Source organism: Cyclopterus lumpus, chromosome 18, assembly GCF_009769545.1.
Source record: "Cyclopterus lumpus isolate fCycLum1 chromosome 18, fCycLum1.pri, whole genome shotgun sequence".
NCBI classification, from domain to species: domain Eukaryota; kingdom Metazoa; phylum Chordata; class Actinopteri; order Perciformes; family Cyclopteridae; genus Cyclopterus; species Cyclopterus lumpus.
Genome location: NC_046983.1, coordinates 8,900,485 through 8,972,573, shown reverse-complemented (window position 1 = coordinate 8,972,573; position 72,089 = coordinate 8,900,485). Strand labels below are relative to the sequence as shown.

At 47.6% G+C, this 72,089-nt stretch overlaps 5 long non-coding RNA genes across 5 annotated transcripts; 2 read left to right on the top strand and 3 right to left on the bottom strand.

Annotated features, from left to right (window-relative positions):
* The first annotated feature begins 16,947 nt into the window (after window positions 1-16,947).
* On the top strand, window positions 16,948-17,555 carry LOC117747664. The gene is made up of 3 exons (XR_004611448.1): window positions 16,948-17,122; window positions 17,337-17,398; window positions 17,494-17,555. It is a non-coding gene; the product is annotated as an uncharacterized LOC117747664 (long non-coding RNA).
* A 23,455-nt stretch (window positions 17,556-41,010) lies between these two features.
* LOC117747677 lies at window positions 41,011-42,616 on the bottom strand. The gene is made up of 3 exons (XR_004611461.1): window positions 42,503-42,616; window positions 41,233-41,292; window positions 41,011-41,099 (listed from the first exon to the last, which is right to left on the bottom strand). It is a non-coding gene; the product is annotated as an uncharacterized LOC117747677 (long non-coding RNA).
* Window positions 42,617-53,523: 10,907 nt separating this feature from the next.
* LOC117747669 lies at window positions 53,524-54,580 on the bottom strand. The gene is made up of 3 exons (XR_004611453.1): window positions 54,489-54,580; window positions 54,110-54,391; window positions 53,524-53,819 (listed from the first exon to the last, which is right to left on the bottom strand). It is a non-coding gene; the product is annotated as an uncharacterized LOC117747669 (long non-coding RNA).
* On the bottom strand, window positions 54,576-55,314 carry LOC117747668. The gene is made up of 3 exons (XR_004611452.1): window positions 55,010-55,314; window positions 54,733-54,794; window positions 54,576-54,637 (listed from the first exon to the last, which is right to left on the bottom strand). It is a non-coding gene; the product is annotated as an uncharacterized LOC117747668 (long non-coding RNA).
* Window positions 55,315-66,180: 10,866 nt separating this feature from the next.
* Window positions 66,181-68,751, top strand: LOC117747679. Its single transcript, XR_004611463.1, has 3 exons — window positions 66,181-66,294; window positions 68,495-68,554; window positions 68,687-68,751. It is a non-coding gene; the product is annotated as an uncharacterized LOC117747679 (long non-coding RNA).
* The last annotated feature ends 3,338 nt before the right edge of the window (window positions 68,752-72,089 follow it).

Here is a 72,089-nt window from a genome sequence, read left to right as displayed (position 1 = left end):
CAACTCTGGCACCTACAACAACACCCGCGCCGACAACAACTCCGGCACCTACAACAACCCCCGTGCCAACAACAAGTCCGGCACCTACAACAACACCGGTGCCGACAACCACGCTCGCCCCTACAACAACTCCCGCACCTACAACAACTCCGTCACCTACAACAACTCCGGTGCTAACAACAACTCCGACACCTACAACAACGCCCGTACCGACAACAACTCCGTCACCTACAACAACTCCGGTGCTAACAACAACTCCGACACCTACAACAACGCCCGTACCGACAACAACTCCTGCACCTACAACAACTCTGGCATCAACAACAACACCCGCGCCGACAACAACTCCCGTGCCAACAACAACTCTGGCACCTACAACAACACCGGTGCCAAAAACAACTCCCGCACCTACAACAACCCCCATGCCTACAACAACGCCTGCACCGACAACAACTCCGGCACCTACAAAAACACCTGTGCCATTAACAACGCCCGCCCCTACAACAACTCTCGCCCCTACAACAACTCTCGCACCTACAACAACGCCCACACCGACAACAACTCCGGCACCTACAACAACACCTGTGCCAACAACAACGCCCACCCCTACAACAACTCTCACACCTACAACAACACCAGTGCCAACAACAACTCCGGCACCGACAACAACTCTGGCACCTACAACAACGGCGGTGCCAACAACAACTCCCGCACCTACAACAACAACACCCGCCCTGACAACAACTCCCGAACCTACAACAACCCCCGTGCCAACAACAACTCTGGCCTTAACAACAACGTCCGCGCCGACAACAACTCCGGCACCTACAACAACACCGGTGCCTACAACAACGCCTGCACCAACAACAACTCCGGCACCTACAACAACACCTGTGCCAACAACAACTACCGCCCCTACAACAACTCTCGCACCTACAACAACTCTGGCCCCAACAACAACTCCGGCACCTACAACAACACCTGTGCCAACAACAACTCTCGCACCAACAACAACGCCCGCACCGACAACAACTCCGGCACCTACAACAACACCGGTGCCGACAACAACGCTCGCCCCTACAACAACCCCGGCACCAACAACAACACCGGTGCCAACAACAACGCTCGCCCCTACAACAACTCCGGCACCGACAACAACTCCCGTACCTACAACAACCCCCGTGCCAACAACAACTCCGGCACCTACAACAACACCTGTGCCAACAACAACTCTCGCACCAACAACAACGCCCGCACCTACAACAACTCCAGGACCCACAACAACACCGGTGCCAACAACAACGCCCGCTCTGACAACAACTCCGGCACCTACAACAACACCGGTGCCGACAACAACACTCGCCCCTACAACAACCCCGGCACCAACAACAACACCGGTGCCAACAACAACGCCTGCAACGACAACAACTCCCGTACCTACAACAACCCCCGTGCCAACAACAACTCCGGCACCTACAACAACACGGGTTCCAACAACAACGCTCGCCCCGACAACAACTCTCGCACCTACAACAACACCTGTGCCAACAACAACTATCGCACCAACAACAACGCCCGCACCTACAACAACTCCGGCACCTACAACAACACCGGTTCCAACAACAACGCTTGCCCCGACAACAACTCTCGCACCTACAACAACACCCGCACCTACAACAACCCCCGTGCCGACAACAACTCCGGCACTTACAACAATGCCGGTGCCAACAACAACGCCCGCCCCTACAACAACTCTCGCACCTACAACAACACCCGCTCTGACAACAACTCCCGCACCTACAACAACCCCCGTGCCTAAAACAACGCCTGCACCGACAACAACACTGGTTCCAACAACAACTCCGACACCTACAACAACACGGGTTCCAACAACAACGCTCGCCCCGACAACAACTCTCGCACCTACAACAACACCTGTGCCAACAACAACTCTCGCACCAACAACAACGCCCGCACCGACAACAACTCCGGCACCTACAACAACTCCGGCACCTACAACAACACCGGTTCCAACAACAACGCCTGCACCGACAACAACTCCGGCACCTACAACAACACCCGCGCCGACAACAACTCCGGTGCCAACAACAACACCCGCACTTACAACAACCCCCGTGCCAACAACAACTCTGGCCCCAACAACAATGCCCGCGCCGACAACAACTACCGCACCTACAACAACACCTGTGCCAACAACAACTCCCACCCCTACAACAACTCCGGCACCGACAACAACTCCCGTACCTACAACAACCCCCGTGCCAACAACAACTCAGGCACCTACAACAACACTGGTTCCAACAACAACTCCGACACCTACAACAACGCCGGCACCGACAACAACTCCGGCACCTACAACAACACCGGTGCCAACAACAACGCTCGCCCCTACAACAACTCCGGCACCGACAACAACTCCCGTACCTATAACATCCCCCGTGCCAACAACAACTCCGGCACCTACAACAACACTGGTTCCAACAACAACTCCGACACCTACAACAACGCCCGCACCGACAACAACTCCGGCACCTACAACAACACCGGTGCCGACAACAACCCTCGCCCCTACAACAACTCTTGCACCTACAACAAGGCCGGAGCCAACAACACCGGAGCCAACAACAACTCTGGCACCTACAACAACACCCGCGCCGACAACAACTCCGGCACCTACAACAACCCCCGTGCCAACAACAAGTCCGGCACCTACAACAACACCGGTGCCGACAACCACGCTCGCCCCTACAACAACTCCCGCACCTACAACAACTCCGTCACCTACAACAACTCCGGTGCTAACAACAACTCCGACACCTACAACAACGCCCGTACCGACAACAACTCCGTCACCTACAACAACTCCGGTGCTAACAACAACTCCGACACCTACAACAACGCCCGTACCGACAACAACTCCTGCACCTACAACAACTCTGGCATCAACAACAACACCCGCGCCGACAACAACTCCCGTGCCAACAACAACTCTGGCACCTACAACAACACCGGTGCCAAAAACAACTCCCGCACCTACAACAACCCCCATGCCTACAACAACGCCTGCACCGACAACAACTCCGGCACCTACAAAAACACCTGTGCCAACAACAACGCCCGCCCCTACAACAACTCTCGCCCCTACAACAACTCTCGCACCTACAACAACGCCCACACCGACAACAACTCCGGCACCTACAACAACACCTGTGCCAACAACAACGCCCACCCCTACAACAACTCTCACACCTACAACAACACCAGTGCCAACAACAACTCCGGCACCGACAACAACTCTGGCACCTACAACAACGGCGGTGCCAACAACAACTCCCGCACCTACAACAACAACACCCGCCCTGACAACAACTCCCGAACCTACAACAACCCCCGTGCCAACAACAACTCTGGCCTCAACAACAACGTCCGCGCCGACAACAACTCCGGCACCTACAACAACACCGGTGCCTACAACAACGCCTGCACCAACAACAACTCCGGCACCTACAACAACACCTGTGCCAACAACAACTACCGCCCCTACAACAACTCTCGCACCTACAACAACTCTGGCCCCAACAACAACTCCGGCACCTACAACAACACCTGTGCCAACAACAACTCTCGCACCAACAACAACGCCCGCACCGACAACAACTCCGGCACCTACAACAACACCAGCGCCGACAACAACTCTCGCACCTACAACAACACCGGTGCCAACAACACCGGTGCCGACAACAACGCTCGCCCCTACAACAACTCCCGCACCTACAACAACGCCGGTGCCAACAACACCGGTGCCGACAACAACGCTCGCCCCTACAACAACTCCCGCACCTACAACAACGCCGGTGCCAACAACACCCGCGCCGACAACAACTCCGGCACCTATAACAACCCCCGTGCCAACAACAACTCCGGCACCTACAACAACACCGGTGCCGACAACAATTCTCGCCCCTACAACAACTTCCGCACCTACAACAACTCCGTCACCTACAACAACTCCGGTGCTAACAACAACTCCGACACCTACAACAACGCCCGTACCAACAACAACTCCGGCACCAACAACAACTCCGGCACCCACAACAACCCTCGCAGCGACAACAACTCCGGCACCCACAACAACTCCCGCACCCACAACAACCCTCGCAGCGACAACAACTCCGGCACCCACAACAACCCTCGCAGCGACAACAACTCCGGCACCCACAACAACCCCCACACCGACAACAACTCCCGTCCTGACAACAACTGTTGAAGCTCCCACAGTTGTGATCCTCTCAACAGACTTGGATGAACCATTTTCAGAAGAACTCAATAACAAAAATAGCCCGCAATTCATTGGTCTTGAGCAAAGAGTCGTAGCTGTGGTTAGTACTCACTCTCATTATTTTTTTTATTTGCTGCTTTTGCAGTTTTTCATTTAATTTGGAGATTACCTTATTTTAACATTGTTTTTTCTATTTTCTTTATTCCTAAAGTATAATGTCATCTTCCGTGACCAATATGGCAACGTTTTCTCCTACAGTTATGTGATTGAGTTCAGGTAACTTTATTAACAATGTTTAAATGTTATAATGACACAACAATGTAATATTACACATATACATACATTTATACGTTTTTAATGTTAATATAATTTGATATATTTATTTTCTTTCATGATGCAGCCAAGCTGCCAACGCAATACGAGCCGGTCTGACTAATGCAAAGGTCGGGGTTGTTTTCGCTCAAACTAATTTGACTCAAGAAATCCCAAAGGCTGCAGATGTTTCAAAAACCTTAGTAGACGCTGTGTCCAACAGTACCTTTAACGTCACTGTTGTTGCTGCTTCCATCACTGTACTTCGTAAGTAAACACTAAGCCTGCATTTCACTTGAACAGTTGTTAACGGAAAGAAATATATCCCATGTAATTTTTAATTCATCTATCAGAGTCTGTGAGTTGGTGTGTGTGCTTAACTGATCTTTTGTTTCCAAATTACTGGTTTGACAATGAGCATTACAATCATAATTACCATGAAATCCACTGTGACTTAGCAAAGATATACTCATGTGTATAGTCAGAGAAGGCACACTGGCTACCATTATTCATCTTTTTTTGTATTTTATTTAAGAAACAACTACATTAAATTCGACAACTGCATCCCCCACCATTGCTGCAACTACAGCTGCCAGTGCTGCAACTACAGCTTCCAGTGCTGCAACTACAGCTGCCAGTGCTGCAACTACAGCTTCCAGTGCTGCAACTACAGCTGCCAGTGCTGCAACTACAGCTGCCAGTGCTGCAACTACAGCTGCCAGTGCTGCAACTACAGTTACCACTACAACTGCTGAAGCAGTCATAACAAGGCTATTAGTTACATTCAGATCTCAAGGAGAGACATTTACAAGTGATTTGCAGGTTCCATCATCTGCAGCGTTTCAAAATCGAGCTGCATTGATAGAGTCAACAGTAAGTATTAGATGATAGATTGTTTCCTGTTTCAAAATTGACAGCAAATAAGTGGCATTTTATTCCTAGTTTTGAGTTTTCAAATTAAAAACTATTTAATTTACAGTAAATAGGACACAGATAAATTATCTGATAGTCATTGAAAACATTGGAATAGTGATACTACCGGCAGTTGTAGGTGAATTAAAAAGATATGGCACAAGTAACGAAACACAAGCAAATTAAATAAATGTAGTAACAAATGATTTGTTTGTATTTCTGCAGCTCAGACCTTTACTCAAAGAAGCCTTTCATTCGTTCCACAATATTTCTGTGATTTCATTCAGGTAATTTGTTCATGTTATTATGAAAAAATCACATTAACACTAATCATGAATTTATACGAATGAAACAATATAATATTTTGTAATTCCTTTTGCAGTAATGGATCAATTATCCAAAACTCACTCATTGGATTTTCATCAACATCTGCTCCTAATGGCACTCAGATTCGAAAAGTTTTGGTCGCAGCAGCTTCAAGCATCACAGCCTTCAACATTGACATCAACTCCATTTCTGTGGATGGCACACGTAAGCAATATTGAATGCTAGCACTTTTTGTTATATTATAGATTCCTTTTTTAATTCTTTAAAGCAATGTCTTGTTTTCTTTTCTCAACCTTTACAGAGGTTTCAAGTGGAGTAAGCCACAACATCAGTCTCATCACTGCATCCTTCCTTGTGCTGATGTCATGGATCCTGTCAAGCCAGCAATAGCGCCATTGCTGATTCCAATTTGAATTGGCATTATTGCATGACTGCCATCACTGGCATGACAATTTACTTCTTGATTCTTGTCGAAGAAGTCTTGTACAGCGTCATATAAACTTACTATCACATTTTATTTAGCAATTACTGCACATATTTATGACATTGGATTAGGTTGATGTCAATCTTAACACGTTTCTTGGTGGGAATGTCCAGGATCCTTCACCGAGCAGAACGACACAGCAAGACTAATAATCCACACGAAATACCATTAAGCCCTAAGATGATAAAAAAAACGTGTTATAGAAATATTTAACCTAATGACAGTGAGGCCAAAATGTAAACAAGTACAAGTGGACAAGTGAAATCAGTTGAATCATGCTCAACTTCATCAGAATGCAGTTGTAACTCTAGATGTCATACTTTTGTGGAGTTATAGTCTTCTTGCTTTTCTTCTGTTGTCTTAAAATGCACGGAAAATGTTAGGTTTCACTTTATTCCATATCATTACATTACATTGCATAGCAATATCATAGAGCATATTGTAAAGGGAACATGTGTCTAAAGTTAATTAAAGAAACAACACTGCAGCTCATCATGAGTCGTGGAACCAACCGTGAACCAAATCGTTTTATCATCATTATATATACGGCATATATGTCAAAACATTGCACTGTCAATTTGTTTTATTTATTCAAGGTGTATTGATGTATTCATGCATAGCTGTATTCTGTGAGATTTCTAAATGTTTGTACAATATTTGTCAGAAACTTTACAATGATCAGAATAAAAGTCTTTGAAGAATTTAAATCATCTCTCGTTTGATGCTTTGCAAATTTGGTGGGAAGTTTATCAGGGAATGATTAATGTCTTACAATGAGCCTCAGCTGTTGGTGTGTCAGTTAATCAGGTTTGTTAAGAAGGAGAACTGGGAGGGGTGCAAAGTGTACTTGCCTATGAGATTATTCTATCTATTCACACACCACCAGACACGTTGTTATTAAATCAGCACCAGAAGCGCTCATTTTTCATTTTCAAAATGACTCATAAATAGGAAGCATTTTAATAGACAGGTAGGTTGTGAAAGACTGAAGGCTACCACTTTAAGATAATACATTTATATTTATCATACATCTTCTTTGAACTTGCCATTCACTCTTTATTTCTAAAGTTCTCCTTTTAAAATTGACAAAGAAGCCATTTCTGTGTCCTTAGAGGCAAGCATAAATACTTTTTAGGAACAACAAATGTTGCATTGAGCTCCATTAAAAAAGAAAAATATGCCTACATGACTTTCAAAAAATGAACAATTGAATCAAATTGTGAATTTTCAAACCAAAGCTTGTCTGGTAGTTTGTCGTCCTAGCAGGACAGACACAAGTACAATATCAACTATGAAGGGTGCTCTGTTTATCTGCTGCAGTAGCCCACAGAAGGTAGAAAATACACACAAGTATTAATGTACATGGAGTGAGTCGTAAATGCTCTTTCAGATACCAAGATGATGCTGGACGCACTGAGGCCTGAGGACTGCTCAGGAATGTGGACAGGGGTTGGGTTGACTGACACCTAACATGGAGAAAGAGAAATAACAACAGAACGAGGTCTTGTCCAATCGATGGACTGGAAGAGGATGAAGGGGGGCTTGACTTTAAGCTTACAAAGCTGGAAAATGTGGAAGATCAGGAGATCTCTTTGTGGCGACTGCCGGGCAGGTAAAACGATCTACGCCGGTCTGCCTGGGGCCGGGCACTGGATCTCTGTCCCATGGGATATATGTTGTGTAGTTATTGTTGTGATTCAATTTGTAATTGTGTTCGCTGTACTTTTTATATACATTTTTTATAAAATTGTTATTGTATTCCGCTCAATTTTGTTGACGGACCTCATGGCAGACGAAACTCTCCATGTAGAAGGCCGTACATTCCCTAACATGTGCCGAAGCTTCACTCTATCGCAGCAGTTCACTCCCAGGTATAAAGAACCAGGCAACCATAACAGTGGAGAGGACAAGTTTAAGTTCAGTCACAAAACCCTTAAACTTCAGAAAACTTTATTACAATAATAATATACGTACATGTACATACAAGAAATTTGACATCTACTTTTCACCCATACAAAGCATTTAGGAACAGTGGACACTCTGCATAGTAGTGCATTAATTATGATCATTATGGGATGTTGAATGGGATGTTGAATGATACATTTCCCCCATCAGGGCTGGTTCCTCTGTCATACATAAGGTGAGTAAATTAATCCTGTAGTGACTGAAGCCCACAGACCCATACCTTTCTATGTCTGTGTGCATGTCTGCATAGATTTGTGGAGGAGCCAGTTTCTGCTGCCACTGGTTATAGTAACAAATAAACATTGTGTAATCTTAAAAAGTTCTAAAAAAACACTTGACACTTCTTTCAACATTCACCAGTAATTCACACGTCAAAACAAGGGAGTAACTTATGATATTATTCCAAGGAACTGACTGCTACGTCAATAACATTCATTCCGTTTCAATATAAAGGCCTTCATAGATTTGGGCTGTCACATAAGGTAAAAGGTTTGCACTGTGACAGATGTGACCTGGACTGAATTATGAGACACTGAAAGAGTTTAAAACATTGAGAGCAGAAAGAGAGGAGGAATTCATAACTTTTCATCTTATATATTATCATTTGGGTAAGTACATTCTTAAATCTATTGATATTATTGTCAGAACATAGATCCATACAATCTGAAAGGGAGATTGTTGCGAGAATTCAGCAGGCAATTTAATCACTGTACTCGCGCTACTACTGTACAGTAGTTAGCTGATTGGCTCTTATTGAGCAAGGGTCAATTCAAGCAAAAGCATAAATAAGCATTAATTATTTCATTTTACATTAGTTCATCTACCAATCCATTTGATGCCGCGTATCCAGACCGAGTTTGCGTTAATTATATAGCTAAGAATATTTTAAAATAAAAGTATACATTGATAAAGAGCACGTTTCCGGTGACACAATATTCTGTGCCAACGGATGTCCAGAAACAACATGTTACGTGATGAATAATGGATCTTGGTTCCAAAGTGTGCAACATGTGGAAAATGCCTTGTTGTCAATGACTCAGTAAGGGCACAAATCCGTGTCCAATAAAAGGTGCAATTTTGCTCATGATTCGCTTCGCTCTTTCCAAGTTGGGTTGAAGAAGTAGCGAAATTCTTCCGGCTTTAAATCCAGGGGGTCGGATTATATCCATATTCGGCTGCTCAAGCACGGCTTCCCACACCAAAACTCTGTTTATATTTAGCTTTGTTTAAAATATAAAACAGACACACGTGTATTACGTCTGATGCGTTCAGGGGCGATTATAACATAATAACACATAATTTGCCTTTATTCTGTTTAAAAAAAAAGACACATAACATTTAAGGTTTGCATATCACAGATACCAATATGTTTATCATCAAATTCAAGAAATGTTCAGGCATTTCTGTTTCAGGAGGTAGTTTAATTCTTTTTTCTGGTGTTTCAGTAAGCTCCATCAGACCAGGATCAAACATGATATTTTAAACTAACATAAGTTTATTTGTAATAATTTGAGATATCCTTCTACAACCTTTTTGACTGAAATCCTAGTTTTTCCCCCAATTAAAATCTTTATTCAAAGATATTTCCTCTGTGTCCATTATAATGGTCGGTGTAACTTTTCTTTGGACAGCGTGATGAAAATACACTGTTTTCGATACAAACACACTAGCATCCTGCACTGTAAACCTTAAGAGTACTACTAACTCATGATCATTATTCCTACATCAGGAAAGAATAAGTATAAATATTTCTAAAAAATGTAATACAGTACCGGTCCATGCAGCAATCTCGTTTCATCTTTCTCATTCATGCAATTTGAGTACAGATGACAAAAAAAAGAGTGCTAAGCTCTAGGACATTTCAGCCTGGTTGATGCTTGTGAGCAGTAGAGATTGCTGCACCTGCCTGTTCAAGTACTATGCTTTTTGAAGTACTGCAAGTACACATGCATGTTCCATTAGCTCAAACGTGAATAAGATCTTCATGAAAAATACACGTGAGAAAATGAAGATGGTAAATGAGAAGAAACTAGTTGGTGAGGTGTGAAGAATCAGAAGGAATTTTTCAAAAAGGGTTCAGTATAAGCACTAAATTCTGAAAACACAAAAGAAGACATAGTTTTTCTTTACGATTGTATTGCACTGAAATACATTGCGGCTAATGAAGGGAACTGTGCCTTCTCCCAACAATAATTGGTATCCACTGTTCCAATTGAAATTAAGTTAATTATCATTTGTTAAAATAAATAAAATAAATAAAAAGATTAATGAAGAAAAAAGTTGATTGCTGCAGATATTGTTTTATCTATTTAAAAAGTAACGAATGAGGCGCAAAATATTTTGACGGGTCTAAAAAAAAGTTTATTAATGTTTAATTTTATAGATTCAGAAAAAAGAAGATGGATGTCGGAAAGATAGTATCGATTCTCCTGATTCTGATAGGTAAGTTGTTTGATATTAAATCACATACTTTTAAAGGTTCACAGTTACAAGTTCTAGTGAACAACAAAAAAAAAGTTACGGTGAAGTCCTTGCCAACATCTCATCCAATGTTTCTTGTAAAACTCATACCAGTGCCGCATACAACAGTGGAATCAACAACAACGGCCGCACCCACAACAACTCCCATTCCGACAACAACAGCTGTACCGACAACAACAGCCGCACCGACAACAACAGCTGCCCCAACAACAACGGCAGCACCGACAACAACGGCAGCATCAACAACAACGACCGCACCGACAACAACGGCAGCGCCAACAACAACTACCGCACCAACAACAACGACCGCTCCGACAACAACAGCCGCCCCAACAACAACAGCTGCCCCGACAACAACAGCCGCCCCATCAACAACAGCTGGCCCGACAACAACGGCGGCACCGACAACAACGGCGTCCCCGACAACAACAGCCTCACCGACAACAACAACAGCCGCCCCGACAACAAGGGTCGCACCAACAACGGCCACACCGACAACAACAGCTGCACCGACAACAACGGTGGCACCGACAACAACGGCCACACCAACAACAACGGCCGCGCCGACAACAACAGCGGCCCTGCCAATAACAGCCGCACCGACAACAACTGCCACATCAACAACAACGGCGGCACTGACACTAATGGCGGCAACGACAATAACAGCCGCCCTGACAACAACGGCTGCCTCGACAATAACGGCGGCACCGACAACAACGGCCGCACCAACAACAACAGCCGCGCCAACAACAACAGCTGTACCGACAACAACAGCCGCCCCAACAACAACAGCTGTACCGACAACAACAGCCGCCCTGACAACATTGGTGGCACCGACAACAACGGCTGCACTGACAACAACAGCTGCCCCGACAATAACGGCGGCACCGACAACAACGGCCGCACCAACAACAACAGCCGTGCCGACAACAACAGCCGCCCTGACAACAACGGTGGCACCGTCAACAACGGCCACACCAACAACAACAGCCGCGCCGACAACAGCTTCCCCAACAACAGCTGTACCGACAACAGCCGCACCGACAACAACGGCCGCACCAACAACAACAGCTGCACCGACAACAGCCGCGCCGACAACAACAGCTGTACCGACAACAACAGCCGCCCCAACAACAACAGCTGTACCGACAACAACAGCCGCCCTGACAACAACGGTGGCACCGACAACAACGGCCACACCAACAACAACAGCCATGCCGACAACAACAGCTGCGCCGACAACAGCCTCCCCAACAACAACAGCGGTACCGACAACAGCCGCACCGACAACAACTGCCACACCAACAACAACGGCGGCACTGACACCAATGGCGGCAACGACAATAACAGCCGCCCTGACAACAACGGCTGCCCCGACAATAACAGCTGTACCGACAACAGCCGCACCAACAACAATGGCGGCACCGACAACAACAGCCGCCCCGACAACAACGGCCGCACCGGCAACAGCAGTGGCACAGACAACAACGGCGGCACCGACAACAATGGCGGCACCGACAACAACAGCGGCCCCGACAACAACAGCTGCACCGACAACAACTGCCGCACCAACAACAATGGCGGCACCGACAACAACGGTGGCACCGACAACAACAGATGCACCGACAACAACTGCCACACCAACAACAACGGCGGCACCGACGACAACTCCGGCATCCACAACAACTCCCGCACCCACACCAACCCTCGCAGTGACAACAACTCCGGCACCCACAACAACCCTGGCAGCGACAACAACTCCCGCACCCACAACAACACTCAGAGCAACAACAACTTCAGCACCGACGACAACTCCGGCACCCACAACAACCCTTGCAGCGACAACAACTTCAGCACCGACAACAACTCCCGCACCCACAACAACACTCACAGCAACAACAACTCCCGCACCGACAACAACATCCACACCAACAACAGCCTCCCCAACAACAACAGCTGTACCGACAACAGCCGCACCGACAACAATGGCCGCACCAACAACAACAGCTGCACCGACAACAGCTGCGCCGACAACAACAGCTGTACCGACAACAACAGCCGCCCCGACAACAACAGCCGCACCGACAACAACTGCCACACCAACAACAACGGCGGCACCGACAACAATGGCGGCAACGACAACAACAGCCGCCCCGACAACAACGGCCGCACCCACAACAACAGCCTCCCCAACAACAACAGCTGTACCGACAACAGCCGCCCTGACAACAACGGTGGCACCGACAACAACGGCCACAACAACAACAACAGCCGTGCCGACAACAACAGCTGCACCGACAACAACATCCACACCAACAACGGCCACACCAACAACAACAGCTGCACCGACAACAACGGCCGCACCGACAACAGCTGTACCGACAACAACAGCCGCCGCAACAACAGCTGCCCCAACAACAACAGCTGCGCCAACAACAGCCTCCCCAACAACAACAGCCGCACCAACAACAACGGCTGCTCCGACAACAACGGCCGCACCGACAACAGCTGTACCGACAACAACAGCCGCCGCAACAACAGCTGCCCCAACAACAACAGCTGCGCCGACAACAGCCTCCCCAACAACAACAGCTGTACCGACAACAGCCGCACCAACAACAATGGCGGCACCGACAACAATGGCGGCACCGACAACAACAGCCGCCCCGACAACAATGGCCGCACCGGCAACAGCAGTGGCACCGACAACAACGGCGGCACCGACAACAACAGCGGCCCCGACAACAACAGCTGCACCGACAACAACTGCCGCACCAACAACAATGGCGGCACCGACAACAACGGCGGCACCGACAACAACAGATGCACCGACAACAACTGCCACACCAACAACAACGGCGGCACCGACGACAACTCCGGCATCCACAACAACTCCCGCACCCACACCAACCCTCGCAGTGACAACAACTCCGGCACCCACAACAACCCTGGCAGCGACAACAACTCTGGCACCAACAACAATACTGGCAGCAACAACAACTCCAGCTCCGACGACAACTCCGGCACCCACAACAACCCTTGCACCGACGACAACTCCCGCACCCACAACAACACTCAGAGCAACAACAACTTCAGCACCGACGACAACTCCGGCACCCACAACAACCCTTGCAGCGACAACAACTTCAGCACCGACAACAACTCCCGCACCCACAACAACACTCACAGCAACAACAACTCCCGCACCGACAACAACATCCACACCAACAACAGCCTCCCCAACAACAACAGCTGTACCGACAACAGCCGCACCGACAACAACGGCCGCACCAACAACAACAGCTGCACCGACAACAGCTGCGCCGACAACAACAGCTGTACCGACAACAACAGCCGCCCCGACAACAACAGCCGCACCGACAACAACTGCCACACCAACAACAACGGCGGCACCGACAACAATGGCGGCAACGACAACAACAGCCGCCCCGACAACAACGGCCGCACCCACAACAACAGCCTCCCCAACAACAACAGCTGTACCGACAACAGCCGCCCTGACAACATTGGTGGCACCGACAACAACGGCCACAACAACAACAACAGCCGTGCCGACAACAACAGCTGCACCGACAACAACATCCACACCAACAACGGCCACACCAACAACAACAGCTGCACCGACAACAACGGCCGCACCGACAACAGCTGTACCGACAACAACAGCCGCCGCAACAACAGCTGCCCCAACAACAACAGCTGCGCCAACAACAGCCTCCCCAACAACAACAGCCGCACCAACAACAACGGCTGCTCCGACAACAACGGCCGCACCGACAACAGCTGTACCGACAACAACAGCCGCCGCAACAACAGCTGCCCCAACAACAACAGCTGCGCCGACAACAGCCTCCCCAACAACAACAGCTGTACCGACAACAGCCGCACCAACAACAATGGCGGCACCGACAACAACAGCCGCCCCGACAACAATGGCCGCACCGGCAACAGCAGTGGCACCGACAACAACGGCGGCACCGACAACAACAGCGGCCCCGACAACAACAGCTGCACCGACAACAACTGCCGCACCAACAACAATGGCGGCACCGACAACAACGGCGGCACCGACAACAACAGATGCACCGACAACAACTGCCACACCAACAACAACGGCGGCACCGACGACAACTCCGGCATCCACAACAACTCCCGCACCCACACCAACCCTCGCAGTGACAACAACTCCGGCACCCACAACAACCCTGGCAGCGACAACAACTCTGGCACCAACAACAATACTGGCAGCAACAACAACTCCAGCTCCGACGACAACTCCGGCACCCACAACAACCCTTGCACCGACGACAACTCCCGCACCCACAACAACACTCAGAGCAACAACAACTTCAGCACCGACGACAACTCCGGCACCCACAACAACCCTTGCAGCGACAACAACTTCAGCACCGACAACAACTCCCGCACCCACAACAACACTCACAGCAACAACAACTCCCGCACCGACAACAACATCCACACCAACAACAGCCTCCCCAACAACAACAGCTGTACCGACAACAGCCGCACCGACAACAACGGCCGCACCAACAACAACAGCTGCACCGACAACAGCTGCGCCGACAACAACAGCTGTACCAACAACAACAGCCGCCCCGACAACAACAGCCGCACCGACAACAACTGCCACACCAACAACAACGGCGGCACCGACAACAATGGCGGCAACGACAACAACAGCCGCCCCGACAACAACGGCCGCACCCACAACAACAGCCTCCCCAACAACAACAGCTGTACCGACAACAGCCGCCCTGACAACAACGGTGGCACCGACAACAACGGCCACAACAACAACAACAGCCGTGCCGACAACAACAGCTACACCGACAACAACATCCACACCAACAACGGCCACACCAACAACAACAGCTGCACCGACAACAACGGCCGCACCGACAACAGCTGTACCGACAACAACAGCCGCCGCAACAACAGCTGCCCCAACAACAACAGCTGCGCCAACAACAGCCTCCCCAACAACAACAGCCGCACCAACAACAACGGCTGCTCCGACAACAACGGCCGCACCGACAACAGCTGTACCGACAACAACAGCCGCCGCAACAACAGCTGCCCCAACAACAACAGCTGCGCCGACAACAGCCTCCCCAACAACAACAGCTGTACCGACAACAGCCGCACCAACAACAATGGCGGCACCGACAACAATGGCGGCACCGACAACAACAGCCGCCCCGACAACAATGGCCGCACCGGCAACAGCAGTGGCACCGACAACAACGGCGGCACCGACAACAACAGCGGCCCCGACAACAACAGCTGCACCGACAACATCTGCCGCACCAACAACAATGGCGGCACCGACAACAACGGCCGCACTGGCAACAAACCTCGCAGCAACAACAACTCCAGCACCGACGACAACTCCAGCACCCACAACAAACCTCGCAGCGACAACAACTCCCGCACCCACAACAACACTCGAAGCGACAACAACTCCCGCACCCACAACAACCCTCGCACCGACGACAACTCCAGCATCCACAACAACCCTCACAGCAACAACAACTTCAGCACCGACGACAACTCCCGCACCGACAACAACATCCACACCAACAACAGCCTCCCCAACAACAACAGCTGTACCGACAACAGCCGCACCGACAACAACAGCGGCACTGACAACAACAGCGGCACTGACAACAACTGCCACACCAACAACAACGGCCGCACCGACAACAACGGCCGCACCAACAACAACGGCCGCACCAACAACAACTGCCAGACCAACAACAACGGCCGCACCAACAACAACTCCCGCTCCGACGACAGCCGCGGCGTCACCAACACCCGCCCCGACAACAACGGCCGCATCGACAACAACGGCCGCATCGACAACAATCGCACCATCAACAACGGCCACACCGACGACAACAGCCGCACCCATAACAACGGCCGCACCCACAACAACAGCCAACCCAACAACAGCCGTGCCGACAACAACAGCCGCCCCTACAACAACTCCAGCTCCGACAACAACGGTCGCACCCACAACAACGGCCTCACCCATAACAACGGCCGCACCGACGACAACAGCCTCCCCAACAACAACGGCTACACCAACAACAACAGCTGCACCCACAACATCTCCAGTTCCGACAACAACAGTCGCACCCACAACAACAGCCGCCCCAACAACAATCGCACCGACAACAACTGAAGCAGTCGTAGCAAGGCTATTGACATTCAGATCTCAAGAAGAGACATTTACAAGTGATTTGCACGTTCCATCATCTGCAGCGTTTCAAAGTCGAGCCGTATTGATAGAGTCAACAGTAAGTATTAGATGATAGATTTTTTTCCTGTTTTAAATTAAAAACTATTTAAATTACAGTAAATATAACACAGATAAATTATCTGGTAGTCATTGAAAACATTGGAATAGTGATACTATCGCCAAATGTAGTTGAATTAAAAAGCCAATGCACAAGTAAAAGACAAGCAAATTAAATAAATGTAGTAACAAATGATTTGTTTGTATTTCTGCAGCTCAGACCTTTACTCAAAGAAGCTTTTCCTTCGTTCCGCAACATCCGTGTGATTTCATTCAGGTAATTTGTTTATGTTATTAAGATAAAATCCTAACAGCACTAATCATGAATGTATACGAATGAAACAATATAATATTTTGTAATTCCTTTTGCAGTAATGGATCAATCATCCAAAACTCACTCATTTATTTTCCATTAACATCTGCTCCTAATGGCACTGAGATTCGAAAAGTTTTGGTTGCAGCAGCTTCAAGCATCACAGCCTTCAACATTGACAACAACTCCATTTATTTTGATGGCACACGTAAGCAATATTGACTGCTACCACTTTTTTTTAGATTATAGATTCCTTTTTTAATTTTTTTAAGCAATGTCTTGTTTTCTTTTCTCAGTCTTTACACAGGTTTCAAGTGGAGTAAGCCACAACATCAGTCTCATCACTGCATCCTTCCTTGTGCTGATGTCATGGATCCTGTCAAGCCAGCAATAGCGTCATTGCTGATTACTGTTTGAATTTGCATTATTGCATTACTGCCATCACTAGCATTAAAAATAATTTCTTGATTCTTGTCAAAGTAGTCTTGTACAGCGTCATATATACTTACTATCACATTTTATTTTGAAATTACGGAACATATTTATGACAGTGGATTAGGTTGGCGTCAATCTTAACACGTTTCTGGGTGGGAATGTCCAGGATCCTTCACCGAGCAGAACGACACAGCAAGACTAATAATCCACACAAAATACCATTAACCCTTGTATGGTGTTCGGGTCTGTGGGACCCGTTTTCATTTTTCATCGAAACAAAAACAATATGATTCATTATTTTTTTAAGCTCAAACTTAATGGCCTTGGCTCATTTTCTGCGAAGAACATATATCAGACAAAATTTTCATCGACCGCACACCGTAACCCCCCCCTACACATTTATATTACACACAGGGTGTTCGGGTCCACTGAACCCGGGATAATAAAAGTGTGGACATTGTAGGTCCTGTGTACCTTCAGTCTGTCCTCCTCATGTCTGGGCCTGCTGTAAGTGTGTGTGTGTGTGTGTGTGTGTGTGTGTGTGTGTGTGTGTGTGTGTGTGTGTGTGTGTGTGCGTGTGTGTGTGCGTGTGCGTGTGCGTGTGCGTGCATCGTACAAGCTGGGACAGGAGCTTCTAAAGAGGAAGCTGACCATGGTAGGAACGATGAGAAAAAAACGGTCTGAGCTCCCTCCTCAATTGCTGCCTACAAAGAACAGGCCTGTCAACTCGTCCAAGTTTGTCTACACGGCTGACACGTCCCTGGTATCCTATGTGCCAAAGAAAACCAAGAATGTGGTACTCATGAGTACACTGCACAGGGAATCTGTGGCCTGGAGCATCAGAAACCAGAGATAATCATGGACTACAATGCCACAAATGGAGGGGTGGACAACATGGACAAGCTGGTGTCTGCCTACAGCTGCAAGAGGAGGACCCTACGCTGGCCACTGGTTATTTTCTTTGACATTCTGGACATCTCGGCGTACAACGCCTTTGTCATCTGGATGGCATTGAACCCAGAGTGGAACAGGGGGAAGCTCCAGAGGAGACGCCTCTTTCTCGAGGAACTTGGAAAGGCACTGGTGAAACAACAAATCCTGAGAAGACAGCATGTTCCGAGAACCTCAGCCTCTGCAGCCACCGTGAGGAGGATTCAGGAGGACAATGTGTGATGCTGTTGCAGTATATGTTTGACACTCATACCTTGCGAGACAGAGGTTTTAGTAAAATTCATGATCTTTTCATCTTTCTAGGTTGCGGCCGGCAGCAACAAAAAGAAACGCTGCGAAGTGTGTGACATGCATCAAGTGCAAGAAGTACATATGCAACACACACACAGTAAAACTCTGCCACTCATGTGTTGAATAGGCTGGTGTTGTATAGGCTGGTATGAAAAGGTAATGTTTTCAACAATGTAATGTGTTCAATGTAAACTTTGTGTTGTGTTATGTAAAATGACCTGATTACTAATGAAATTCAGTGAAATTCAAATAAATAAAAATCAATAGTTATGAGCAACCTTGCTACATTTGTAAATGTGTTGAATTTTGTCCACTCACATCATGATTATAATTGATTTTATTGATTTTATCAACAAAACCCCAAAAAACGAGTAGCACTTTAATTTGTAAATGTGTGATAACAAAGTTAAAGGGCAAATATTAACCATGTTTGCTGTTTATATTGCTTCTAATTGGGTTGAAGAAAACATCTGTTGAGTAATTTAACATAAAATAGTTTGATTGTGTTGAATTAAATACACCCAAAAATACGGCGGGTCCAACAGACCCACAACACCTGCTGAGTAACAAAACAATGAACACCATACAAGGGTTAAGCCCTGAGAAAATGGGTTCTAGCAATATTTAACCTAATGACAGTGACTAATCTTTTCACATGTGTCACGCCAAAACGTAAACAAGTACAAGTGGAAAAGTCAGAATGCAGTTGTAGCTCTAGATTTCACACTGTTGTGCAGTTATAGTCTTCTTGGTCTTCTTCTGTTGTCCAAAAATGCAACTAAAATGTTAGGTTTCACTTCATTCCATATCATTACATTACATTGCAAAGCAATATCAGAGAGCATATTGTCAAGGGAACATGTGTCTAAAGCTAATTGAAGGAACAACACTGCAGGTCATCATGAGTCGTGGAACCCACCGTGAACCAAATAGGCCTAGAGTGTTATCATCATTATATATACGGCATATATGTCAAAATATTGCAGTCAATTTGTTTTATTTATTCAAAGTGTATTTATTTTATTCATGCATAGCTGAATTCTGTGAGATTTCTAAATGTTTGTACAATAGTTGTCAGAAACTTTACAATGATCAGAATAAAAAGTCTTTGAAGAATTTAAATCATCTCTCGTTTGATGCTTTGCAAATTTGCTGGGAAGTTTATCAGGGAATGATTAATGTCTTACAATGAGCCTCAGCTGTTGGTGGGTTTGTTAATCAGGTTTGTTAAGAAGGAGAACTTGGAGGGGTGCAAAGTGTACTTGCCTATGAGATTATTCTATCTATTCACACACCACCAGACACGTTGTTATTAAATCAGCACCAGAAGCACCCATTTTTCATTTTCATGAATAGGAAGCATTTTAATAGATAGGTAGGTTGTGAAAGACTTAAGGCTACCACTTTAAGATAATATATTTTTATTTATCATGCATCTTCTTAGAACTTGCCATTTACTCTTTATTTCTAAAGGTCTCCTTTTAAAATTGACAAAGAAGCCATTTCTGTTTTCTTAGAGGCAAGCATACACACACTTTATAAGAACAACAAATGTTGCATTGATGTCCATTAAAAAAGAAAAATATGCGTACATGACTTTCAAAAAATGAACAATTGAATCAAATTGTGAATTTTCAAACCAAAGCTTGTCTGGTAGTTTGTCGTCCTAGCAGGACAGACACAAGTACAATATCAACTATGAAGGGTGCTCTGTTTATCTGCTGCAGTAGCCCACAGAAGGTAGAAAATACACACAAGTATTAATGTACATGGAGTGAGTCGTAAATGCTCTTTCAGATACCAAGATGATGCTGGACGCACTGAGGCCTGAGGACTGCTCAGGAATGTGGACAGGGGTTGGGTTGACTGACACCTAACATGGAGAAAGAGAAATAACAACAGAACGAGGTCTTGTCCAATCGATGGACTGGAAGAGGATGAAGGGGGGCTTGACTTTAAGCTTACAAAGCTGGAAAATGTGGAAGATCAGGAGATCTCTTTGTGCCGACTGCCGGGCAGGTAAAACGATCTACGCCGGTCTGCCTGGGGCCGGGCACTGGATCTCTGTCCCATAGGATATATGTTGTGTAGTTATTGTTGTGATTCAATTTGTAATTGTGTTCGCTGTACTTTTTATATAGATCATTTTTATTGTATTTGGCTCAATTCTGTTGACCAGGCAACCACAACAGTGGGGAGGACTAGTTTAAGTTCAGTCACAAAACCCTTAAACTTCAGAAAACTTGAGTACAATAATAATATACGTACATATGAATACAATAAATTTGACATCTACTTTTCACCCATACAAAACATTTAGGAACAGTGGACTCTCTGCATAGTAATGTCAGGATCTGTAGTTATATGTTGTGTTTCCTGTTTTATTTTGAAGTCAGTGTTGGTCCATCCTGGTTAGATCCATAGTGATTGCTTGTGTTGGACCTGTTATTCCTCAATTTAAGTAATTCCACTGGTTAAGTGAAGAATAAAGTTTCTTTTCAACGTTGTTGGCATTTGGGTCCTGTCTCTCATGACAGGATTCTTTGGTTCATTTTGTGAAAGTCATCTGGACCATTATTTATTCTTTAATGAAGACCACTGCAGCATGTTTTGTTCTTTTAAAGTGTGTTTACCATTGCCTTTTTAAAAGGAGAACTTTAGTAACATACTAACTTTAATAAGTGAATAGAAAGTTTCTGAGAAGATGTATAATAAATACAAAAAATATTATCTTAATATGGTAGCCTTTAGTCTTTCACAACCTAGCTGTCTTTTAAATTGCTTCTTATTTGTGAGAGTTATTTCTGAAAATAAACAAAGGGTGCTGCTGGTGTTCACTTTAAGGTGATTTAATATCAATGTGTCTGGTGGTGTTTGAATAGATGGAAGAATCTCAAAGTTAAAGTACACTTTGCACCCCTCCCAGTTCTCTTTCTTAACAAACCTGATTAACTGACACACCAACAGCTGAGGCTCATTGTAAGACATTAATCATTCCCTGATAAACTTCCCACCAAATTTGCAAAGCATCATACGAGAGATGATTTAAATTCTTCAAAGACTTTTTATTCTGATCATTGTAAAGTTTCTGACAAATATTGTACAAACATTTAGAAATCTCACAGAATACAGCTATTCATGAATACATAAATACACCTTGAATAAATAAAACAAATTGACAGTGCAATATTTTGACATATATGCCGTATATATAATGATGATAACACTCTAGGCCTATTTGGTTCACGGTGGGTTACACGACTCATGATGACCTGCAGTGTTGTTCCTTCAATTAACTTTAGCCACAATATGCTCTCTGATATTGCTATGCAATGTAATGTTATGATATGGAATGAAGTGAAACCTAACATTTTAGTTGCATTTTTGGACAACAAAAGTGTCGTTCTGCTCGGTGAAGGATCCTGGACATTCCCACCCAGAAACGTGTTAAGATTGACATAAACCTAATCCACTGTGATAAATATGTTCCGTAATTTCAAAATAAAATGTGATAGTAAGTATATATGACGCTGTACAAGACTTCTTCGACAAGAATCAAGAAGTAATTTTTCATGCCAGTGATGGCAGTCATGCAATAAAGCCAATTCAAACGGTAATCAGCAATGATGCTATTGCTGGCTTGACAGGATCCATGACATCAGCACAAGGAAGGATGCAGTGATGAGACTGATGTTGTGGCTTACTCCACTTGAAACCTGTGTAAAGACTGAGAAAAGAAAACAAGACATTGCTTTAAATAATACAAAAAAGGAATTGATAATATAAAAAAGTGGTAGTATTCAATATTGCTTACGTGTGCCATCCACAGAAATGGAGAATGTGTCAATGTTGAAGGTTCTGATGATACAAGATGCAGCGGCAAAAACCTTTCCAATCTCAGTGCCATTAGGAGCAGATGTTGATAAAAATTCAATGACTACGTTTTGGATGATTGATCCTTCGCTGCAAAAGGAATTACAAAATATTATATTGTTTAATTTGTATAAATTCATGATTAGTGCTCTTAAGATTTTATCTTAATAACATGAACAAATTACCTGAATGAAATCACAGAAATATTGTGGAACGAAGGAAAGGCTTCTTTGAGTAAAGGTTTGAGCTGCAGAAATACAAACAAATCCTTTGTTACTACATTTATTTCATTTGTTTCTGTTTCTTTACTTGTGCATTGTATTTTTAATTCACCTACAACTGCCGGTAGTAACACTATTCCAATGTTTTCAATGACTACCAGATAATGTATCTGTGTCCTATTTGCTGTAAATTAAATAATTTTTAATTTGAAAACTCTTATTTGCTGCCAATTTTCAAAAAAAACAATCTATCATCTATTACTTACTGTTGACTCTATCAATGCGGATCGATTTTGAAACGTTGCAGATGATGGAACCAGCAAATCACTTGTAAATGTCTCTCCTTGAGATCTGAATGTAACTAATAGCCTTGTTATGACTGCTTCAGCAGTTGTAGTGGTAACTGTAGTTGCAGCACTGGCATCTGTAGTTGCAGCACTGGCAGCTGTAGTTGCAGCACTGGCAGCTGTAGTTGCAGCACTGGCAGCTGTAGTTGCAGCAATGTTGGGGGATGCAGTTGTCGAATTTAATACAGTTGTTTCTTCAAAAAAAGAGAAAAAAAAGATGGAATAAATGAATAATGGTAGTAATAATAGTCCCTTCTCTTGAACAAACAAACACATGTGTAAATCTTTGCTAAGTCACAGTTAAGGTCACTGTGGACTTTATGGTAATTATGATTTTAAATGCTCATTGCGAAACCAGCAATTTGGAAACAAAAGATCAGGGCCCTATTTCTATAATTTCGCGGATGAGATTACACAAGCGAGGCTTTTCGATTTCTCACATTTATAGATGAATTACAAATTACATGGGATATATTTCTTTCCGTTAACAACTGTAGGAGTGAAATGCAGGCTTAGTGTTTACTTACGAAGTACAGTGACGGAAGCGGCAACAAAAGTGACGTTAAAGGTACTGTTAGACACAGCGTCTATTAAGGTTTTTGCAACATCTGCAGCCTTTGGGATTTCTTGCGTCGAATTAGTTTGAGCGAACACAACCCCGAACTTTGCATTAGTCTGACCCGCTCGGGATGTGTTGGAAGATTCGCTGCATCATGAAAGAAAATAAATGTATCAAATTATATTAACATTACATGTGTAATATTACATTTTTCTTTAATTTTAACATTTAAACATTGTGAACTCTCAACATAGTAAATGTTACCTGAATTCAATCACATAACAGACGTTGAAACTGTTGCCATATTCGGCACTGAAGATGCCATTACACTGTAGGAATAAAGAAAATAGAAAAAAACAAACAAGTTAAAAAAAGGTAATCTCCAAATTAAGTGAAGAACTGCAAAAGCAACAAAGAGAAAAATATTGAGAGTAAGTACTAACCACATCTATGAATCTTGCCTCAAGATCAATATATTGCGTGCTGCTTGTATTATTGAGTTCTTCTAAATATGGTTCATCGATGTCTGTTGAGAGGATCACAACTGTGGGAGCTTCAATAGTTGCTGTAAACGCAGGAGTTGTTGTTGGTGCAGGAATCATTGCAGGTGTTGTTGGCGCTGGAGTTGTTGTAGGTGCGGCCGTTGTTGTTGGGGCTGTTGTTATCAGTGCCGCCATTGTTGTCGGTGCCACCGTTGTTGTTGGTACGGCCGTTGTTGTTGGGACGGCTGTTGTTGTCGGTGCCGCTGTTGTTGTCGGTGCCGCCGTTGTTGTCGGTGCCATCGTTGTCGGTGCCATCGTTGTTGTTGGTGTGGCCGTTGTTGTCGGTGCGGCTGTTGTTGTTGGTGACGCCGTTGTTGGTGCGGCCGTTGTTGTCGGTGCCGATGTTGTTATCGGTGCGGCTGTTGTTGTTGGGGCGGCTGTTGTTGTCGGTGCCGCCGTTGTTGTCGGGGCAGCTGTTGTTGTCGGTGACACCGTTGTTGGTGCGGCCGTTGTTGTTATCGGTGCGGCTGTTGTTGTTGGTGCGGCTGTTGTTGTTGGTGTGGCCGTTTTTGTCGGTGATGCCGTTGTTGGTGCGGCCGTTGTTGTCGGTGCCGCTGTTATTATCGGTGCGGCTGTTGTTGTTGTTGCGGCTGTTGTTGTTGGTGTGGCCGTTGTTGTCGGTGCGGCTGTTGTTATCGGTGCGGATGTTGTTATCGGTGCGGCTGTTGTTGTTGGTGCGGCTGTTGTTGTTGGTGCGGCCGTTGTTGTTATCGGTGCGGCTGTTGTTGTTGGTGCCGCCGTTGTTATGGGGGGAGCTGTTGTTGTCAGGGCAGCTGTTGTTGGGGCGGCCGTTGTTGTCGGTGCGGCCGTTGTTGTTGGTGTGGCCGTTGTTGTCGGTGCGGCTGTTGTTGTTGGGGCGGCCGTTGTTGTTGGTGTGGCCGTTGTTGTCGGTGCGGCTGTTGTTGTTGGGGCAGCTGTTGTTGTTGGGGCGGCTGTTGTTGTCGGTGCCACCGTTGTTGTAGGGGCGGCTGTTGTTGTTGGTGCGGCTGTTGTTGTTGGTGCGGCCGTTGTTGTTATCGGTGCGGCTGTTGTTGTTGGTGCGGCTGTTGTTGTTGGTGTGGCCGTTGTTGTCGGTGCGGCTGTTGTTGGTGGTGATGCCGTTGTTGGTGCGGCCGTTGTTGTCGGTGCCGATGTTGTTATCGGTGCGGCTGTTGTTGTCGGGGCGGCTGTTGTTGTCGGTGCCGCCGTTGTTGTCGGGGCAGCTGTTGTTGTCGGTGCGGCCGTTGTTGTAGGGGCGACTGTTGTTGTCGGTGCAGCCGTTGTTGTCGGTGCGGCCGTTGTTATCGGGGGAGCTGTTGTTGTCGGCGCCGCCGCCATTGTTGACGGTGCGGCCGTTGTTGTCGGTGCCGCCGTTGTTGTCAGTGCCGCAGTTGTTGTTGGTGCGGCTGTTGTTGTTGGTGTGGCCGTTGTTGTCGGTGCGGCTGTTGTTGTTGGTGTGGCCGTTGTTGTCAGTGCCGCCGTTGTTGTTGGTGCGGCTGTTGTTGTTGAGGCGGCCATTGTTGTCGGTGCCGCTGTTGTTGTTGGAGCGGCTGTTGTTGTCGGTGCCGGCGTTGTTGTTGGGGCGGCTGTTGTTGTCGGTGCTGCCGTTGTTGACGGGGCAGCTGTTGTTGTCGGAGCAGCTGTTGTTGTTGGGGCGGCTGTTGTTGTCGGTGCAGCCGTTGTTGTCGGTGCAGCCGTTGTTGTCGGTGCGGCCGTTGTTGTTGGGGCGGCTGTTGTTGTCGGTGCTGCCGTTGTTGTCTGGGCAGCCGTTGTTGTCGGGGCAGCTGTTGTTGTTGGGGCGGCTGATGTTGTCGGTGCGGCCGTTGTTGTCGGTGCCGCCGTTGTTGTCGGTGCGGCCGTTGTTGTTGGTGCGGCCGTTGTTGTCGGTGCGGCCGTTGTTGTCGGGGCAGCTGTTGTTGTTGGTGCGGCTGTTGTTGTCGGAGGGGCTGTTGTTGTTGGTGTTGCCGTTGTTGTCGGTGCCGCTGTTGTTGTCGTGGCAGCCGTTGTTGTCGGGGCAGCTGTTGTTGTCGGAGCGGCTGTTGTTGTCGGTGCCGCCGTTGTTGTTGGTGCGTCCAATGTTGTTGGTGCGGCCGTTGTTGTCGGTGCCGCCGTTGTTGTCGGTGCTGCCGTTGTTGTTGGTGCGGCCGTTGTTGTTGGTGCGGCCGTTGTTGTCGGGGCAGCTGTTGTTTTTGGGGCGGCTGTTGTTGTCGGAGCAGCCGTTGTTGTCAGGGCAGCTGTTGTTGTCGGTGCCGCAGTTGTTGTCGGTGCAGCCGTTGTTGTCGGTGCAGCCGTTGTTGTCGGTGCGGCCGTTGTTGTCGGGGTAGCTGTTGTTGTTGGGGCGGCTGTTGTTGTCGGTGCAGCCGTTGTTGTCGGTGCAGCTGTTGTTGTTGGGGCGGCTGTTGTTGTCGGTGCAGCCGTTGTTGTCGGGGCTGCCGTTGTTGTCGGGGCAGCTGTTGTTGTTGGGGCGGCTGTTGTTGTCGGGGCGGCTGTTGTTGTTGGTGTGGCCGTTGTTGTTGGGGAAGCTGTTGTTGTTGGGGAAGCTGTTGTTGTCGGGGCAGCTGTTGTTGTCGGTGCGGCCGTTGTTGTAGGTGCGGCTGTTGTTGTCGGTGCAGCCGTTGTTGTCGGTGCAGCCGTTGTTGTCGGTGCCGCCGTTGTTGTCGCTGCCGCCGTTGTTGTCGCTGCCGCTGTTGTTGTCGGTGCCGCCATTGTTGTCGGTGCAGCTGTTGTTGTCGGTGCGGCTGTTGTTGTCGGTGCAGCCGTTGTTGTCGGTGCAGCCGTTGTTGTTGGTGCGGCCGTTGTTGTTGGTGCGGCCGTTGTTGTCGGGGCAGCTGTTGTTTTTGGGGCGGCTGTTGTTGTCGGAGCAGCCGTTGTTGTCAGGGCAGCTGTTGTTGTCGGTGCCGCAGTTGTTGTCGGTGCAGCCGTTGTTGTCGGTGCAGCCGTTGTTGTCGGTGCGGCCGTTGTTGTCGGGGTAGCTGTTGTTGTTGGGGCGGCTGTTGTTGTCGGTGCAGCCGTTGTTGTCGGTGCAGCTGTTGTTGTCGGGGCTGCCGTTGTTGTCGGGGCGGCTGTTGTTGTTGGGGCGGCTGTTGTTGTCGGGGCGGCTGTTGTTGTTGGTGTGGCCGTTGTTGTTGGGGAAGCTGTTGTTGTCGGGGCAGCTGTTGTTGTCGGTGCGGCCGTTGTTGTAGGTGCGGCTGTTGTTGTCGGTGCAGCCGTTGTTGTCGGTGCAGCCGTTGTTGTCGGTGCCGCCGTTGTTGTCGCTGCCGCCGTTGTTGTCGCTGCCGCTGTTGTTGTCGGTGCCGCCATTGTTGTCGGTGCAGCTGTTGTTGTCGGTGCGGCTGTTGTTGTCGGTGCAGCCGTTGTTGTCGGTGCAGCCGTTGTTGTCGGTGCAGCCGTTGTTGTCGGTGCAGCCGTTGTTGTTGTTGGGGCGGCTGTTGTTGTCGGTGCTGCCGTTGTTGTCGGGGCAGCCGTTGTTGTCGGGGCAGCCGTTGTTGTCGGGGCAGCTGTTGTTGTTGGGGCGGTTGTTGTTGTCGGTGCCGCTGTTGTTGTCGGTGCCGCCGTTGTTGTCGGTGCCGCCGTTGTTGTCGGTGCCGCAGTTGTTGTCGGTGCCGCAGTTGTTGTCGGGGCGGCTGTTGTTGTTGGTGTGGCCGTTGTTGTTGGGGAAGCTGTTGTTGTTGGGGCGGCTGTTGTTGTCGGTGCTGCCGTTGTTGTCGGTGCCGCCGTTGTTGTCGGGGCAGCTGTTGTTGTTGGTGCGGCTGTTGTTGTCGGAGGGGCTGTTGTTGTTGGTGTTGCCGTTGTTGTCGGTGCGGCCGTTGTTGTCGGTGCCGCAGTTGTTGTCGGTGCCGCAGTTGTTGTCGGGGCGGCTGTTGTTGTTGGTGTGGCCGTTGTTGTTGGGGAAGCTGTTGTTGTTGGGGCGGCTGTTGTTGTCGGTGCTGCCGTTGTTGACGGGGCAGCTGTTGTTGTCGGAGCAGCTGTTGTTGTTGGGGCGGCTGTTGTTGTCGGTGCAGCCGTTGTTGTCGGTGCCGCTGTTGTTGTCGTGGCAGCCGTTGTTGTCGGGGCAGCTGTTGTTGTCGGAGCGGCTGTTGTTGTCGGTGCCGCCGTTGTTGTTGGTGCGTCCAATGTTGTTGGTGCGGCCGTTGTTGTCGGTGCCGCCGTTGTTGTCGGTGCTGCCGTTGTTGTTGGTGCGGCCGTTGTTGTTGGTGCGGCCGTTGTTGTCGGGGCAGCTGTTGTTTTTGGGGCGGCTGTTGTTGTCGGAGCAGCCGTTGTTGTCAGGGCAGCTGTTGTTGTCGGTGCCGCAGTTGTTGTCGGTGCAGCCGTTGTTGTCGGTGCGGCCGTTGTTGTCGGGGTAGCTGTTGTTGTTGGGGCGGCTGTTGTTGTCGGTGCAGCCGTTGTTGTCGGTGCAGCTGTTGTTGTTGGGGCGGCTGTTGTTGTCGGTGCAGCCGTTGTTGTCGGGGCTGCCGTTGTTGTCGGGGCAGCTGTTGTTGTTGGGGCGGCCGTTGTTGTCGGTGCGGCCGTTGTTGTTGGTGCGGCCGTTGTTGTCGGTGCCGCTGTTGTTGTCGGTGCCGCTGTTGTTGTCGGTGCAGCTGTTGTTGTTGGGGCGGCTGTTGTTGTCGGTGCAGCCGTTGTTGTCGGGGCTGCCGTTGTTGTCGGGGCAGCTGTTGTTGTCGGTGCGGCCGTTGTTGTAGGTGCGGCTGTTGTTGTCGGTGCAGCCGTTGTTGTCGGTGCAGCCGTTGTTGTCGGTGCAGCCGTTGTTGTCGGTGCCGCCGTTGTTGTCGCTGCCGCTGTTGTTGTCGCTGCCGCCGTTGTTGTCGGTGCCGCCATTGTTGTCGGTGCGGCTGTTGTTGTCGGTGCGGCTGTTGTTGTCGGTGCAGCCGTTGTTGTCGGTGCAGCCGTTGTTGTCGGTGCAGCCGTTGTCGGTGCAGCCGTTGTTGTTGTTGGGGCGGCTGTTGTTGTCGGTGCTGCCGTTGTTGTCGGGGCAGCCGTTGTTGTCGGGGCAGCCGTTGTTGTCGGGGCAGCTGTTGTTGTTGGGGCGGTTGTTGTTGTCGGTGCCGCTGTTGTTGTCGGTGCCGCCGTTGTTGTCGGTGCGGCCGTTGTTGTCGGTGCCGCAGTTGTTGTCGGTGCCGCAGTTGTTGTCGGGGCGGCTGTTGTTGTTGGTGTGCTTGTTGTTGTTGGGGAAGCTGTTGTTGTTGGGGCGGCTGTTGTTGTCGGTGCTGCCGTTGTTGTCGGTGCCGCCGTTGTTGTCGGGGCAGCTGTTGTTGTTGGTGCGGCTGTTGTTGTCGGAGGGGCTGTTGTTGTTGGTGTTGCCGTTGTTGTCGGTGCGGCCGTTGTTGTCGGTGCCGCAGTTGTTGTCGGTGCCGCAGTTGTTGTCGGGGCGGCTGTTGTTGTTGGTGTGGCCGTTGTTGTTGGGGAAGCTGTTGTTGTTGGGGCGGCTGTTGTTGTCGGTGCTGCCGTTGTTGACGGGGCAGCTGTTGTTGTCGGAGCAGCTGTTGTTGTTGGGGCGGCTGTTGTTGTCGGTGCAGCCGTTGTTGTCGGTGCAGCCGTTGTTGTCGGTGCGGCCGTTGTTGTCGGTGCGGCCGTTGTTGTTGGGGCGGCTGTTGTTGTCGGTGCTGCCGTTGTTGTCTGGGCAGCCGTTGTTGTTGGTGCGGCCGTTGTTGTCGGTGCCGCTGTTGTTGTCGGTGCCGCCGTTGTTGTCGGTGCAGCCGTTGTTGTCGGTGCAGCCGTTGTTGTCGGTGCGGCCGTTGTTGTTGTTGGGGCGGCTGTTGTTGTCGGTGCTGCCGTTGTTGTCGGGGCAGCTGTTGTTGTTGGGGCGGTTGTTGTTGTCGGTGCCGCTGTTGTTGTCGGTGCCGCAGTTGTTGTCGGTGCGGCCGTTGTTGTCGGTGCCGCAGTTGTTGTCGGTGCCGCAGTTGTTGTCGGGGCGGCTGTTGTTGTTGGTGTGGCCGTTGTTGTTGGGGAAGCTGTTGTTGTTGGGGCGGCTGTTGTTGTCGGTGCTGCCGTTGTTGACGGGGCAGCTGTTGTTGTCGGAGCAGCTGTTGTTGTTGGGGCGGCTGTTGTTGTCGGTGCAGCCGTTGTTGTCGGTGCAGCCGTTGTTGTCGGTGCAGCCGTTGTTGTCGGTGCAGCCGTTGTTGTCGGTGCAGCCGTTGTTGTCGGTGCGGCCGTTGTTGTTGGGGCGGCTGTTGTTGTCGGTGCTGCCGTTGTTGTCTGGGCAGCCGTTGTTGTTGTTGCGGCCGTTGTTGTCGGTGCCGCTGTTGTTGTCGGTGCCGCAGTTGTTGTCGGTGCAGCCGTTGTTGTCGGTGCGGCCGTTGTTGTTGGGGCGGCTGTTGTTGTCGGTGCTGCCGTTGTTGTCTGGGCAGCCGTTGTTGTTGTTGCGGCCGTTGTTGTCGGTGCCGCTGTTGTTGTCGGTGCCGCAGTTGTTGTCGGTGCTGCCGTTGTTGTCGGTGCTGCCGTTGTTGTTGGTGCGGCCGTTGTTGTTGGTGCGGCCGTTGTTGTCGGGGCAGCTGTTGTTGTCGGGGCGGCTGTTGTTGTCGGTGCCGCCGTTGTTGTCGGTGCCGCCGTTGTTGTCGGTGCCGCTGTTGTTGTCGGTGCCGCCGTTGTTGTCGGTGCTGCCGTTGTTGTCGGTGCGGCCGTTGTTGTCGGTGCAGCCGTTGTTGTCGGTGCAGCCGTTGTTGTCGGTGCCGCCGTTGTTGTCGGTGCCGCCGTTGTTGTCGGTGCCGCCGTTGTTGTCGGTGCCGCTGTTGTTGTTGGGGCGGCTGTTGTTGTCGGTGCTGCCGTTGTTGTCTGGGCAGCCGTTGTTGTCGGTGCAGCCGTTGTTGTCGGTGCGGCTGTTGTTGTTGGGGCGGCTGTTGTTGTCGGTGCTGCCGTTGTTGTCGGGGCAGCTGTTGTTGTTGGGGCGGTTGTTGTTGTCGGTGCCGCTGTTGTTGTCGGTGCCGCCGTTGTTGTCGGTGCGGCCGTTGTTGTCGGTGCCGCAGTTGTTGTCGGTGCCGCAGTTGTTGTCGGGGCGGCTGTTGTTGTCGGTGTGGCCGTTGTTGTTGGGGAAGCTGTTGTTGTTGGGGCGGCTGTTGTTGTCGGTGCTGCCGTTGTTGACGGGGCAGCCGTTGTTGTCGGAGCAGCTGTTGTTGTTGGGGCGGCTGTTGTTGTCGGTGCAGCCGTTGTTGTCGGTGCAGCCGTTGTTGTCGGTGCGGCCGTTGTTGTTGGGGCGGCTGTTGTTGTCGGTGCTGCCGTTGTTGTCTGGGCAGCCGTTGTTGTTGGTGAGGCCGTTGTTGTCGGTGCTGCTGTTGTTGTCGGTGCCGCAGTTGTTGTCGGTGCAGCCGTTGTTGTCGGTGCTGCCGTTGTTGTCGGTACTGCCGTTGTTGTTGGTGCGGCCGTTGTTGTTGGTGCGGCCGTTGTTGTCAGGGCAGCTGTTGTTGTTGGGGCGGCTGTTGTTGTCGGAGCAGCCGTTGTTGTCGGGGCAGCTGTTGTTGTCGGTGCCGCAGTTGTTGTCGGTGCGGCCGTTGTTGTCGGTGCCGCTGTTGTTGTCGGTGCAGCCGTTGTTGTCGGTGCGGCCGTTGTTGTCGGTGCGGCCGTTGTTGTCGGGGCAGCTGTTGTTGTCGGTGCTGCCGTTGTTGTCGGTGCGGCCGTTGTTGTTGGTGCGGCTGTTGTTGTCGGTGCAGCCGTTGTTGTCGGTGCAGCCGTTGTTGTCGGTGCGGCCGTTGTTGTTGTCGGTGCGGCCGTTGTTGTTGTTGGGGCGGCTGTTGTTGTCGGTGCTGCCGTTGTTGTCGGGGCAGCTGTTGTTGTTGGGGCGGTTGTTGTTGTCGGTGCCGCTGTTGTTGTCGGTGCCGCCGTTGTTGTCGGTGCCGCCGTTGTTGTCGGTGCGGCCGTTGTTGTCGGTGCCGCAGTTGTTGTCGGTGCCGCAGTTGTTGTCGGGGCGGCTGTTGTTGTTGGTGTGGCCGTTGTTGTTGGGGAAGCTGTTGTTGTTGGGGCGGCTGTTGTTGTCGGTGCTGCCGTTGTTGACGGGGCAGCTGTTGTTGTCGGAGCAGCTGTTGTTGTTGGGGCGGCTGTTGTTGTCGGTGCAGCCGTTGTTGTCGGTGCAGCCGTTGTTGTCGGTGCAGCCGTTGTTGTCGGTGCGGCCGTTGTTGTTGGGGCGGCTGTTGTTGTCGGTGCAGCCGTTGTTGTCGGTGCAGCCGTTGTTGTCGGTGCAGCCGTTGTTGTCGGTGCGGCCGTTGTTGTTGGGGCGGCTGTTGTTGTCGGTGCTGCCGTTGTTGTCTGGGCAGCCGTTGTTGTCGGTGCCGCTGTTGTTGTCGGTGCGGCCGTTGTTGTCGGTGCCGCTGTTGTTGTCGGTGCAGCCGTTGTTGTCGGGGCTGCCGTTGTTGTCGGGGCAGCTGTTGTTGTTGGGGCGGCTGTTGTTGTCGGGGCGGCTGTTGTTGTTGGTGCAGCCGTTGTTGTTGGTGCCGCCGTTGTTGTGGGAGCGGCTGTTGTTGTTGGTGCCGCCGTTGTTGTCGGTGCCGCTGTTGTTGTCGGTGCCGCCGTTGTTGTCGGTGCCGCCGTTGTTGTCGGTGCCGCTGTTGTTGTCGGTGCCGCCGTTGTTGTCGGTGCTGCCGTTGTTGTTGGTGCGGCCGTTGTTGGTGCGGCCGTTGTTGGTGCGGCCGTTGTTGTCGGGGCCGTTGTTGTCGGGGCAGCTGTTGTTGTTGGGGCGGCTGTTGTTGTTGGGGCGGCTGTTGTTGTCGGTGCCGCCGTTGTTGTCGGGGCAGCTGTTGTTGTCGGGGCAGCTGTTGTTGTCGGTGCCGCCGTTGTTGTTGGTGCGGCTGTTGTTGGTGCGGCCGTTGTTGTAGGTGCGGCCGTCGTTGTTGGTGCGGCCGTTGTTGTAGGTGCGGCTGTTGTTGTCGGTGCGGCCGTTGTTGTTGGGGCGGCTGTTGTTGTCGGTGCCGCTGTTGTTGTTGGTGCCGCCGTTGTTGTCGGTGCTGCCGTTGTTGTCGGGGCAGCTGTTGTTGTTGGGGCGGCTGTTGTTGTCGGGGCAGCTGTTGTAGTCGGTGCCGCCGTTGTTGTCGGTGCTGCCGTTGTTGTTGGGGCGGCTGTTGTTGTTGGGGCGGCTGTTGTTGTCGGTGCCGCTGTTGTTGTCGGTGCCGCCGTTGTTGTCGGTGCTGCCGTTGTTGTTGGTGCGGCCGTTGTTGTTGGTGCGGCTGTTGTAGGTGCGGCCGTTGTTGTTGGTGCGGCCGTTGTTGTAGGTGCGGCTGTTGTTGTCGGTGTGGCCGTTGTTGTCGGTGCGGCCGTTGTTGTTGGGGCGGCTGTTGTTGTCGGTGCGGCTGATGTTGTCGGGGCGGCTGTTGTTGTCGGTGCCGCTGTTGTTGTCGGGGCAGCTGTTGTAGTCGGTGCTGCCGTTGTTGTTGGGGCGGCCGTTGTTGTAGGTGCGGCTGTTGTTGTCGGTGCGGCCGTTGTTGTCGGTGCAGCCGTTGTTGTTGGTGCCGCCGTTGTTGTGGGAGCGGCTGTTGTTGTTGGTGCCGCCGTTGTTGTCGGTGCCGCTGTTGTTGTCGGTGCCGCCGTTGTTGTCGGTGCCGCCGTTGTTGTCGGTGCCGCTGTTGTTGTCGGTGCCGCCGTTGTTGTCGGTGCTGCCGTTGTTGTCGGTGCGGCCGTTGTTGTTGGGGCGGCTGTTGTTGTCGGTGCCGCTGTTGTTGTCGGTGCCGCCGTTGTTGTTGGTGCGGCCGCTGTTGTCGGTGCCGCAGTTGTTGTCGGGGCGGCTGTTGTTGTTGGTGTGGCCGTTGTTGTCGGGGCAGCTGTTGTAGTCGGTGCCGCCGTTGTTGTCGGTGCTGCCGTTGTTGTTGGTGCGGCCGTTGTTGTAGGTGCGGCTGTTGTTGTCGGTGCGGCCGTTGTTGTCGGTGCGGCCGTTGTTGTTGGGGCGGCTGTTGTTGTCGGTGCGGCTGATGTTGTCGGGGCAGCTGTTGTTGTTGGGGCGTTTGTTGTTGTCGGTGCCGCCGTTGTTGTTGGGGCGGCTGCTGTTGTCGGTGCGGCTGTTGTTGTCGGTGCCGCTGTTGTTGTCGGGGCGGCTGTTGTTGTCGGTGCAGCCGTTGTTGTTGGTGCCGCCGTTGTTGTGGGAGCGGCTGTTGTTGTTGGTGCCGCCGTTGTTGTCGGTGCCGCTGTTGTTGTCGGTGCCGCCGTTGTTGTCGGTGCCGCCGTTGTTGTCGGTGCCGCTGTTGTTGTCGGTGCCGCCGTTGTTGTCGGTGCTGCCGTTGTTGTTGGTGCGGCCGTTGTTGGTGCGGCCGTTGTTGGTGCGGCCGTTGTTGTCGGGGCCGTTGTTGTCGGGGCAGCTGTTGTTGTTGGGGCGGCTGTTGTTGTTGGGGCGGCTGTTGTTGTCGGTGCCGCCGTTGTTGTCGGGGCAGCTGTTGTTGTCGGGGCAGCTGTTGTTGTCGGTGCCGCCGTTGTTGTTGGTGCGGCTGTTGTTGGTGCGGCCGTTGTTGTAGGTGCGGCCGTCGTTGTTGGTGCGGCCGTTGTTGTAGGTGCGGCTGTTGTTGTCGGTGCGGCCGTTGTTGTTGGGGCGGCTGTTGTTGTCGGTGCCGCTGTTGTTGTCGGTGCCGCCGTTGTTGTCGGTGCTGCCGTTGTTGTCGGGACAGCTGTTGTTGTTGGGGCGGCTGTTGTTGTCGGGGCAGCTGTTGTAGTCGGTGCCGCCGTTGTTGTCGGTGCTGCCGTTGTTGTTGGGGCGGCTGTTGTTGTTGGGGCGGCTGTTGTTGTCGGTGCCGCTGTTGTTGTCGGTGCCGCCGTTGTTGTCGGTGCTGCCGTTGTTGTTGGTGCGGCCGTTGTTGTTGGTGCGGCTGTTGTAGGTGCGGCCGTTGTTGTTGGTGCGGCCGTTGTTGTAGGTGCGGCTGTTGTTGTCGGTGCAGCCGTTGTTGTCGGTGCAGCCGTTGTTGTGGGAGCGGCTGTTGTTGTTGGTGTTGCCGTTGTTGTCAGTGCTGCCGTTGTTGTCGGGGCAGCCGTTGTTGTCGGGGCAGCTGTTGTTGTCGGGGCAGCTGTTGTTGTCGGTGCGGCCGTTGTTGTTGGGGCGGCTGTTGTTGTTGGGGCGGCTGTTGTTGTCGGTGCAGCCGTTGTTGTCGGGGCAGCTGTTGTTGTTGGGGCGGTTGTTGTTGTCGGTGCCGCCGTTGTTGTTGGGGCAGCTGTTGTTGTCGGTGCGGCTGTTGTTGTCGGTGCCGCTGTTGTTGTCGGGGCGGCTGTTGTTGTCGGTGCAGCCGTTGTTGTTGGTGCCGCCGTTGTTGTGGGAGCGGCTGTTGTTGTTGGTGCCGCCGTTGTTGTCGGTGCCGCTGTTGTTGTCGGTGCCGCCGTTGTTGTCGGTGCCGCCGTTGTTGTCGGTGCCGCTGTTGTTGTCGGTGCCGCCGTTGTTGTCGGTGCTGCCGTTGTTGTTGGTGCGGCCGTTGTTGGTGCGGCCGTTGTTGGTGCGGCCGTTGTTGTCGGGGCCGTTGTTGTCGGGGCAGCTGTTGTTGTTGGGGCGGCTGTTGTTGTTGGGGCGGCTGTTGTTGTCTGTGCCGCCGTTGTTGTCGGGGCAGCTGTTGTTGTCGGGGCAGCTGTTGTTGTCGGTGCCGCCGTTGTTGTTGGTGCGGCTGTTGTTGGTGCGGCCGTTGTTGTAGGTGCGGCCGTCGTTGTTGGTGCGGCCGTTGTTGTAGGTGCGGCTGTTGTTGTCGGTGCGGCCGTTGTTGTTGGGGCGGCTGTTGTTGTCGGTGCCGCTGTTGTTGTTGGTGCCGCCGTTGTTGTCGGTGCTGCCGTTGTTGTCGGGGCAGCTGTTGTTGTTGGGGCGGCTGTTGTTGTCGGGGCAGCTGTTGTAGTCGGTGCCGCCGTTGTTGTCGGTGCTGCCGTTGTTGTTGGGGCGGCTGTTGTTGTTGGGGCGGCTGTTGTTGTCGGTGCCGCTGTTGTTGTCGGTGCCGCCGTTGTTGTCGGTGCTGCCGTTGTTGTTGGTGCGGCCGTTGTTGTTGGTGCGGCTGTTGTAGGTGCGGCCGTTGTTGTTGGTGCGGCCGTTGTTGTAGGTGCGGCTGTTGTTGTCGGTGTGGCCGTTGTTGTCGGTGCGGCCGTTGTTGTTGGGGCGGCTGTTGTTGTCGGTGCGGCTGATGTTGTCGGGGCGGCTGTTGTTGTCGGTGCCGCTGTTGTTGTCGGGGCAGCTGTTGTAGTCGGTGCCGCCGTTGTTGTCGGTGCTGCCGTTGTTGTTGGGGCGGCCGTTGTTGTAGGTGCGGCTGTTGTTGTCGGTGCGGCCGTTGTTGTCGGTGCAGCCGTTGTTGTTGGTGCCGCCGTTGTTGTGGGAGCGGCTGTTGTTGTTGGTGCCGCCGTTGTTGTCGGTGCCGCTGTTGTTGTCGGTGCCGCCGTTGTTGTCGGTGCCGCCGTTGTTGTCGGTGCCGCTGTTGTTGTCGGTGCCGCCGTTGTTGTCGGTGCTGCCGTTGTTGTTGGTGCGGCCGTTGTTGGTGCGGCCGTTGTTGGTGCGGCCGTTGTTGTCGGGGCCGTTGTTGTCGGGGCAGCTGTTGTTGTTGGGGCGGCTGTTGTTGTTGGGGCGGCTGTTGTTGTCGGTGCCGCCGTTGTTGTCGGGGCAGCTGTTGTTGTCGGGGCAGCTGTTGTTGTCGGTGCCGCCGTTGTTGTTGGTGCGGCTGTTGTTGGTGCGGCCGTTGTTGTAGGTGCGGCCGTCGTTGTTGGTGCGGCCGTTGTTGTAGGTGCGGCTGTTGTTGTCGGTGCGGCCGTTGTTGTTGGGGCGGCTGTTGTTGTCGGTGCCGCTGTTGTTGTCGGTGCTGCCGTTGTTGTCGGGGCAGCTGTTGTTGTTGGGGCGGCTGTTGTTGTCGGGGCAGCTGTTGTAGTCGGTGCCGCCGTTGTTGTCGGTGCTGCCGTTGTTGTTGGGGCGGCTGTTGTTGTTGGGGCGGCTGTTGTTGTCGGTGCCGCTGTTGTTGTCGGTGCCGCCGTTGTTGTCGGTGCTGCCGTTGTTGTTGGTGCGGCCGTTGTTGTTGGTGCGGCTGTTGTAGGTGCGGCCGTTGTTGTTGGTGCGGCCGTTGTTGTAGGTGCGGCTGTTGTTGTCGGTGCGGCCGTTGTTGTCGGTGCGGCCGTTGTTGTTGGGGCGGCTGTTGTTGTCGGTGCGGCTGATGTTGTCGGGGCGGCTGTTGTTGTCGGTGCCGCTGTTGTTGTCGGGGCAGCTGTTGTAGTCGGTGCCGCCGTTGTTGTCGGTGCTGCCGTTGTTGTTGGGGCGGCCGTTGTTGTAGGTGCGGCTGTTGTTGTCGGTGCGGCCGTTGTTGTCGGTGCGGCCGTTGTTGTCGGTGCGGCCGTTGTTGTTGGGGCGGCTGTTGTTGTCGGTGCGGCTGATGTTGTCGGGGCGGCTGTTGTTGTCGGTGCCGCTGTTGTTGTCGGGGCAGCTGTTGTAGTCGGTGCTGCCGTTGTTGTCGGTGCTGCCGTTGTTGTTGGGGCGGCTGTTGTTGTTGGGGCGGCTGTTGTTGTCGGTGCCGCCGTTGTTGTCGGTGCTGCCGTTGTTGTTGGTGCGGCCGTTGTTGTTGGTGCGGCTGTTGTAGGTGCGGCCGTTGTTGTTGGTGCGGCCGTTGTTGTAGGTGCGGCTGTTGTTGTCGGTGCGGCCGTTGTTGTCGGTGCGGCCGTTGTTGTCGGTGCGGCCGTTGTTGTTGGGGCAGGCTGTTGTTGTCGGTGCGGCTGATGTTGTCGGTGCGGCTGTTGTTGTCGGTGCCGCTGTTGTTGTCGGGGCGGCTGTTGTTGTCGGTGCAGCCGTTGTTGTCGGTGCAGCCGTTGTTGTGGGAGCGGCTGTTGTTGTTGGTGTTGCCGTTGTTGTCGGTGCTGCCGTTGTTGTCGGGGCAGCCGTTGTTGTCGGGGCAGCTGTTGTTGTCGGGGCAGCTGTTGTTGTCGGTGCGGCCGTTGTTGTTGGGGCGGCTGTTGTTGTCGGAGCAGCCGTTGTTGTCGGGGCAGCCGTTGTTGTCGGGGCAGCTGTTGTTGTCGGTGCCGCCGTTGTTGTCGGTGCTGCCGTTGTTGTCGGTGCGGCCGTTGTTGTTGGGGCCGCAGTTGTTGTCGGGGCGGCTGTTGTTGTCGGTGCAGCCGTTGTTGTCGGTGCAGCCGTTGTTGTCGGTGCGGCCGTTGTTGTTGGGGCAGCTGTTGTTGTCGGTGATGCCGTTGTTGTCGGGGCAGCCGTTGTTGTCGGGGCAGCCGTTGTTGTTGGGGCGGCTGTTGTTGTCGGTGCCGCTGTTGTTGTCGGTGCCGCCGTTGTTGTTGGTGCGGCCGCTGTTGTCGGTGCCGCAGTTGTTGTCGGGGCGGCTGTTGTTGTTGGTGTGGCCGTTGTTGTTGGGGAAGCTGTTGTTGTTGGGGCGGCTGTTGTTGTCGGTGCAGCCGTTGTTGTCGGGGCAGCTGTTGTTGTTGGGGCGGTTGTTGTTGTCGGTGCCGCTGTTGTTGTCGGTGCGGCTGATGTTGTCGGGGCGGCTGTTGTTGTCGGTGCCGCTGTTGTTGTCGGGGCGGCTGTTGTTGTCGGTGCAGCCGTTGTTGTCGGTGCAGCCGTTGTTGTCGGTGCAGCCGTTGTTGTGGGAGCGGCTGTTGTTGTCGGTGCCGCTGTTGTTGTCGGGGCGGCTGTTGTTGTCGGTGCAGCCGTTGTTGTCGGTGCAGCCGTTGTTGTCGGTGCAGCCGTTGTTGTGGGAGCGGCTGTTGTTGTTGGTGTTGCCGTTGTTGTCAGTGCTGCCGTTGTTGTCGGGGCAGCCGTTGTTGTCAGGGCAGCTGTTGTTGTTGGGGCGGCTGTTGTTGTCGGGGCAGCTGTTGTAGTCGGTGCCGCCGTTGTTGTCGGTGCTGCCGTTGTTGTTGGGGCGGCTGTTGTTGTCGGTGCGGCCGTTGTTGTTGGGGCAGCTGTTGTTGTCGGGGCAGCTGTTGTAGTCGGTGCCGCCGTCGTTGTTGGTGCGGCCGTTGTTGTAGGTGCGGCTGTTGTTGTCGGTGCGGCCGTTGTTGTTGGGGCGGCTGTTGTTGTCGGTGCCGCTGTTGTTGTCGGTGCCGCCGTTGTTGTCGGTGCTGCCGTTGTTGTCGGGGCAGCTGTTGTTGTTGGGGCGGCTGTTGTTGTCGGGGCAGCTGTTGTAGTCGGTGCCGCCGTTGTTGTCGGTGCTGCCGTTGTTGTTGGGGCGGCTGTTGTTGTTGGGGCGGCTGTTGTTGTCGGTGCCGCTGTTGTTGTCGGTGCCGCCGTTGTTGTCGGTGCTGCCGTTGTTGTTGGTGCGGCCGTTGTTGTTGGTGCGGCTGTTGTAGGTGCGGCCGTTGTTGTTGGTGCGGCCGTTGTTGTAGGTGCGGCTGTTGTTGTCGGTGCGGCCGTTGTTGTCGGTGCGGCCGTTGTTGTCGGTGCGGCCGTTGTTGTTGGGGCGGCTGTTGTTGTCGGTGCGGCTGATGTTGTCGGGGCGGCTGTTGTTGTCGGTGCCGCTGTTGTTGTCGGGGCGGCTGTTGTTGTCGGTGCAGCCGTTGTTGTCGGTGCAGCCGTTGTTGTCGGTGCAGCCGTTGTTGTGGGAGCGGCTGTTGTTGTTGGTGTTGCCGTTGTTGTCGGTGCTGCCGTTGTTGTCGGGGCAGCCGTTGTTGTCGGGGCAGCTGTTGTTGTCGGGGCAGCTGTTGTTGTCGGTGCGGCCGTTGTTGTTGGGGCGGCTGTTGTTGTCGGAGCAGCCGTTGTTGTCGGGGCAGCCGTTGTTGTCGGGGCAGCTGTTGTTGTCGGTGCTGCCGTTGTTGTCGGTGCGGCCGTTGTTGTTGGGGCGGCTGTTGTTGTTGGGGCGGTTGTTGTTGTCGGTGCCGCCGTTGTTGTTGGGGCGGCTGTTGTTGTCGGTGCGGCTGTTGTTGTCGGTGCCGCTGTTGTTGTCGGGGCGGCTGTTGTTGTCGGTGCAGCCGTTGTTGTTGGTGCCGCCGTTGTTGTGGGAGCGGCTGTTGTTGTTGGTGCCGCCGTTGTTGTCGGTGCCGCCGTTGTTGTCGGTGCCGCCGTTGTTGTCGGTGCCGCCGTTGTTGTCGGTGCTGCCGTTGTTGTTGGTGCGGCCGTTGTTGTCGGGGCCGTTGTTGTCGGGGCAGCTGTTGTTGTTGGGGCGGCTGTTGTTGTTGGGGCGGCTGTTGTTGTCGGTGCCGCCGTTGTTGTCGGGGCAGCTGTTGTTGTCGGGGCAGCTGTTGTTGTCGGTGCCGCCGTTGTTGTTGGTGCGGCCGTTGTTGTAGGTGCGGCTGTTGTTGTCGGTGCGGCCGTTGTTGTTGGGGCGGCTGTTGTTGTCGGTGCGGCTGATGTTGTCGGGGCGGCCGTTGTTGTCGGTGCCGCTGTTGTTGTTGGGGCGGCTGTTGTTGTCGGTGCGGCTGTTGTTGTCGGTGCGGCTGATGTTGTCGGGGCGGCCGTTGTTGTCGGTGCAGCCGTTGTTGTCGTTGCAGCCGTTGTTGTTGGGGCGACTGTTGTTGTCGGTGCGGCTGTTGTTGTCGGTGCCGCCGTTGTTGTTGGTGCGGCAGTTGTTGTCGGTGCGGCTGTTGTTGTGGGTGCGGCCGTTGTTGTTGATTCCACTGTTGTATGCGCCACTGGTATGAGTTTTACAAGTAAAATTGGATGAGATGTTGGCAAGGACTTCACCGTAACTTTTTTTGTTGTTGTTCACTAGAACTTGTAACTGTGAACCTTTAAAAGTTAGTGATTTAATATCAAACAACTTACCTATCAGAATCAGGAGAATCGATACTATCTTTCCGACATCCATCTTCTCTTTTTCTGAATCTATAAAATTAAACAACAATAAACTTTTTTTAAGACACATCAAAATATGTTGCGCCTCATTCGTTACGTTTTCAATAGATAAAACAATATCTGCAGCAATCAACTTTTTTCTTCATTAATCTTTTTTAATTTATTTTAACAAATTTAACTTAATTTCAATTGGAACAGTGGATATCAATTATTGTTGGGAGAAGGCACAGTTCCCTTCATTAGCCGCAATGTATTTCAATGCAATACAATCGTAAAGACAAACTATGTCTTATTTTGTGATTTCAGAATTTAGTGCTTATACTGAACCCTTTTTGAAAAATTCCTTCTGATTCTTCACACCTCACCAACTAATTTCTTCTCATTTACCATCTTCATTTTCTCACGTGTATTTTTCATGAAGATCTTATCCACGTTTGAGCTAATGGAACATGCATGTGTACTTGCAGTACTTCAAAAAGCATAGTACTTAAACAGGCAGGTGCAGCAATCTCTACTGCTCACAAGCATCAACCAGGCTGAAATGTCCTAGAGCTTAGCACTCTTTTTTTGTCATCTGTACTCAAATTCCATGAATTAGAAGGATGAAAAGAGATTGCTGCATGGACCGGTACTGTATTACATTTTTTAGAAATATTTATACTTATTCTTCCCTGATGTACGAATAATGATCATGAGTTAGTAGTACTCTTAAGTTTTACAGTGCAGGATTCTAGTGTGTTTGTATCCAAAACAGTGTATTTTCATCACGCTGTCCAAAGAAAGGTTACACCGACCATTTTAATGGACACAGAGGAAAAATCTTTGAATAAAGATTTTAATTTGGGAAAAACAAGGATTTCAGTCAAAAAGATTGTAGAAGGATAAAATTGCACCTTTTATTGGACACGGATTTGTGCCCTTACTGAGTCATTGACACCAAGGCATTTTCCCCATGTTGCACATAGCTATATAATTATTTTAATTAACGTAAACTTGATATAGATACGCGGCATAAAATGGTTTGGTAGATGAACTAATGTAAAATGAAATAATTAATGCTTATTTATGCTTTTGCTTAAATTGACCCTTGCCCAATAAGAGCCAATCAGCTAACTACTGTACAGTAGTAGCGCGAGTACAGTGATTAAATTGCCTGCTGAATTCTCGCAACAATCTCCCTTTCAGATTGTATGGATCTATGTTCTGACAATAATATCAATAGATTTAAGAATGTACTTACCCAAAATGATAAGATATAAGATGAAACGTTATGAATTCCTCCTCTCTTTCTGCTCTCAATGTTTTAAACTATTTCAGTGTCTCATAATTCAGTCCAGGTCACATCTGTCACAGTGCAAACCTTTTACCTTATGTGACAGCCCAAACCTATGAAGGCCTTTATATTGAAACGGAATAAAGGTTAATGACGTAACTCATATGTTGTTTTTTTAACTTGTGATGAAGAGAAAACAAAGTGTATTTTTAATTGCAGCATTCAATCTGTTAGTTCCTTTGGTTATTATCATAGGACACTCCCTTCTTTTGTCCTGTGAATTTCTGGTGCATGTGAATGTTGAAAGAAGTTCTTCCAGTATGACAGTAAAACAAAGCTATAAATAAAGAGTAGTGACGCAGCAATGGAGCAGAATTTACCATGTTAAATTTCAGCTTTTTTTGAGACCTTTTTAAGACTACACAATGTACATTAATGCTATAATTTCATGTTCATAGTGGCCAAAATATGGAAATATGATTAAAAACCAGTAGAGGATACAGCGTAAGATTATTTCTTACTATATCACACTTTTTCAGACTTGGATAAATGATTTCAAATGTTTTTTTCATTACTGTTGTGGGCTGCTATAGACCCCCATCAGCTACTGCCGAAGCGCTAACTTCTCTGAATCAGCTATTAGCTGAGCTGACCTATAATTAAATAATATTAACTGGTGATCTAAATTGGGATTGGCTAAATTCTAACTCTGATGCCTTCAAAGATTCCTCTGTTTCATTAAATCGTATGCAGCTCATTGAAAGACCCACACACCAATTTAAAATGTCCAGATAAATCATCTTTAATTGACTTGTTCTTGACTAATCTCCATATTATTATATATAATTTGAGCTACCTCCTCTACCTCTATAGACCATCTTTTCTTAGTTATATAAAGACCTAATAATGTATTTAATTATAAATAAAAGAGTTATTAAAGATTTCACTATCTTTTAATTCAGTCCACGTCACATCTGTCATATTCCAAATCTTTCCCCTTAAGTGACACAATAACAAAACGCCTTTATATTGAAATGGAATGAAGTTTAATGACATGATTCATACATGATATCTTTTCTTAGAAAGAACATCGCGATGAATGACATACAAGGGGTGGCTCATTATAATGGCACTCCCTCCCATCTTTTGTTCTGCATTATTTGCATTCCTACTGCGTGAATGGAGAAAGACATTTCACCAGTGTAAAACTAAGCCTCGTTTCAAAGATCGATTTCTGTTATTTGTTATGAACGCAATATCATGACATTTCTGAAACATGGCTCCAGTAAATCATAGATGATGAATTTAAAATTGACAATTTGGTTCTTCATAGAGCGGAAAAAGCTTAGAGAGAAGCAAACAACATTTAAAGGCCTCCCTTTGCTCTGACTATAAACTGTGAAAAGTCTTCCTGATGTCGCTCATAGTTTTTTTTAAGAGCCATTGTGAAGCTCAAATTGTGAGGCTAGGTCTATTGGCGAGGTCAAAAATGGGCAAACCGTTGGACCATCAGTGAACTATGTTGAGCAGCAGAGCAAACAGCTGTGGTGAGGGAACCAAGACTGTACCAACCTGTCACTCAAAGTGACCACGCCCTCAATTATGTTAACTTTAACTGCTGTAAAGTTGGGCCTTTTAATACGAAGCTCAATGGAGATTGACTGTATTTTGGCGCTTGGACTCTACGGGGAGATTTGTAATTGAGGGCCGACTGAAGAGTTCAGACCTGGTGGTGGCTGATGAGCCGATTGAATGATGAGTTGATGAAGCTGATGGATCCGTGAAGACTGGGTGGAGATGGGGAGGTGGAGGGGTCCGTAACAGCAACATAAATGAACTGAAGGTAGAGAGACAGTCATATTTAAATGAGACAGCAGCAAGATGATAGGCGAGCCATGCCATTGTTTCCCTGTGCTTATTGGAAAGAGGGGACCAGCTGATCTGTGCAGCTGGTGTCATGATTGACGGCACCGAACGATGATAGCGAGTAAACAATGAGTGAGCGTGTGTGAGAAATTATTGGCAAATGTATGAGGAATAAATGGTGGGCTTGAGGGGTATGGTCTTCCTGTCTGAACTTGCGCTATAGCTCCATTCATATTATTTAATGTTTTCCTGTGAATTGAAATCATATAAGATATATAAAATGTTCTAAAACATGTATACTATCTGTATTTAAGTGCTTTTATTTGCTTTGATGATACTTCATATTCTTAATGAACAGTTGAACAAAAATGATTATAATCTGCATTGGACAATACCAAAGTATGTCAATTCAACCTACTCCTCTCTTTTATCACTTATTTCTGCTGTCTTTTAGAGTGACGTTTACTTTAAAAAACTGTATACAATGTGGAGCTATCTTTATAATCAAATTCATATACATATTTCCCCTTTTGCTCAGTTATCTCTGCTGTGAGCTAATTTAGCGTAACAATGGAAGAGAGCACTTAGCATTTGTCTGGTCCTCCCATAGATCATTTTAAAACTGCACCAGATGAGGCCCAACCCTTCACTCTTTTCATAGTCTGTTCATAGTGGCCAAAATATGGAAATATCATTAAAAACCAGTAGAGGATACAGCGTAAGATTATTTGTTACTATATCACACTTGGACTTGGATGAATTGATTGATGGATCAACCAAAGTATAACTAAATTTTTTACTTTAGCTAACGTTGAATCTTGCCCATTATGAGTCAGTGAGCTTCCAGCTGTAGGTAGTAACTAGCTCGCTTACAGTGTTTGCTCCAATTCTTATGGTGCTGTCTGAAACTCTACAAACAAGGTTTAAACTCTCTCCTGAACTCACAATCCTCTAAATGATTCAATTTTCAATTCAATTCAGTTTATTTTGTATAGCCCAATATCACAAATTACAAATTTGCCTCAGAGGGCTGTACAATCTGTACACATACGACATCCCTGTCCCAGGACCTCACATCGAATCAGGAAAAACTCCCCAAAAATAACCTTTGACAGGGAAAAAAGGGAAGAAACCTTCAGGAGAGCGACAGAGGAGGATCCCTCTCCCCGGATGGACAGAAGCAATAGATGTCATGTGTACAGAATGAACAGCATTTACAAAGTTCCATAAACACAAACATGAATATGACAATGTATGAATGGAACTCCAATCCATGAAACAGAAGGAGGTAGAGAGGAGGGGTGGCGGGCGCATCAGCAGGGCCAACGCGGGAGGCCGGCTCACCAGGCATCAGACACCTCCAGGTCCAATGGACCCTATGAGATGTGAAGTCACAACGACTTCGGGGAGGAAGCAGAGTTAATAAGGTGCAATGGAGGGATGTAAATTCATCCATAAGGAGAGAGAGAAGATGAGATAGGTGCTCAGTGTATCCTAAAACATCCCCCAGCAGCCTATAAGCCTATAGCAGCATATCTAGGGGCTCGACCAGGGCAAACCTGATTCAGCCCTAACTATAAGCACTATCAAAAAGGAAAGTCTTAAGTCTATTCTTGAATAAGGTGACTGTGTCTGCCTCCCGGACTGAAAGTGGAAGCTGGTTCCATAAAAGAGGAGCTTGATAACTGAAGGCTCTTGCTCCCATCCTACTTTTTAGGACTCTAGGAACCACAAGTAGCCCCGCATTTAGTGAGCGCAGCTCTCTAGTGGGGCAATATGGTACTACAAGCTCCTTAAGATATGATGGTGTATCACCAATCAAGGCTTTGTAGGTGAGGAGAAGAATTTTAAATGTGATTCTTGATTTTACAGGGAGCCAGTGCAGAGCAGCTAATACAGGAGTAATGTGATCTCTTTTCTTAGTTTTTGTGAGTACACAAGCTGCAGCATTCTGGATCAACTGGAGGGATTTAAGAGACTTATTAGAGCAGCCTGATAATAAGGAGTTGCAGTAATCTAGTCTGGAAGTAACAAACGCGTGAACCAGCTTTTCTGCATCTTTTTGAGACAAGATGTGCCTGATTTTTTAAATGTTACGTAGATGAAAAAATGCAATCCTTGAGATTTGCTTAACGTGGGAGTTAAAGGACAAGTCTCGGTCAAAGATAACACCTAGATTCTTTACAGTGGTGTTGGATGCCAGGAAAATGCCATCTACAGAAACCACATCACCAGATAATTGATCTCTGAGGTGTTCAGGGCCCAGTAAAATAACTTTTTGTCTGAGTTTAACATCAGGAAGTTGCAGGTCATCCATGTTTTTATGTCTTTAAGACATTCTTGAATTTTAGCGAGCTGGTTGGTCTCCTCTGGTTTGATCGATAGATATAATTGAGTATCGTCTGCATAGTAATGAAAGTTTATGCAGTGTTTCCTGATAATATTGCCCAAAGGAAGCATATATAAGGTAAATAGAATTGGTCCAAGCACAGAACCTTGTGGAACTCCGTGATTAACGTTGGTGGTCATTGAGGCTTCATCGTTTACAAATACAAATTGAGATCGATCTGATAAATAGGATTTAAACCAACTTAGTGCGGTACCTGAAATGCCAATCGACTGATCCAGTCTCTGTAATAGGATGTCATGATCAATGGTGTCGAACGCAGCACTACGGTCTAATAATACCAGTACGGAGATGAGTCCTTTATCTGATGCAATTAGGAGGTCATTTGTAATTTTCACCAGTGCTGTCTCTGTGCTGTGGTGTTTTCTAAATCCTTACTGAAACTCCTCAAATAAACTATTCTGAAGTAGGAAGTCGCACAACTGATTTGCGACTACTTTCTCAAGGATCTTAGAGAGGAAGGGGAGGTTAGAGATTGGGCTGTAGTTAGCCAACACCTCTGGATTAAGAGTGGGCTTTTTCAGGAGAGGTTTAATTACAGCTACTTTGAAGGAATGTGGTACATGCCCTGTTAGCAAAGACACATTAACAATATCCAGCAGAGAGGTGCCAATCAAAGGCAACACGTCTTTAAGCAGCCTCGTTAGGATGGGGTCTAAGAGACAGGTAGACGGTTTAGAAGTAGAAACCGTTGAAGACAATTGGTCTAGGTTAATGGGAGAAAAGCTATCCAAATATACACCAGAGCATACAGCCGTTTCCAAGGCCACTCCTCTTGATGACAGATCGGCAGTAGTTGAGGGCAAGAGATCATCAATCTTGCCTCTAATAGTTAAAATATTTTCATTGAAGAAGTTCATGAAGTCATTACTACTGAGGTCTATAGGAATACATGGCTCCACAGAGCTGTGACTCTCTGTCAGCCTGGCTACAGTGCTAAAGAGAACCCTGGGGTTGTTCTTATTTTTCTCTATTACTGATGAGTAATAGGCTGCTCTGGCATTACGGAGAGCCTTTTTATATGTTTTAAGACTATCTCGCCAAACTAAGCGTGATTCTTCCAGATTGGTGGAACGCCATATACTTTCGAGCTTTCGTGAAGTTTGCTTTGGGTCGCGGGTCTGAGGGTTATACCAGGGAGCAAACCTCCTTTGCCTCACTGTCTTTTTCTTCAGTGGGGCTATCGAGTCTAGTGTCATTCTCAGTGAGCCTGTAGCACTATCGACAATATGATCAATCTGGGACGGACTAAAGTTAGCACAGGAGTCCTCCGTCACATTGAGACGTGATATTGAATCAAATGCAGAAGGAATCGCTTCTTTAAATTTAGCTACAGCACTGTCAGTTAGACATCTGGTGTAGAAACTTTTGACTAACGGTGTATACTCTGGGAGTATAAACTCAAAAGTTATGAGGTAATGGTCTGACAGAAGAGGGTTCTGTGGGAAGACCTCCAAATGCTCAATGTCAATGCCATATGTAAGAACAAGGTCGAGGGTGTGGCCAAAGCAGTGAGTGGGTTTCTGTACTCTCTGACAGAAGCCAATCAAGTCCAACAATGAGATAAATGCAGTACTAAGGCAATCATTGTCAATATCCACATGAATATTAAAATCTCCTACAATAATAACCTTATCAGTTTTAAGGACTAAACTTGATAAACACTCTGAAAATTCAGATATAAATTCTGAATATGGACCTGGTGGCCGGTACAGTATAACAAATAGGATTGGCTGTAATGTTTTACAGGTTGGATGTGAAAGACTAAGAACAAGGCTTTCAAATGAGTTGTAGTTTAGTTTAGGTTTAGGATTCATTAATAGGCTTGAGTCAAAGATGGCTGCTACTCCACCTCCTCGGCCGGTGCCTCGAGGAATGTGAGTATTAATATGACTTGGAGGAGTTGATTCATTTAGGCTGACATATTCTTCATGGCTTAGCCAGGTTTCAGTAAGACACAATAAATCAATGTGATTGTCTGATATTAAATCATTTACTAATACAGCTTTAGATGACAGAGATCTAATATTTAGGAGTCCACATTTAATTCTCTTATTTTGTTGCACTTTTGAAATAGTGATGTTAACCTGTATGAGGTTATTTTGTATGACTCCTCTTCTGGTTACTTTTGATTTAATTAATTTAAGTGGCCGTGGGACAGACACAGTCTCTATAGAGTTAAGGTTAAGGGTGGGTAACTGCTCGAATGGAAGTGCAGAGAAGGGTGGAAGACTACAACTCTGCTTCTGCTTCCTGATCTGAACTCTGGGTCATGGATTAAGTCCGCTAATCAACTTTGCCATGTTTGCAGAAATGAGACGCGCTCCATCCCAAGTGGGATGAATGCCGTCTCGACTCATCAGATCAGGCTTTCCCCAGAAAGTCTGCCAGTTATCTATGTAGCCCACATTGTTTGCTGGGCACCACCTGGACAACCAGCGGTTGAATGACGACATGCGGCTATACATGTCATCATTGAACAGATTGGGGAGAGGGCCAGTATACCTATAGCCAGCTACCTATAACCAGAGTGGGCTTCTCAGCGGGTGCGTCGCTGAGTGGGGAAAACTGGTTCGAAACGTGAAGAGGTTGGCGGTGCTCAGTGGACTTCTGTTTAGACTTAAAACCCCTTCGAACAGTCACCCAGCCATCCGGCTACTCGGGGGATGCCGGGGGACAGCTAACAGAGGCTAATGCTAAAGGCTCCGCACCGGCTATGGGGGGAGGCAGGCTAACTAGCGTGACTGTCTGAGCTTCGATGGTGCGGAGCCGTGCATCTAACCCACTTAGAACTGCCTCCAACCTAGCAAATGAACTACACTTGTTGCATGTACCGTTATCATTAAGGGAGGCAGAGGAATAGCTATACATGAGACACTCTGAACAAGAGGGAGCGGGAGGGGGAGAAGAAAACATTGCGAGCTGCTAAGCTGGCAACCGGAAGTGATGCAATACTATTTAAATTATATTGAAATGGAATGACGTTTAATGACATGATTCATGCATGATATCTTTCTTCAGAAAGAACATCGCGATGAATGACATACAAGGTGTGGCTCATTATAATGGCACTCCATCCCATCTTTTGTTCTGCATTATTTGCATTCCTCCTGTGTGAATGGAGAAAGACGTTTCACCAGTGTAAAACTAAGCCTCGTTTCAAAAATCGATTTTGCATGTTATCCAGAAAAAAGGTGCAATTTGGTTCATGATTCACTTCCCTCACCAAAACTCCAATCATAGTTAGACTTGTTTAGAACATAATGAAGACGCCTGTGTATTACATCTGATGTGATCAGGGTCAGCTGTAAGGAATGGACATACAGGTGTCACATAATTGAGAAAGGCGATTATAACGTAATAACACATCATTTGCCTTTTTTTCTGATCCAAAATAAAGACCTTAATGGATGTAGACTGTCACATAACATTTAAGGTTTGAATATCACAGATATGCAAACAGATATGTTATTATAAAATTCAAGAAATGTTCAGGCATTTCTGTTTCAGGAGGGAGTTTAATTCTTTCAGTCAGCTCCATGAGACCAGGAGCAAACATGGTTGCTTTTGCTACAGGATCTAGGAAGCTCAATCTGAATGATATGTAGTTTTCTCATATTAGTGATAATTTAAACTAACATAACTTTTTTTCTAATAATTTGTGATATCATGCTACAACCTTTTAACTGAAATCCTAGTTTTCCCCAATTAAAATTTGTATTCAAAGATGTTTCCTGCGTGTCTATAATAATGGTCGGTGTAACCTTTCCTTGGACAGCTTGTTAAAAATACACTGTTTGTCAGGACTCAGCCAGTCGGTCTCCCTCCTCAGCCCGGTCACACAGTGACACCCGGTACCTTCTGTTCGACCTTCAAGTGGATTACCTGGTTAGAGCTTTTTTTTCTATTGATGGCGAGATGAAGCTTCCTGAAGCTTTGAAGCTTTCCATCCAATTGGTTCACACATGGGCCGAAGCTTCATGATGCTTCATTTGCGCTACTGCGCCATCAAGTGGAGAGTAGAGAGAAAAGCAACAGCGAGTGTATACAAATTTGGATACACGTTTTTCCGCCCTTCCCAATACTCTAGGGGGTTCTCCAATCTTCTGATGTTTGGTTCACCCAGGTACGCTTGGACCTCCACTGTTGCCTCTGCAGTGACATTTGGGGTCCTTGTTTGCAGGACTGTGGTGTCCAAACGACTCCACAGTTTGCTTCCTAAGACAGACAAACAGGCTTTAAGTGACTAAATACAATAACACAATTCGAAAGTATCCAGTATCCATTACCTTGAGTCACAGGCTGAGAAGCTTCTGATACCTGCGGTTCTGTTGACGAGGAGGAGGAGGAAGACGCACTGTTTCTTAAACCAGCACATTCTGAAGTGAGCCTCCTCTCGGCATCTCTCACTTTATTGGGGCTAAAGAAGCCTATCTTTTTAAACCTGGGATCGAGCAGTGTCGCCAGTGACATCACGCTCATTGATTGCAGCGTGGACAGCTTCTCCCTTAACTGTCTCCTCAGACTCTCAGCCATTGCTTTGGTCTCTGGAGTTTGGACACGTCACATTTCTTCCTCCAGTGTGTGGTGTAGCATAGATAAAAGAGGAATGACTTTTGAGCCGGACACTCTCTTCTCCTCTGACAAGCTAAACTGTGGCGTCATTGAAAGGCGACAGCACTTTCAGACATTCTGCCATAATGTCATACTGTTCGGATGAGAGTGGCACAATGTCAGTCCGTAGACCTGCCAAAGCTGCTCCCACAGGTTCCATGAGGTTATGCATACGTTGGAGCATGTGGTAGGTGCTGTTCCAGCGAGTATCCACCTCTTGGACTAGCTTCAGTGTTGGCCGGCCCAATTGCTCTTGCATCTGTGTTAGCCTCTCCTATAAGATTTGCCAACAAAATTGGATTAATTCAAGTGTCTGCAGCAATTTAAACAAAACGGCACACTCTTGGAATGGCACATATGGGAAAATAGGGGAAATGCTTCATGTGCTCATGTACACACCTGCCTAGTGGGGAGAACATAGGTAGGATTGAAAGCTTAAACAAGCTTTCTGAACCCTTTATCCTCGACAATAGTGAAGGGCTGAGAATCCTCAATCACCATATTGACCAAGGCCTCATCCATATCAGTCTTCTTTCCTGATGACAAAAACAAATGCAGTATTCAATTAAAGATGTCATTAATTAATCACATTTAAAATATAAATGAATGTTGTCTAATACAAACAAACCTTGCAATTTTATGTTTGCTGTCTTATCATTGCATTGTAAAATCGCTTACCTGAGCTTGGTCCACCTTGGTTGGTCTCCTTGTTTTCATGCAGGGCTCTATAATGCCTCAGCATAGATGAGGTGTTATTGTTGTATCCGACACTTTGAATTTTTTGTGTTTCTTTTTCCAAGTGACTTGTTATGCTCAAATAAACTACGCCGTGTGTTCGGCTAAAACTAAACTTTCCTGTTAACAGTACAAACTCGCCATGACGACCCCAGCCGACACAGAGAGTGGATTGTCTAGCTCTGTTCAGATTGCCCTTAGTAGGCAGCTTCAACGGACCAACACCCACACTCACCAGCTGGAGGCGGCCTCCGTTGCCGTGCAGAACCTCCAGGCCCAGGTCCAGCCGCTCCACGCTTCAGTGGAGATCCTGACTCATCAGCAGGCGGCGTCGGCAGACCAACAAGCCGAGATCCTGCTACAGCTGCGGGGGTTGACGGTGGCCCTCACCACCCAGCCGCTGAACCAGCCTGTGAACCTGCCCCCTGTGGATCCCATCCCAGTTAACCCTGCGGTTTCTAACCCAGTACCCCGGGAGCCGAGCCTCTCCAGCCCACGACCGTTCGAGGGCGATCTTGAGACTTGTGCCACCTTCATCATGCAGTGTGAGTTGGTTTTCGCTCACCAGCCGAGCAGGTTCACCTCTGACGCTCCCAGTGCTGCAACTACAGTTACCACTACAACAAGGCTATTGACTTTCAGATCTCAAGAAGAGACATTTACAAGTGATTTGCTGGTTCCATCATCTGCAGCGTTTCAAAATCGAGCCACATTTATAGTCAACAGTAAGTAATAAATGATAGATATACGTATATTATTATTGAAATAAAGTTTTCTGAAGTTTAAGGGTTTTGTGACTGAACTTAAACTTGTCCTCTCCACTGTTGTGGTTGCCTGGTTCTTTATATCTGGGAGTGAACTGCTGCGATAGAGTGAAGCTTCGGCACTTGCATGCATTTGTTGTTCCTATAAAGTATTTATGCTTGCCTCTAAGAAAAAAGAAATGGCTTCTTTGTCAATTTTAAAAGGAGACCTTTAGAAATAAAGAGTGAATGGCAAGTTCTAAGAAGATGTATGATAAATAAAAATGTATTATCTTAAAGTGGTAGCCTTAAGTCTTTCACAACCTACCTGTCTATTAAAATGCTTCATATTCATGAGAGCCATTTTGAAAATGAAAAATGTGCGCTTCTGGTGCTGATTTAATAACAACGTGTCTGGTGGTGTTTGAATAGATAGAATAATCTCATAGTCAAAGTACACTTTGCACCCCTCCAAGTTCTCTTTCTTAACAAACCTGATTAACTGACACACCAACAGCTGAGGCTCATTGTAAGACATTAATCATTCCCTGATAAATTTCCCACCAATTTTGCAAAGCATCAAACGAGAGATGATTTAAATTCTTCAAAGACTTTTTATTCTGATCATTGTAAAGTTTCTGACAAATATTGTACAAACATTTAGAAATCTCACAGAATACAGCTATGCATGAATACATGAATACACCTTGAATAAATAAAACAAATTGACAGTACAATGTTTTGACATATATGCCGTATATATCATGATGATAAAACGATTTGGTTCACGGTTGGTTCCACGACTCATGATGACCTGCAGTGTTGTTCCTTTAATTAGCTTTAGACACATGTTCCCTTTACAATATGCTCTCTGATATTTCTATGCAATGTAATGTAATGATATGGAATAAAGTGAAACCTAACATTTTCAGTGCATTTTAAAACAACAGAAGAAAAGCAAGAAGACTATAACTGCACAAAAGTATGAAATCTAGAGCTACAACTGCATTCTGATGAAGTTGAGCATGATTCAACTGATTTCACTTGTCCAGTTGTACTTGTTTACATTTTGGCCTCACTGTCATTAGGTTAAATATTGCTAGAAGCCATTTTGTTGTACATCTCAGGGCTTAATGGTATTTTGTGTGGATTATTAGTCTTGCTGTGTCGTTCTGTGTCGAGCAGAACGACACAGCAAGACATTCCCACCCAGAAACGTGTTAAGATTGACATAAACCTAATCCACTGTCTTAAATATGTGCAGTAATTGCAAAATGAAATGTGATAGTAAGTTTATCTGAAGCTGTACAAGACTTCTTCAACAATAATCAATAACTAATTGTTCATGCCAGTGATGGCAGTCATGCAATAATGCAAATTCAAACAGTAATCAGCAATGATGTTATTGCTGGCTTGACAGGATCCATGACATCAGCACAAGGAAGGATGCAGTGATGAGACTGATGTTGTGGCTTACTCCACTTGAAACCTCTGTAAAGGTTGAGAAAAGAAAACAAGACATTGCTTAAAAAAATTAAAAAAGGAATCTATAATCTAAAAAAAAGTGGTAGCAGTCAATATTGCTTACGTGTGCCATCAAAATAAATGGAGTTGTTGTCAATGTTGAAGGCTGTGATGCTTATAGCTGCTGCAACCAAAACTTTTCGAATCTCAATGCCATTAGGAGCAGATGTTAATGGAAAATAAATGAGTGAGTTTTGGATGATTGATCCATTACTGCAAAAGAAATCACAAAATATTATATTGTTTCATTCGTATACATTCATGATTAGTGCTGTTAGGATTTTATCTTAATAACATAAACAAATTACCTGAATGAAATCACACGGATGTTGCGGAACGAAGGAAAAGCTTCTTTGAGTAAAGGTCTGAGCTGCAGAAATACAAACAAATCATTTGTTACTACATTTATTTAATTTGCTTGTGTTTTACTTGTGCATTGGCTTTTTAATTCAACTACATTTGGCGGTAGTATCACTATTCCAATGTTTTCAATGACTACCAGATAATTTATCTGTGTTCTATTTACTGTAAATTAAATAGTTTTTAATTTGAAACAGGAAAAAAAATCTATCATCTAATACTTACTGTTGACTCTATCAATACGGCTCGACTTTGAAACGCTGCCGATGATGGAACGTGCAAATAACTTGTAAATGTCTCTCCTTGAGATCTGAATGTCAATAGCCTTGCTACGACTGCTTCCGTTGTTGTCGGTGCGATTGTTGTTGGGGCGGCTGTTGTTGTGGGTGCAATTGTTATTGGGGCGGCTGTTGTTGTTGATGCGACTGTTGTTGTCGGAACTGGAGATGTTGTGGGTGCAGATGTTGTTGTCGGCACAGCTGTTGTTGTTGGTGCAGCCGTTGTTGTTAGGGAGGCTGTTGTCGTCGGTGCGGCCGTTGTTATGGGTGCAGCTGTTGTTGTCGGTGCAGCCGTTGTTGTTGGTGCGGCTGTTGTTGGGGCGGCTGTTGTTGTGGGTGCGACTGTTGTTGTCGGAACTGGAGATGTTGTGGGTGCAGCTGTTGTTGTCGGCACAGCTGTTGTTGTTGGTGCAGCCGTTGTTGTTGGGGCGGCTGTTGTCGTCAATGCGGCCGTTGTTGATGGTGCGATTGTTGTCGGTGCGGCCGTTGTTGTTGGTGCGGCTGTTGTTGGGGCGGCTGTTGTTGTGGGTGCGGCTGTTGTTGTCGGAGCTGGAGTTGTTGTGGGTGCTGCCGTTGTTGTCGGTGCAGCTGTTGTTGTCGGTGCAGCCGTTGTTGTTGGTGCGGCTGTTGTTGGAGCGGCTGTTGTTGTGGGTGCGGCTGTTGTTGTCGGAGGTGGAGTTGTTGTTGGTGCAGCCGTTGTTGTCGGTGCAGCCGTTGTTGTCGGTGCGGCCGTTGTTGGGGCGGCTGTTGTTGTGGGTGCAGCAGTTGTTGTCAGTGCGGGAGTTGTTGTCGGTGCGATTGTTGTTGGGGCGGCTGTTGTTGTGGGTGCAATTGTTATTGGGGCGGCTGTTGTTGTGGGTGCAACTGTTGTTGTTGGAACTGGAGATGTTGTGGGTGCAGCCGTTGTTGTTGGGGAGGCTGTTGTCGTCGGTGCGGCCGTTGTTATGGGTGCGGCCGTTGTTGTGGGTGCGGCCGTTGTTGTGGGTGCGGCTGTTGTCGTCGGTGCGGCCGTTGTTGTGGGTGCAGCCGTTGTTGTCGGTTCAGCCGTTGTTGTCGGTGCGGCCGTTGTTGTTGATTCCACTGTTGTATGCAGCACTATGAGTTTTTACAAGAAACATTGGATGAGATGTTCCCAAGGAATTTACTGTAACTTCTTGTTGTTCACTAGAACTTTTAACTGTGAACCTTCAAAAGTATTTGATTTAACTTCAAACAACTTACCTATCAGAATCAGGACAATAGATACTATCTTTCCAACACCCATCTTGTTTTTTTCTGAATCTATAAAATTAAACAATACAGAAACCTTTTTTAAGACACATTATGTCAAAAGCTATTGCGCTTCATTCGTTACGTTTTAAATAGATAAAACAATATCTGTAGCAATCAACTTTTTTATTTATTAATCTTTTTTTATTTATTTTAACAAATGATAATTAACTTAATTTCACTTTGAACTGTGGCTATCAATTTTTTCTAGGAGAAGGCACAGTTCCCTTCACCGTCCTCAATGTAAATCAATGCAATACAACGTTCTTCTTTTGTGTTTTCAGAATTTAGTGCTTACACTGAACCCTGTCTGAAAAGTTCCTCCTTATTCTTCACACCTCACCAAAAAATTTCTTCTCATTTACCATCTTCATTTTCTCATGTGTATTTTTCATGAAGATCTTATCCACGTTTGAGCTAATGGAACATACATGTGTACAATCTCTACTGCTCTCAAGCATCAACCAGGCTGAAATTTCCTAGAGCAAAGCACTCTTTTCTTTTCTTATCTGTACTCAAATTCCATGAATGAGAAGGATGAAAACAGATTGCTGCATGGACCGGTACTGTATTACATTTTTTATAAAGATTTAACTTTGAGGGAAGTTGATTTTGAGCAGCCAAATATGGATACAATCCGACCCTCTTGCTTAAAATCTAACGTCTGGAAGAATTTTGCTACTTCTTCCACCCTACTCGGAAAGAGCAAAGCCAATCATGAACCAAATTGCACCTTTTATTGGACACGGATTTGTGCCCTTACTGAGTCATTGAGAAAAAGGCATTTTCCCTATGTTGCACACTTTGAAACCTAGATCCATTATTCATCACATAACATGTTGTTTCTGGACATCCGTTGGCACAGAATATTGTGTCACCGGAAACGAGCTCTTAATCAATGTATACTTTTATTTAAAAATATTCTTAGCTATATAATTAACGCAAACTCGGTCTGGATACGCGGCATCAAATGGATTGGTAGATGAACCAATGTAAAATTACTTAATTAAAGCTTATTTATGCTAACTACTGTACAGTAGTAGCACGAGTACAGTGTTTGCTCCAGGTGTGAGTGAAGGTGCTGAGAAAACGTCACAAAAAAGAGTAATTTGAACTCTCGCAACAATCCCCCTTTCAGTTTGTATGGATCTATTTTCTGACAATAATATCAATAGATTTAAGAATGTACTTACCCAAAATGACAAGATATGAGATGAAAAGTTATGAATTCCTCCTCTTTCTGCTCTCAATGTTTTAAACTATTTCAGTGTTTTATAATTCAGTCTGTCACTGTGCAAACCTTTTACCTTATGTGACAGTCCGAATCTATGAAGTTATTTATATTGAAACGGAATAAAGGTTAGTGACGTAACTCATATGTTGAGTTACGTCATATGTTTTTACTTGTGATGAAGAGAAAAAAGAGTGTAATTATAGGACACTCCCTTCTTTTGACGTGTGAATTTCTGGTGCATATGAAAGTTGAAAGAAGTTCTACCAGCATGACAGTAAAACAAAGCTATAAATAAAGAGTAGTGACGCAGCAATGGAGCAGATATTACCATGTTAAATTTCAGCTTTTTTTAGACCTTTTTAAGACTACATAATGTACATTAATGCCATCATTTCATGTTCATAGTCGCCAAAATATGGAAATATGATTAAAACCAGTAGAGGATACAGCGTAGGTAGTAACTAGCTTGCTTACAGTGTTTGTTTCAAGTCTGATGGTGCTGACTGAAACTCTACAAAAAAGGTTTAAACTCTCTCCTGAATGCACAATCAATTAAATTATAGAAGATAATTAAACTTATTGTTACACCTTTATCTCCATTAGTCCTGATGGAGATTCATCTGCAGACGAGGTCCAGTCGCCTCCATCAGGACTGATAACGGCACAAACTTTGTTGGAGCTAACCGAGAGCTGAAGGAAAGTCTGGCTGTTGTGAATCATAGCAAAATTCAGAGGTCTTTGGTCCAGGAGGGCATACAATGGAACTTTAACACTCCAGCAGCTTCCCATCAAGGCGGCATCTGTGAGCGCCTGATTCGTTCAGTGAAAAGTGTCCTCACCTCAATTCTTCAACAGCAAACTTTGGACGACGAAGGGCTCCAGACCATGTTCAGTGAGGTTGAGGCAATACTAAATGATAGACCCATTACAAGATGACCCAGATGACCTTGAACACCAAACCACATTCTAATTTTAAAGGGCAAACCAATCATACCACCAGGACTGTTTGATAAAGATGATCTATACATCAGGAAAAGATGGAAGCAAATACAGTACATGGCTGAACTGTTTTGGAAGAGATGGATCTCTGAGTACCTACCGATGATGCAAGAGAGACAAAAATGGACAAGGCCAAGAAGAAGCCTCACTACAGGAGACATAGTTCTTGTTGCAGACTCCACAGCTCCAAGAGGATCTTGGATGATGGGAAAAGTGTTGGATGTAAGACCAGGTGCAAAGGGTCTGGTGTGCTCTGTGCAGCTTCAAACAAGAACAAGCATTCTAGAAACGCCGGTGACAAAGCTCTGTCTGCTATTGGAAGCAGCAGTTTAGCATCATGGACTAATGCTTTCTCTACCTCTATCATTCTCTACCTCTATTTTCTCTCTTATTTTTATTTTTGTAGGTTCATCAAGAAGATTCACTTAAGGTTAAATGCATAGCACATAGAATATTCCCTAATATTTTCTAGTTTGCCATTGAATTGTATGTTGCAGGAATAGCTCCATTTGAGAATAGTATGTAATTGTGATTGTATGCAAAATTAGGGGCCGGAATATTGGAGCTATTTATTTGATATTAGTATTTAGTTGTTTTATTGACAAGTAGTATTGTTTGAATCATTCAGGTTGTTTGCTTATTTAGGTTAGCTGTTTTGATATATTAGAATAGCTTTTTTCTTGTGATAGTTTTTAGTTTAGTTTAATTCTTTATTGTTGTTGTCTAGATATATTTAGTCTTTTGGTTGTTCATTTGTTCGTTAATTGGGTAACACTGTGGGCACCTGTGGTTATATGTAGAAGTAGGCAGGTACAGGACCAGCATGCACCTGGGTAGGCCTATGTTTTTTTACCAGTGCAGGAGAGGCAGCGTTAGGAGTTCCTTTGTTCTTTTGTTTGTTTGCTTGTTTTGTTTAGTTAAATAAATTATCAGAAAAACGGATTCCTGAATGGACAATGCTTTCTTTTGGCTGCGTAAACCACAAACCCATGGTGCGTCAGTGGCAATTTGATTCATATTTGTTTTTGATTTATTCGACAAATGACCACTACACTTGCCTTTATCAAGATGTATCTTGCCTCTCAAAAGATGACAGGGAGCTACCTCCTCTATGGACCATCCTCCTTAGTTATACCTAATAATGTATTTAATTAAGTAAAAAAGTTTTTAACAATTTCAGTATCTTTTAATTCAGTCCACGTCACATCTGTCATATTGCAAATCTTTCCCCTTATGTGACACAATAACAAAACGCTTTTACAATGAAATGGAATGAAGGCTAATGACGTGATTCATACATGATATCTTTTTTTAGAAAGAACATCACGATGAATGACATACAAGGGGTGGCTCATTATAATGGAACTCCCTCCCATCTTTTGTTCTGCATTATTTGCATTCCTACTGCATGAATGGAGAAAGACGTTTCACCAGTGTAAAACTAAGCCTCGTTTCAAAAATCGATTTTCCTTATTTGTTATGAACCCAATATCATGACATTGCTGAAACATGGCTCCAGTAAATCATAGATGATGAATTTAAAATTGACAATTTGGTTCTTCATAGAGCGGAAAAAGCTTAGAGAGAAGCAAACAACATTTAAAGGCCTCCCTTTGCTCTGACTATAAACTGTGAAAAGTCTTCCTGATGTCGCTCATAGATTTTTTTAAGAGCCATTGTGAAGCTCAAATTGTGAGGCTAGGTCTATTGGCGAGGTCAAAAATGGGCAAACCGTTGGACCATCAGTGAACTATGTTGAGCAGCAGAGCAAACAGCTGTGGTGAGGGAACCAAGACTGTACCAACCTGTCACTCAAAGTGACCACGCCCTCAATTATGTTTAACTTTAACTGCTGTAAAGTTGGGCCTTTTAATACGAAGCTCAATGGAGATTGACTGTATTTTGGAGCCAACCTCAAGTGGCCATTCGAGGAACTGCATATCTTTGCTCTTCCTTGTTGGCTTTATTTCTCTGCTCCGACTAAGTGTACAAAGTGTATTGCAGCCGACTCAACACAAACATAGTCTTTAGCAGTTAATGTTCACACACACATTTAATTCAGCATGTTTGAAGCTGAACAAAGATAAAGATAAAGATAAGATACAGAGGCTTTTATTGTCATTGTTGTTATACAACGGAATTTCGTTTGATGGCCCACAGCCTGCCAGTATCAGGAAACAACAAAGATAGACAATGTACAAGATAAAAAATGCACAAGGATAAACAATGTACAAGATAAAAATACACAAGAGGAATACAAAATGTTACTAAGTCAAATAAGATAGAATATGTGTTTTTGTTTTGATAGTAGAAGAGTATAAAGTGTCAAGTGTTTCAGTAAGATTGTTACATTTTAGCGGTGGGTGGGTCCTGTCCTTGCTGATGTTGCGAGCCTTCTTGCTATTCTGAATGTTTGATTTCTGTTTGTAAGGAAGTCCATAATCAATGAGCAGAGTGTAGTGGATAATACAATTATCCACGACTATTGCGTTGAAGGCGGAGCTGAAATTAACAGATAGCATCCTGGCGTACGTGTTTTGATTCTCCAGATGGGACAGGGATGAGCGGAGGGCTATTGAGACACCATCTTCTGTTGATCTGTTTCCCCGCTAGGCAAATTCGTGGCTGTCCAGATCATTGGGGATGTTGGCTTTGATGTGAGATAGTACAAGTCTCTCAAAGCACTTCATCACAATTGGTGTCAGGCCTATTGGGCGGTAGTCGTTGTGACCTTTGACTATTTGTTTTTTGGGTAATGGTAGTGGATTTGAGGCATATGTGGACAACAGACTGTTGCAGTGAGAGGTACAAGATGTTGGTAAACACCCCTGCTAGTTGGTCGGCACATGACTTCAGTGTACGGCCTGGTATCCTGTCTGGTCCTGCCGCTTTGGTAATGTCAATCTTCATCAGAGTGGACATCATCTGGTAGCACTGTAGGACGAGGGCAGGGTCCTCCGATGGTGGTGTTGTTGAGGTTCTCACGGGTTCTTCTGCTGGTGTGGTTGTCAATGCGAGCAAAGAATTGGTTCAAGACATCAGGAAGCATGACGTCATGGCTGGTCTGTGAGGTGCTGTTTTTATAGTCTGTTAAGACTTTAATGCCTCTCCACATGCTGCAGGGGTTGTTATTTTCAAAATGCCCTCGATACGCTGCTGGTATCTGCTCTTGGCTTCTCTGATGCTTTTCTTTAGTTCTTTGCGGGCATTGCTGTAAGCCAGGCTGTCTCCTGACCTGTAGGCAGCATCTCGTGCTCTGAGCTGAGACTGAACATTCCTGTCCAGCCATGGTTTCTGGTTTGGGAACACCTTGGTGGTTTTGGTGGTGAGCACGGTCTCAGTGCAGAAGGCTATGCAAGCCAAGACAGATGAGCTGTATTCCTCCAGGTCTGTGCTCTGCGCGAACATCTCCCAGTCTGTTTTTTCAAAACAATCCTGGAGCAGAGAAGTGGACTCTTCTCTCCAGACTTGGACAGTTTTAACAGTTTGTCTTGTTCTGCAGATTAGGGGTTTATGGGATGGCTCTGGCATTACGGACGGCCTTCTTTTGTGTTTTAAGACTATCCCTCCAAACTAAGAGTGATTCTTCCAGATTGGTAGGAACGCCTTATGCTTTCAAGTTTACGTGATGTTTGCTTTAGTTTGCGGGTCTGAGGGTTATACCAGGGAGCAAACCTCTTTTGCCTCACCGTCTTCTTCTTCAGAGGGGCTATCAAGTCTAGTGTTATTCTCAGTGAGCCTGTAACACAATCGAGGAAGATGATCAATCTGGGATGAAGTCAGCACAGGAGTCCTCCGTCACATTAAGACGTGGTATTGAATCAAATGCAGAAGGAATCACTTCTTTAAATTTAGCTACAGCACTGTCAGTTAGACATCTGGTGTAGAAATTTCTGTACACTCCGGTAGTAAAAACTCAAAAGTTATGAGGTAATGGTCTGACAGAAGAGGGTGCTATGGGAAGACCTCCAAATGCTCAATGTCAATGACTAAACTTGATAGAAACTGTGAAAATTCAGATATACTGTAAATTCTGAATATGGACCTGGTGGCCAGTACAGTATAACAAATAGAATTGGCTGTAATGTTTTCCAGGTTTGATGTGAAAGACTAAGAACAAGGTTTTCCAATGAGTTGTAGTTTAATTTAGGTTTAGGATTTATTATTAATAGGCTCGAGTCTAGGATGGCTGCTACTCCGCCTTCTCGGCCGGTGCCTTGAGGAATATAAGTATTAATTAGGCTGACATATTCTTCATGACTCAGCCAGGTTTCAGTAAGACAAAATAAATCAATGTGATTGTCTGATATTATATCATTTACTAATACAGCTTTAGATGACAGATATCTAATAATTAGGAGTCCACATTTAATTATTCTGTTTTGTTGGACTGCTGAAATAGTGGTGTTAACCTTTATGAGGTTATTTTGTATGATTCCTCTTCTGGTTACTTTTGATTTAATTAATTGAAGTGGCCGTGGGACAGACACAGTCTCTATAGAGTTGTGGGTGGGTAACTGCTCGAATGGAAGTGCAGAGAAGGGTCTAGGACTACAACTCTGCTTCTGCTTCCTGATCTGAACTTTGGGTTGTCATGGATTAAGTCTGTTAATCAACTTGGTCATATTTTCAGAAATGAGACCGGCTCCATCCAAAATGGGATGAATGCCATGTCTCCTCATCAGATCAGGTTTTCCCCTAATTTGGCGCTTGGACTCTACGGGGAGATTTGTAATTGAGGGCCGACTGTAGAGTTCAGACCTGGTGGTGGCTGATGAGATGATAGAATGATGAGTTGATGAAGCTGATGGATCCGTGAAGACTGGGTGGAGATGGGGAGGTGGAGGGGTCCGTAACAGCAACATAAATGAACTGAAGGTAGAGAGACAGTCATATTTAAATGAGACAGCAGCAAGATGATAGGCGAGCCATGCCATTGTTTCCCTGTGCTTATTGGATAGAGGGGACCAGCTGATCTGTGCAGCTGGTGTCATGATTGACGGCGCCGAACGATGACAGCGAGTAAACAATGAGTGAGCGTGTGTGAGAAATTATTGGCAAATGTATGAGGAATAAATGGTGGGCTTGAGGGGTATGGTCTTCCTGTCTGAACTTGCGCTATAGCTCCATTCATATTATTTAATGTTTTCCTGTGAATTGAAATCATATAAGATATATAAAATGTTCTAAAACATGTATACTATCTGTATTTAAGTGCTTTTATTTGCTTTGATGACACTTCATATTCTTAATGACCAGTTGAACAAAAATGGTTATAATCTGCATTGGACAATACCAAAGTATGTCAATTCAACCTACTCCTCTTTTTTATCACTTATTTCTGCTGTCTTTTAGAGTGACGTTTACTTTAAAAAACTGTACACAATGTGGAGGCATCTTTATAATCAAATACATATACATATTTCCCCTTTTGCTCAGTTATCTCTGCTGTGAGCTAATTTAGCGTAACAATGGAAGAGAGCACTTAGCATTTGTCTGGTCCTCCCATAGATCATTTTAAAACTGCACCAGATGAGGCCCAACCCTTCACTCTGGTTTGCCAACGTCTGCTATACCTTAACATCATAAGTGAAATATATTTGTGAAGGCACACCTAGCATAAGTGTTATGAGCTGAAAAGGAACTTAATTAAACTTCTCTTTCAGCAGCATATGCAGCATCACCTGTTGAAATAGGATCAGCATCGTTAGTGTGAGCTTCAGATTTCATAACACAAACAGTTTTAGGGAGCGATCTGGCTTCTAGCAAGTCGGCCACAAGTTGGTGGTGTGTAATGGCTTACCAGATGATGTCCAAAACCCTTCTGTGTTTCCACAGAGCGCCAAAATCGTGTACCACACCAAAGGCCTAGCGAGAGTCTGTGTAGATGTTAACTGTTTCATCAGCAGCGAGCTTACAGGCAGTTCTGTAAGAGCCACAAGTTCTGCAGTTTGAGCAGACAAGTGTGATGCCAACTTATCGCTGCACAAAGTGTCATATTGTGAAACTACTGCAAACCCAATCAATCCTTCTCCCGTGTCCTGCAAGCGAGAAGCCGAACCGTCCACATACAGCTCCCAATCAGCATTCGGAAAGGGTGTGTCTTTGAGATCGGGTCTCGGTGTGCAGACCTGTTCAAGAGAAACAACACAATTATGTGACTCCCCCTCTGCTGGAGTGGGAAAAAGAGTTGCAGGATCAAGGGTAGTGCATCGTTTAACAATAATGTTAGGCAAATCTAACAAGGTTGTGTGATACCTCAGCCATCGCTGTGCTGACAAGTGAGATGTTCTCTGAGTGTGCAGGATATGTGAAACAGCATGAGGAACCATCAGTGTGAGCTCACCATACCCCACAATGTCACGTGATGCCATTACTACCTTCTCTGCAGCAGCAACAGCACGCAGACACAGAGGGAGGCAAGCTGCTGCAGAAAAACTAGGATATCAGTCAAAGAGTTGTAGCAGGATATCACAAATTATTGAAAAAAGTTATGTTAGTTTAAAATATCATGTGAAAATGATGTATCATTCAGATTGAGCTTCCTAGATCCTGTAGCAAAAGCATCATGGGCCCTATTTCTCGTACGTGGCTGTACGTGAATGCAAATAATGCAGGACAAAAGATGGGAGGGAGTTCCATTATAATGAGCCACCCCTTGTATGTCATTCATCGCGATGTTCTTCCTAAGAAAAGATATCATGTATGAATCATGTCATTAAACTTCATTCCATTTCAATGTAAAGGCGTTTTGTTAATGTATCACATAAGGGGAAAGATTTGCAATATGACAGATGTGACGTGGACTGAATTAAAAGATAGTGAAATCGTTAAAAACTCTTTTATTTATAATCAAATACATTATTAGGTCTTTGTATAACTAAGAAAAGATGGTTTATATAGGTAAAGGAGGTAGCTCAAATTATAAATAAGAGTAATAATCTTCTATCATTTAGTGGATTGTGAGTTCAGAAGAGAGTTTAAACTTTTTTTGTAGAGTTTCAGACAGCACCATAAGAATTCGAGCAAACACTGTAAGCGAGCTACTTTACTACCTACAGCTGGAAGCTCACTGACTCATAATGGGCAAGATTCAACTTTAGCTAAAGTAAAAAATGTAGTTATACTTTGGTTAATCCATCAACCAATTGTATGTCATTCATCCAAGTCCAAGTGTGATATAGTAACAAATAATCTTATGCTGTATCCTCTACTGGTTTTTAATCATATTTCCATATTTTGGCCACTATGAACATGACATTATGGCATGAATGTACATTGTGTAGTCTTAAAAAGGTCTAAAAAAAGCTGACCTTTAACATGGTAAATTCTGCTCCATTGCTGCGTCACTACTTTATAGCTTTGTTTTACTGTCATACTGGTAGAACTTCTTTTAACATTTACATGCACCAGAAATTCACAGGACAAAAGAAGGGAGTGTCCTATGATAATAACCAACGGAACTAACAGATTGAATGCTGCAATTAAAAATACACTTTGTTTTCTCTTCATCACAATTTAAAAAAACAACATATGAGTTACGTCATTAACCTTTATTCCGTTTCAATATAAAGGCCTTCATAGATTTGGGCTGTCACATAAGGTAAAAGGTTTGCACTGTGACAGATGTGACCTGGACTGAATTATGAGACACTGAAATAGTTTAAAACATTGAGAGCAGAAAGAGAGGAGGAATTCATAACGTTTCATCTTATATTTTATCATATTGGGTAAGTACATTCTTAAATCTATTGATATTATTGTCAGAACATAGATCCATACAATCTGAAAGGGAGATTGTTGCGAGAATTCAGCAGGCAATTTAATAACTGTACTCGCGCTACTACTGTACAGTAGTTAGCTGATTGGCTCTTATTGGGCAAGGGTCAATTTAAGCAAAAGCATTAATAAGCATTAATTATTTCATTTTACATTAGTTCATCTACCAATCCATTTTATGCCGTGTATCTATATCAAGTTTGCGTTAATTAAAATAATTATATAGCTAAGAATATTTTTAAATAAAAGTATACATTGATAAAGAGCACGTTTCTGGTGACACAATATTCTGTGTCAACGGATGTCCAGAAACAACATGTTACGTGATGAATAATGGATCTAGGTTTCAATGTGTGCAACATGGGGAAAATGCCTTTTTCTCAATGACTCATTAAGGGCACAAATCCGTGTCCAATAAAAGGTGCAATTTTGCTCATGATTCGCTTCGCTCTTTCCAAGTTGGGTGGAAGAAGTAGCGAAATTCTTCCGGCTTGAAATCCAGGGGGTCGGATTATATCCATATTCGGCTGCTCAAGTTCAGCTTCCCTCACCAAAACTCTGTTAATATTTAGCTTTGTTTAAAACTAGGCTGCACGGTGGTGTAGTGGTTAGCACTGTCACCTCACAGCAAGAGGGCCGCGGGTTCAATCCCCGGTCGGAGCGGTCCTTCTGTGTGGAGTTTGCATGTTCTCCCCGTGGCAGCGTGGGTTCTCTCCGGGCTCTCCGGCTTCCTCCCACAGTCCAAAGATATGCTGCAGGTTAATTGATCTCTAAATTGCCCATAGGTGTGAATGTGAGAGTGAATGGTTGTATGTCCCTACATGTGCCCTCGATGGACTGGCGGCCTGTCCAGGGTGTCCCCTGCCTTCGCCCTATGTCAGCTGGGATAGGCTCCAGCGTCCCTGCGACCCTAATGAGGATAAGCTGTATTGAAAATGGATGGATGGATGGATAGAATATAAAACAAACACACGTGTATTACGTCTGATGCGTTCAGGGGCAGCAGTAAGGAATTGACATACAGGTGTCACATAAATGAGAAAGGCGATTATAACGTAATAAAACATTATTTGCCTTTATTCTGTTCCAAAATAAAGACCTTAATGGATGTAGACTGTCACATAACATTTAAGGTTTGCATATCACAGATACCAATATGTTTATCATCAAATTCAAGAAATGTTCAGGCATTTCTGTTTCAGGAGGTAGTTTAATTCTTTTTTCTGGTGTTTCAGTAAGCTCCATCAGACCAGGAGAAAACATGATATTTTAAACTAACATAAGTTTATTTGTAATAATTTGAGATATCCTTTTACAACCTTTTTGACTTAAATCCTAGTTTTTCCCCCAATTAAAATCTTAATTCAAAGATATTTCCTCTGTGTCCATTATAATGGTCGGTGTAACCTTTCTTTGGACAGCGTGATGAAAGTACACTGTTTTCGATACAAACACACTAGCATCCTGCACTGTAAACCTTAAGAGTACTACTAACTCATGATCATTATTCCTACATCAGGAAAGAATAAGTATAAATCTTTATAAAAAATGTAATACAGTACCGGTCCATGCAGCAATCTCTTTTCATCCTTCTCATTCATGGAATTTGAGTACAGATGACAAAAAAAAGAGTGCTAAGCTCTAGGACATTTCAGCCTGGTTGATGCTTGTGAGCAGTAGAGATTGCTGCACCTGCCTGTTCAAGTACTATGCTTTTTGAAGTACTGCAAGTACACATGCATGTTCCATTAGCTCAAACGTGGATGAGATCTTCATGAAAAATACAAATGAGAAAATGAAGATGGTAAATGAGAAGAAACTAGTTGGTGAAGTGTGAAGAATCAGAAGGAATTTTTCAAACAGGGTTCAGTATAAGCACTAAATTCTGAAAACACAAAAGAAGACATAGTTTTTCTTTACGATTGTATTGCACTGAAATACATTGCGGCTAATGAAGGGAACTGTGCCTTCTCCCAACAATAATTGGTATCCACTGTTCCAATTGAAATTAAGTTAATTATCATTTGTTAAAATAAATTTAAAAAATAAAAAGATTAATGAAGAAAAAAGTTGATTGCTGCAGATATTGTTTTATCTATTTAAAACATAACGAATGAGGCGCAAAATATTTATTAATGTTTAATTTTATAGATTCAGAAAAAAAGAAGATGGATGTCGGAAAGATAGTATCGATTCTCCTGATTCTGATAGGTAAGTTGTTTGATATTAAATCACTAAATTTTAAAGGTTCACAGTTACAAGTTCTAGTGAACAACAATAAAAAAGTTACGGTGAAGTCCTTGCCAACATCTCATCCAATGTTTCTTGTAAAACTCATACCAGTGCCGCATACAACAGTGGAATCAACAACAACGGCCGCACCCACAACAACTCCCATTCCGACAACAACGGCTGTACCGACAACAACACCCGCACCGACAACAACAGCTGCCCCAACAACAACGGCAGCACCGACAACAACGGCAGCACCGACAACAACGGCAGCACCAACAACAACGACCTCACCAACAACAACGACCACACCGACAACAACAGCCGCCCCAACAACAACAGCTGTGCCGACAACAACGGCACCACCGACAACAACAGCTGCGCCGACAACAGCGGCTCCGACAACAACAGCCGCCCCAACAACAACAGCTGTGCCGACAACAACGGCACCACCAACAACAACAGCTGCGCCGACAACAGCGGCTCCGACAACAACAGCCGCCCCAACAACAACGGCCGCTCCGACAACAACAGCCGCCCCAACAACAACAGCTGTGCCGACAACAACGGCGGCACCGACAACAACAGCTGCGCCGACAACAGCGGCTCTGACAACAACAGCCGCCCCAACAACAACGGCCGCTCCGACAACAACGGCCACACCAACAACAACGGCCACACCAACAACAACGGCCACACCAACAACAACAGCTGCCCCGACAACAACAGCCGCCCAAACAACAACAGCTGCCCCGACGACAGCGGCTCCGACAACAACAGCCGCCCCAACAACAACAGCTGTGCCGACAACAACGGCACCACCGACAACAACGGCCGCACCAACAACAGCTGCCCCAACAACAACAGCTGTGCCGACAACAACGGCGGCACCGACAACAACAGCTGCGCCGACAACAGCGGCTCCGACAACAACAGCCGCCCCAACAACAACAGCCGCTCCGACAACAACGGCCACACCAACAACAACAGCTGCCCCGACAACAACGGCCACACCAACAACAACAGCTGCCCCGACAACAACAGCCGCCCCAACAACAACAGCTGCACCGACAACAACGGCCACACCAACAACAACAGCTGCCCCGACAACAACAGCCGCCCCAACAACAACAGCTGGCCCGACAACAACGGCGGCACCGACAACAACAACCGCGTCGACAACAGCGGCTCCGACAACAACAGCCGCCCCAACAACAACAGCCGCTCCGACAACAACGACCGCACCAACAACAACAGCTGCCCCGACAACAACAGCCGCCCCAACAACAACAGCTGCACCGACAACAACGGCCACACCAACAACAACAGCTGCCCCGACAACAACAGCCGCCCCAACAACAACAGCTGGCCCGACAACAACGGCGGCACCGACAACAACAGCCGCGTCGACAACAGCGGCTCCGACAACAACAGCCGCCCCAACAACAACAGCCGCCCCAACAACAACGACCGGACCAACAACAACGACCGCACCAACAACAACGACCGCACCGACAACAACAGCCGCCCCAACAACAACGGCACCACCGACAACAACGGCCGCACCAACAACAGCTGCCCCAACAACAACAGCTGTTCCGACAACAACGGCGGCACCGACAACAACAGCTGCGCCGACAACAGCGGCTCCGACAACAACAGCCGCCCCAACAACAACGGCCGCTCCGACAACAACAGCCGCCCCAACAACAACAGCTGTGCCGACAACAACGGCACCACCGACAACAACGGCCGCACCAACAACAGCTGCCCCAACAACAACAGCTGTGCCGACAACAACGGCGGCACCGACAACAACAGCTGCGCCGACAACAGCGGCTCCGACAACAACAGCCGCCCCAACAACAACGGCCGCTCCGACAACAACGGCCACACCAACAACAACGGCCACACCAACAACAACAGCTGCCCCGACAACAACAGCCGCCCCAACAACAACAGCTGCCCCGACAACAGCGGCTCTGACAACAACAGCCGCCCCAACAACAACAGCCGCTCCGACAACAACGGCCACACCAACAACAACAGCCACACCAACAACAACGGCCACACCAACAACAACAGCTGCCCCGACAACAACGGCCACACCAACAACAACAGCTGCACCGACAACAACGGCCACACCAACAACAACAGCTGCCCCGACAACAACGGCCGCACCGACAACAACCGCCGTACCGACAACAACGGCCGCTCCGACAACAACGGCCGCACCGATAACAACGGCCGCACCGACAACAACGGCCGCACCGACAACAACGGCCACACCGACAACAACAGCCGCGGCGACAACAACGGCCGCACCGACAACAACGGCCGCTCCGACAACAATGGCTGCACCAACAACAACAGCCCCACCGACAACAATGGCCACACTGACAACAACAGCCGCGCCGACAACAACGGCCGCACCGACAACAACGGCCGCACCGACAACAACGGCCACACTGACAACAACGGCCACACTGACAACAACCTCCCCAACAACAACAGCTGTACCGACAACAGCGGCCGCTCCGACAACAACGGCCGCACCGACAACAACGGCTGCACCGACAACAACGGCTGCACCGACAACAACGGCTGCACCGACACCAACGGCCGCACCGACAACAACGGCCGCACCGACAACAACCTCCCCAACAACAACAGCTGTACCGACAACAGCCGCACCGACAACAACGGCCACACCAACAACAACAGCCGCACCAACAACAACAGCTGTACCGACAACAACGGTCGTACCGACAACAACGGCCGTACCGACAACAACGGCCGCTCCGACAACAACGGCCGCACCGACAACAACGGCCGCACCGACAACAACGGCGTCCCCGACAACAACAGCCGCACCGACAACAACAACAGCCGCCCCGACAACAACGGCCTCACCAACAACGGCCACACCGACAACAACAGCTGCACCGACAACAACGGCGGTACTGACAACAACAGCCGCTCCGACAACAACGGCCGCACCGACAACAACGGCCGCACCGACAACAACGGCCGCACCGACAACAACGGCCGCACCGACAACAACGGCCGCTCCGACAACAACGGCGGCCCCGACAACAACGGCGGCCCCGACAACAACAGCTGCCCCGACAACAACGGCGGCACCAACAACAACAGCTGCCCCGACAACAACAGCCGCACCGACAACAACAGCTGCCCTAACAACAACAGCTGCGCCGACAACAGCTGCTCCGACAACAGCCTCCCCAACAACAACAGCTGTACCGACAACAGCCGCACCAACAACAACGGCCGCACCAACAACAACAGCTGTACCGACAACAACGGTCGTACCGACAACAACGGTCGTACCGACAACAACGGCCGCTCCGACAACAACAGCTGCCCCGACAACAACGGCCGCACCGACAACGACGGCCGGACCGACAACAACAGCCGCGGCAACAACAACAGCTTCCCCAACAACAACAGCTGCGCCGACAACAGCTGCGCCGCCAACAGCCTCCCCAACAAC